The following is a 72089-nucleotide window of genomic DNA, read 5'->3' as shown; positions in this document are numbered from 1 at the left end:
TTCATTATCAGAAAATGAAGCTCATCTGTGATAGAAGTTGATGTTACTGGGTTGATTACTCAAAACTTGCACTGGTTTCTGAGCTACCATGTAATGAAAAGTTGAAATAATTATTAATCAGTCTTATATCATGACATTTACAGGTATATTTTATATACAGTATATTGTAAGTCAGGCTCTAAGCTCTGTAACTGACAGCAGCACAGAGCATAAGCAGTGAATCAGCAGAAAAGAAGGAGCTACTGAGGGCATATTCAGAGATTATTCACAGATATTCCCTGCTAAAGGGCTGTAGTTGCCTTGGGCAACTACTTCTTTATTTAGGCTTTAGTTCTCCTTAAATAACTTTTTACATATCATTTTTTGTATTGTATTAGAAATATGATTTGTTTATATATATATAGACTTCCTTTGTATCAGCTCACCCAGAATGTATATTTTTGAGACTGAAAACTTAATGGAGTCACTGAAACAGCAGCTCAGAACAGCACATTGACTGATAATTATGGTTAATACAGATAATTATGTCAGATTTATATTGCGCGATAAAACATAAAATGATTGTCACCCAATGTAATCAGATACTGCTTTGGTTAGAAATTCTGCAGGGATGGGTGTTATAATGTTAGCAACTGAACTGTAACAAGCAGATGATTGCAGGCAAGTCTACTATCCATCATTGCCAATGTCCAATTATGTATTCTGACGTATGGGTGCGTGGGAGCTTCATCATGAGATGGTGATAACTTACCTGTTTCTTTGTTAGCACTGAAGGCAAAGAGGCAGTCTGAATTAAGGATGCTAACATCACAAAGCCGGTTCTCGGATCTACCATAGTTATTGTAAGGATCTGGCCACATGGGGCGTATTCACTGCAGTTTCACACAAAAATCGGCTCCATGTACTTGAACCCCGGCAGATGCAATGGCTCAGGATGCAGACACATCAATAAGCTTTTTGAAGCATAGGGGTGGATTCTTGCCCTGTGTTTGTGTGCAGGCTAATAATTTGCCCCGTGTGGCAGGATTCTAACAATTTCAACATGGTTTAACTTTGAAGAAAGCTCCCTAAATGACCCTGGACTATATTTATTCTTGGTATAAATGAAGAAGGTATAAATGTATTTTCTTAGAAACAATCAAGTGTATAATACTTGAAACTTTTTTTAATATAATATAAATTTACTTATACACAATAATTTCTTCTTGTTTTAAACATCTGCAGTTCTTTTTTAATCTGCAGTTGAAATAAGATTACTTTTTGATTTTTGGGATTCAACTATTTCATCTATAACTTTTTTTATAATGTACACATACACAGTACACATTGTTATTTTCATTAACTCTAACTCTGGTTAGCCATTTACAGTTAAAAAATGGTAGAGAACTTGCTCACAAATAGAGAAGAGAATACTTCCATAGTCAGCCAGTGCATGGAGGATGGGTGAGAGAAACATCAATCACTACATACAGGATGTTTGTGTTCTCAGGGTGTCCATGGTTATAACTTCTCTTGGTTTTTCCAGCAATGTAGGTTAGTTACATCACTTTGTAATACTGTACCTTAAAGTGCCCTGCAAAAACCAAAGGAGATACATTTGAAAAAGCATCATGTTTTAAGACCATTTCTGCAGGCAATTTTTTTTAACAAGGATACATTTTAAAAAGGATTTACATCCTTGGACAAGTCTGTAACAAGCCCATCTGCATCCCTCAGGGAAGTAGATAGAAATATTCGATAATCAAGCCTAGCTTTTGACAGATACTAGAAATGTAAAATATGGAGGGGTTGCTTATGTTCAGTTTGTAAGCTATATATTATGTCTAAAGCATGCTGGAGGTAAACTATATATCTTTAAAATTGTTTCTTTCAGAAGAAATCCTTTTTTACAGCTGTTGGTAGAAGAACTGAACAGCTGCAACCCCCTTTTGCATTATAACTATAAGGAACTGCAGTTATAAAACACTGATGGGAGGGCCTGCATTTTCAATGTGCTACTTCAGCCCATAATAAAATTGTATTTGGCGCTGTGAAGCTAAAGCTTCAGAATGATATTGATTTCAATATAAATACAAACCAATATACTGAATTTAATAGGCATGCGTGTTAGAATAACATGACATAAATCATCGTACAGGAAACTGTGTGCACACGCATATGCAAAGTCTATCAGTTTTCTACGTATCCCCCCCCTAAAACAGTGATAATGAGATATGTTGTACTTAACATTAAAATAAATCAAGAGAGGTGCAATTTTTGTTATTTGAACATGTTAAATCACATAGTACCCATGGGATAAAAAGCTATTTGCCACTATACTCAGAATTATTCTGGGTCATTTTGCCACCTGAAATGGCAGTTCCAGGCCCCTTTATGTTGTCTCATTTCCAGTTTTCATGCAGAAGATTATTTGCCAGACCCAGCAGACAGTGGTGCCCCTAGGAAAGTGCATGTTTCTGCCATCTTGTAAGACTGGCATCCCACCTCAAGTCTCACTATTGCAAGGAGTAAATATAAATATCTTTATTTTTCTAACTATGACATACAGTAGGTGCATGGACTATGAAATAGGTGAAAAATTGAGACAGTTTAGGGTACGACGCATTGAGCAAAGAAGCCCTGTACTTATACCTGTACTTATGCATGGTGTAAAGGACAGGGCTCCCTTGTCAGCGCTGTTTCACTTGGATGACATACAGCCGAAAAGCATGCAAATACCTATGTCCTGCCTGTTACATATTTGGATAAGCTGTGTTAAGTTTTATAAGGTTAATGGCCTTTAGAAGATGTCACAATGTTTCAGCCTGTTAACAGTCTGTATGCATTGCTGTGATCACGGCCTATGTGCCGTACCTGTACCCAGATGCACCTAATTCTATAAATGGTACCAGATATCTCCAGTATCCGGTACAAACTTGGAGCTTGATTGTGCTACACTGTAAATCTAGCAAAGAAAGCTGGATTGTTGTTTTCAAGGGTAAAGTAAGGGCATTGTGTGTCGGCACAATTATTTTATAGTCTAAAGTTTCCATGATGTGGAAAGTACACAAGTGCATCATGCTGTTTTGTTCACTAACTACACAGTGGAGTATTCCTAGGAAATTGCTGTTTATGGTTAGTAATATGGTGAATTATTAGCTAAAATGCCCTCCAAGGCACTGTAGTGGATATGGTCATAAGATTAAAACCCCTTTTCTAGTATTATCATATCCACTGATTCTTACCTTTTATTACTATGCACTTGTTTTATTGTTTTGAATTCATTTGCATGAAAAAGCAGAAGTTGTCTACATGTGCTGTGTTTATTACCTTGTAAATATTTGTTATATGATGTTTCGATGTCATTGGGCAAAATAATGGTTGTAGTGGAATTTATCTGGGTGTAGTATTAGTAAGTATATAGATCTTGTAAAAATCAAAGCAAGTCTTTAGCAAGAGAAGTGTGAGATCCCAGTGTGAGAGGTTTTGTAGCAGAACAAAAGAAGGACAAGGCTACTGTCCATTCAGGAGGGATCAGGTGGTATGTACCCCAGTGATTATCATTGGCCCAAGTATAGGGGCAAAAAATATTCTCTTTGAAGAGTTTTGATACTCCACCAAAAACAAACTTGTTTAAATTCATTGCTGGCTCATTTTCCTGGTTGCAAAATAAAAAGGCAATGCTTAAAGACTACTGGAAACATAAGTGCGGGAAGAATGTATTCTTGCTAGGGTCTGCAATGGTTAAGACCTCTGATGTTAGCCATGTTCTAATATAAAGCAGCTATTATAAGCCAACTAAAACCATGAGGGAAACATTGAAAAATTATTTAGTATAGGGCTTTTTGAGTGCAAATAAATGCAAGAAAACTGTATGCAGCAACTTTTAAGAAATGGGAAAAAGAATTTGCTTTGGGGAAACATTTTTACTAGAATTAGCACAGGAAACTAAATCTCAGTCATTCATAAATGTTCCCAGTTGTATTCCAGTATGTTCTAATTCTAAGACTCAAAAGCAGATGGAAATGGGTGTGCTTCCTACTATTTTCTTATAGGAAAAACATGAGCATTCCATTTTTATCATGGCCTGCATGCATACTTTCCAATTTATAAGGTGTGAATTTTGTGAAAAATATTTTTAATAACGACCTTTTTGTGTTTTACAGACATAAATGGAAATATTCTTTGTCCTGAAGTTGTGAAAGAAGAATTTGACCCACACTTCCCTCATGGACCCCGTCTCCGTTACCTGCGCCTGGATGGGAATGAAGTTCAGCCACCTATCCCACTAGATCTAATGATATGTTTTCGGCTTCTTCAAACAGTTGTTATTTAGAAATCTCTGGTACTGCAAGTTTTGCTGGAATGAAACTTGCAAAAACACTTACTAGATTATCATTATGATTTTTTTTTTTAAACAAGGGAATTTAGGCTGTGGTTTTTATTGTTCCATTTGCTATTAATGTGGAAGGCAAAGGGCAAAGTGCAAAAAATGGGTGCTACCTGACTTTTTTTGCCCTTTGCATCCTTCTTTAACTCTAGTTATATTGCCTGCATTGGCCAGTGCTGTATTTATGAGGGTTAGACAGGGGGTGACAGATCATAAGGACAGGGCAGACCTGAGCCAGCAGACACTTGCACCTTGTGCTGAATTTATTTATCTGTTGTGGAGTACAGAGGGCAGCCAGGCCTCAAACAGAAGTGTCCTCTACCAGAGTGTGCCCCTTACTGCTCTTGCACTTCTGGCCAGGGTCTTGGTAAATGACTAGTCTCAAATCCATGATGATGCAACATGTCACTTTTTCTCATTTATTGCTGCATCTATTGTATGTGTGTCCTTATTAAGACCAGTGCAATTCCTTTTTGTATCCACAGATTTGCATTGCATCATTTTTAAATCTAGAAGTAAAATGGTAAAACATACATATTGTATTGATATTTGTTATTTGTTAGATTTTGTAAGGTGTACAAGGATACAACCTCAAGGGACTACATGTTATGAGCCAGAGAAACGAGGTTATAACATGTTACATTAATTAAATTAACCACTGACTAATGCTCATGTATCCATTTGATATTTGTTTTTATATAGTATAATATACACAGATGTCAACTTTGGAACTGGAAACAATAAAATCTGATTTTAAAAAAATTGAAAAAATAAAAAAAGGATTGACAGTGTCATTTATAGATATACTGGCTGTGCATACAGTTCATGCATAAGCATTTGTTATGTCATATTTGGTGGAATGAACAATTGAGAGCAATGGCTATATTTACCTTATACATATAGTTAAAACTAACTACCGTATATATACTCGAATATAAGCCGAGTTTTTGAGCACTAAAAATGTGCTCAAAAAGTAACCCTCAGCTTATACTCGAGTATGATATTTTGTGCTGACTGTGCCGATCCCCCAGACGGACTTGTGTCCGTGCACCTGCGCTCTCCCTATGTCAGCTTCCCAGAACCGCCATCCTGCTACTTGTGCGCTCTTCTCCAGTGCTCATCTCCGGTGCGCTCTTCTGCTCTGCTTGGCGCCGCAGTCGCGCCAGTGACGTCACACACCCCCTTCAGTTACTCATGGCCTGATCTTACAAGGTCTAAGATCAGGCCATGAGTAACTGAAGGGGGCGCGTGATGTCACTGGCGCGACTGCGGCGCCAAGCAGAGCAGAAGAGCGCACCGGAGATGAGCACACTGTAGAAGAGCACTGGAGAAGAGCGCACAAGTAGCAGGATGGCGGTTCTGGGAAGCTGACATAGGGAGAGCGCAGGTGCACTGACACAAGTCCGTCTCATTCCCTTCCTATCCTTTCCTTTCTGGTCCTGGTCTGTGTTGCAAATGAGCAGTATTGATCTGCAGATTGGTACATTGCCCCCTTAGTTCCCACAATCATTGCATCTTATTAGTTTCTCTATTTATATATCTTATGTGCATATTTCTGGGAAGCTGGCATAGGCAGAGAGCGGGACTGAGGGAACTTTAAGTCGCTTGGCAGTAGCTGAAGGGCAACCAATTGGGGAAAAAGATCTAAAAGCGTTATGTGCAAAATTGGTAAGTTGCCATTTTAATCCCACAATGCAACCTTTTTTACTGACAACTGCTCCTTTTCTGCACCTGCCACAAGTCACAACAAAAGCTGATATGAACAAGTCATACTGGAGTACAGGCCCAATGTTTGCCCTGCCATACAAGTCATTATGGATGTTACAAGCTGAGGCATGGGCATTTATATAAAGTTATATTTATAAAGTAGTAATAAGAATTCAATATATTCCTGGTATTAGCAATGTAAATGCTATAATGTTGAGTAGGGGATTATCTAAATGTTCCGTCCTGCTTTTGTCTGTCCTGTTTTATGCCTGTTCCAACTTGCTCCTACCTGTCCCGCACTTGTCAGGCCAGTTGGTCCTGTTCTTTTCCAGTCTCTCCTGATCTTTGCCCACTCCACCTTGTCTAGTCCCTTTCTAGTACCTTTCTTAGGCCACCACTGTCTAAAACACTCTATACCCTATATATATTTCTTAGGATAGACAGGGGGCAATTTATGGGATAATCAACTAAACCAAAGTTTGAGCACACTTTGTGTGCTGGCTCACTCGCACCAGCCATACTGGTGACACCCTAGGCTTATACTCGAGTCAATAGGTTTTTCCAGTTTTCTTAGGTAAAATTAGGTACCTCGGCTTATATTCGGATCGGCTTATACTCGAGTATATACGGTACCTCTTGGTAAGTATGCACCCAAATTTTTATTTATTGTCTGAGTCTTATTAGCAAAGAATTTTACATATTACATCATAGTCTTAGAATTGAGGCATGAGGCATAAAAAGATGAAAAAATACAGGACACCATTATATTACCAGACCAGATGGGGCCACCAGTTAAAGAATTGGCAGACTATACCAGACGTGAGTTACAGTATTATTCAATAGAGGCATAAACACAGTGCAAGACAGGATACCTATTTCAGGAAAGTAAGAAAATGAACAGCTACCTAAAAGTATCTGTAACCTTAAAAGGATAGAATACACCACTTTTGAATAAATAGGGCTTTTGCTGAGCGTACTTTTTTCCTAATGTTTTAATTAAGAAATATCTATATTTTTCTTATTTCTGGCACCAAACAGTATGAAGCCAGTTTCACTTTAGTACTTCCTGGCACTTCCTCATGCCAAACAACTTTAAAGGAGGTGGTAAAATTAATTACCAGTCCACTAAGAAGCCCCAGATAATGAGCTGCTCCAAGGTTGCTACTTGAAAAATGGAGAGGTTTGTTTGATTAAAGGTAGATAGGGAGCTCTGAAAAAAATTGCCCTGTTTATAAAGGAAGGGGGGGTAAGAACATAGCCCAACTTTTAAATGAGTGCTTTATAATGGCAAAAATAATAGGAAAACATGGTTTTAAATTAAAACAATAGGCAGAATGTGGCACAGATGCAAGTTTGCACCATGAGGAAAATACAGTTTATTTTCATTTTAAGGTTAAAGGACTCATTTAAGAAGCAAATTCAAGTTGCAAAATTTACAAACCATATGCTAATGCATTTTTTTTACCCAGAATTCCAGTATAATTTTGGGTGCCTGCAAAGTTGTGTTCACTGCAATATATCTAACTGGTCCCTAAAAATAAATATTACAATTTTGAGGGAATCAGAGTAAAGTGAGAATAGGACTGGGCTGATGCAGTTTTTCCCATATGTAATAAAAGGGACAATGTTTGTCCAGGAACAGTAATCCATTTTGAACAATCAGAAGTTTGTTTATTTTAACATTTGACCAGTACATGCTTGCTGCTGATTGTTTGCTTTAGGGGACTAGAACTGTAGCAAATTGCACCTTTTATTCCATAACCCCAGTCATGTCATTGAGTGCTCAGTCTTGCTTCCATTTTTAGCTCTTTAAAGGACAATGAAAGGTTAATATAAATTAAAAGTAAGTCTAAAGGCATTCTTTTTAAGTACTTACTGCATATCTAAATTCCCAGATCCCTGCTTGCTTCTCTGAGATATGGTGCTGGTAGCCTACAGCAGTGTGAAGACTACAGTGACATCACTGAAATCTCTCTCCCCTTCCTGTAGGTGCCAGCGGCAGCCTTCCTATTCTCTGAGCATGTGTGTTACTTGATCCTGTCTGCTGTTCTGAGCTACACATGCCTACCAGCCAATCAGAAGCAGATCTGACAGAGGGGAGGGGGGAGGGAATGAAACACATGTGCAGTATGAAGCAAGGAGGGAGATGGCTGCCTGTTCTAGAAAATGTGAAGTAAGTGTGACTGAGTAAATATTTGATTAGGTGAGCCAAAAGTGTGGTGTTTTTACTAAACAATAGGAGGACTATTGGGCAGTATGCTTTTTAAATTTTGACTTGCATTCTCCTTTAAGCTTGTCTATGTAAATGAGCCCTCTCATCCCTGTTTATCCCCAACTGAAAGATATGGAGGGCCCTACAGCTACACTGCAACTTACATGGCATCCTGCACTTATTTATATAACTTTAATTGTATAAAGAGATGACAACCCGAATCCGAAGTGATCAAGGTGCATCTCCTCCATGCCTGTCACACCCTATTTGGCCCCTGTTCTGCTCCCGCCATGCTCCCTGCTCCACTGTTTTGAATAATATTGGAGTGCATTGGGTGCGGATTTAATGCATTTCTATGAGGTTGGTAAGTTACTGACAGAGGCAGATATGTTGCTGCGGGTTACCCGGGATACCACACTATATGGCCAAATATATCTACCGTATATACTCGAGTATAAGCCGATCCGAATATAAGCCGAGGTACCTAATTTTACCTAAGAAAACTGGAAAAACTTATTGACTCGAGTATAAGCCTAAAATGTATTGGAGTCAGTAGACATTTTTCTTGCACCAAAAATGCACTGGAGTCAATTGGCTCTTTTTGATGCACAATAGGCACTTTTACACATTTCAGCAGTCCAGACGTGACATGGAACACATGGGCTATTTATATATTAAACAACTGCAGTAAGTAACACATTCCTTATGCTTTTTAGTCAGTAGAAAAGCCCATTGGGACAGAAGTGTACTTGAGTTATTTATTGTTATTGTGCCTAAAGTACTAAGTTGGGAGGCCTTTGTCATGGTGAAAAACGCTAGCTATGTTAATAACAGCATTGAGGTACATTATTTATATGTAAGCCTTAGTTACTTCTTATAAAGTGAAAACATTGATTTAGATTTTTTTTTCTTTTTTTACAAAGGGTAAAAATTAAACATAGCTGTGTTTAATATGAAACAGATTTTAACCCTACTGCCTGACCATTGCTGCATGTATATATAGATACCTAGACCCCAATTACTCTAATCCCATGCACACTGCCCTGCCCTGTGGTCACTGGTTCAAACAATGATTTGCAATCTGCAAATCTGAACAAGCAAATCTGTATTAATGTGAGTGACCTGTGTTTGCAGATCTGTAAACATGATTTTTATGGTGTTGTGTATGAAAATGCCTCGAAAAGTGCTTATCATATAGGCAACGGTACCATGGCTAAGAAAGTAGTTTCAGGCAAATCCGTTGCATGCAGCATGCACTTACTTCACATTGCGCCGCCCCTGTGCCTCACCCGAACATGTTTTGCAGTTTCAGGCAAATCCATTGGACCAGCAGGCACATAGTTAACGTCGCGCCGCCACCCTGTGTCACCCGAGTATACACTGAAGACGCGTCGCACATTTCCCCCCTCACAAGTAACCCTAACATGCACTTGCGCCGTGCATCCCCTGACGTGCCGCTCGTGACTGGCGTGGGGGGGCGGGGCCGGGCCGACGCACGGGGGGGGGGTGCGATGTGAGTGCATGCTGGGGCAATGGATTCACCGGTAGCACAGGTAATCGAGGACTCGAGTATAAGCCGAGGATTCATTTTTAAGCACATTTTGAGTGCTGGAAAACTCGGCTTATACTCGAGTATATACGGTAATCCCCTGCCTGTCTAACGTCTCATTAAAAACCACAGGTGTTAATATGAAGTTGATCCTGTCTTTGCTGTTTAAACAGCCTTTACCTTTTACCCTTATCATATGTTGGAACATTGTTGGTTGGGTTAACTTCATTTGTTTAAAGCAGTGGCGTCTTTAAAAAGTGTTTTACTTAACTACTGCAGAAGTTATTGCCACTGTATATGGTTGCATGGAGCAATCTATTTCCTGGTACTGAAGTGATCATTTCTGCTTTCATTCTGGAAAATACCAGAAACACACTCTTGCTTCATTGCTGGTATTCTGGCTGATTAGAGCCAATGTCACACATGACATGGCAAGAGGGACTCCTCAATTGACCCTTTACCTTGAGTCATCCCACTGAACCCCATTGTTACATACATTAATGAACACAGAATAAAGTCCATACACTCACGGTTCCTCTTTGCAAACTCAGTCCGTTATCCGTTGGTGCAAATGCTCCAGATACACCTGGCTAGGTGCCTATAGTATATCAATGAGCACAAAAGGAGAAAACGAAATGCACACAAAACAATTTGCTGGTGTAAAAAAATACCTCCAACCTGTTTATTGTGGAGGGCAGATACAGACCAAACGTTTCAAGAGCTTCACGTCCTCTTTATCAGTGGAAAAAGTACAAAAAGTGTGAAGTCCTTGAAACGTTTGGTCTGTATGTGCACTCCACAATAAACAGGTTGGAGGTATTTTTTAACACCAGCAAATTGTTTTGTGTACATACCTTAATGAAACACAAGGAGACAAAAATGGGATAAAATGGCATTTATTCACATATTTATCAAATAAATAGGACCGTGTCAGCCTAACTCCATTGAAAACTGGACTTTCACATCCATAGTTGCCATTTAAGATCAGCACCATGTCATTATATCTGCCACTGAGTATTAGACTGCCTCTACCCATTGAGAGGATGGCCCCAAGTTCAGAAGCTCTGCTGCTGGTCCTGAATCTGCAGTGTCTCGACGATAGGAAATCCAAGCAGGCTGTCAACTAGCATAAGCAGTAATAGCATCTGTATCAATCAACCCACCGTGCAGTCACAGGAGAGAACCTCCTTTCTCCCTCTTCTAAAATTTTCTATGCAGTAGTCTGGCAAGGTCCTGCTGTGACAAATACAATTAAAAATACATTATCATATATCCATTGTTTTTGTTCCAAAGGAAGGCAAAAAATCCGGCCTGGAGTCCGAGCCAAAGAATTCCTTGACCCCAATGGTGATTAGACATTCCGTGGATCAAGCATTCAATATGTGATTAAAGATGAGTCTATGGGAGATGGGCTTACCATAATTCAGAGCTTTTTGGATAATTGGTTTCTGGATAATGGATCCAATAATGGTACTTGTAATGCCTCCAGCAATGACAGCTTGAACAAGGAACTGAAGTATAGAGATGTAGCGAACTGTTCGCCGGAGAACTAATTCGCACGAAAATCAGGTGTTCGCAAGTTCGCAAGTCCTTGTAAGGACTGCTTTTATTTTCTGATTACTGTTACTCTTCTTTTCATTGTGTACTGCAGCTCCGTCTGTGTGTGTTGGAGACAGGTGTGCTGCTCATAGTAGTGCACTAAGCACTAACCACACATTCACATCATTTTTTTTTATTTGTGTTTTTTTACTTTGCTACTGTAATTTATAGAGCCCAGTGCTATTAGTCTAGCTGTGGGGGACTGGTGTGCTGCTCCTAGTAGTTCACCCCCAGCACCAACCAGAGATCATTTTTTTTTTTATTAATTTTTTTTTTTTATTTAACTTACTGTTCTTTAATGTGTCCAGTGCTGTTTGCTGTTATTCATAGTAGTGCACCAAACACGTTACACATAATAGTGACATTGCATTGCAATAAAATCACCTGAGCGATGTTTTTCCACCAGCAATAATATATTCCGTATCCACTACTGCGGCGTTTTGTCTTTGCGTGTGAACCGGCTGTAACCTTTACATGACTTGATTGGCATGTAGACGCCGGACGTTTTAAAGCAGTTTATTACACAAGTTTAGAAATGTACCGTATATACTCGAGTATAAGCCGAGTTTTCCAGCACTCAAAATGTGCTTAAAAATGAATCCTCGGCTTATACTCGAGTCCTCGATTACCTGTGCTACCGGTGAATCCATTGCCCCAGCATGCACTCACATCGCACCCCCCCCCCCGTGCGTCGGCCCGGCCCCGCCCCCCCACGCCAGTCACGAGCGGCACGTCAGGGGATGCACGGCGCAAGTGCATGTTAGGGTTACTTGTGAGGGGGGAAATGTGCGACGCGTCTTCAGTGTATACTCGGGTGACACAGGGTGGCGGCGCGACGTTAACTATGTGCCTGCTGGTCCAATGGATTTGCCTGAAACTGCAAAACATGTTCGGGTGAGGCACAGGGGCGGCGCAATGTGAAGTAAGTGCATGCTGCATGCAACGGATTTGCCTGAAACTACTTTCTTAGCCATGGTACCGTTGCCTATATGATAAGCACTTTTCGAGGCATTTTCATACACAACACCATAAAAATCATGTTTACAGATCTGCAAACACAGGTCACTCACATTAATACAGATTTGCTTGTTCAGATTTGCAGATTGCAAATCATTGTTTGAACCAGTGACCACAGGGCAGGGCAGTGTGCATGGGATTAGAGTAATTGGGGTCTAGGTATCTATATATACATGCAGCAATGGTCAGGCAGTAGGGTTAAAATCTGTTTCATATTAAACACAGCTATGTTTAATTTTTACCCTTTGTAAAAAAAGAAAAAAAAATCTAAATCAATGTTTTCACTTTATAAGAAGTAACTAAGGCTTACATATAAATAATGTACCTCAATGCTGTTATTAACATAGCTAGCGTTTTTCACCATGACAAAGGCCTCCCAACTTAGTACTTTAGGCACAATAACAATAAATAACTCAAGTACACTTCTGTCCCAATGGGCTTTTCTACTGACTAAAAAGCATAAGGAATGTGTTACTTACTGCAGTTGTTTAATATATAAATAGCCCATGTGTTCCATGTCACGTCTGGACTGCTGAAATGTGTAAAAGTGCCTATTGTGCATCAAAAAGAGCCAATTGACTCCAGTGCATTTTTGGTGCAAGAAAAATGTCTACTGACTCCAATACATTTTAGGCTTATACTCGAGTCAATAAGTTTTTCCAGTTTTCTTAGGTAAAATTAGGTACCTCGGCTTATATTCGGATCGGCTTATACTCGAGTATATACGGTAGTGTGATTTCTGCCCTTTACAGCACAAAACGCAACATTGTGTGAACAACGTAATTTTCAGAGAAATTTTTGCCCTTGATCCCCCTCCTGCATGCCACTGTCCAGGTCGTGGCACCCTTTAAACAACTTTAAAATCAGTTTTCTGGGCAGAAATGGCTTTTCTAGTTTTTAACGTTCGCCTTCCCATTGAAGTCTATGGGGTTCGCAAAGTTCGCAAAAGTTCGCACTTTTTGGCGGAAGTTCGCGAACTTTTTTTGTGAGGTTCGCTACATCTCTACTGAAGTACTGGAGCTAAGTGTAGAACATGCATGGCCTCTGCAGAGATAGAAAAAAAGTCAAACATCTTGCCTTGGTGTTAGATTGCAGCTTTCAGTATGTTACACCTTTATCATACATGTATGTTGCAGTTTAACAGTAGCTGAAGATCAGCAAAAAAAAATCAGTCTGTAACACTGATGGTAAATGTATATGCACAGACGTTTATGAAATGTCACCTCTGCTGGCAACTGTAGACCTGAGTTTCTGTTATTTGGGGAAAACATAATGCTAAGTAAATATAGTCCCAGAGCCTCAATGCAATTCTGGATTGTGCATCTTGTGTATCAACCCTCCAGCATCCTCATGCTTTTCCATGCTGTCTCCATGAATGTACCAGGAATACCTCATGTGTGCTCCAATTTACATCTCTACGCTTCTCCACCCTAACGCTTATACTAATACTAACCATGTTACAGTTTTATGGTTTTAGGGTTCGGGTTCTATTATTGTGTTAAGGTAAGAAGGAGGGAGGACTGGTAACACATTCAGGAGGGTTGGTAGCGTATGGAGGAGGGAAAATGGAAGAGTCTGAGTATGGAGGTGGGACTCCTGAGACCCTACAGCTGATGCAGATTACAGGGAGGGAGCAGATTACAATTTGTGGAAAATGTTTATATATATTTGTTCTGAAAACTGACATAGTAAAAGCCACATGTAGGAAATGCAAATTGCCAGATGATAAAAAGGCCACCATAATAATCATAAACCTCCCCTTAAAGGGATTCTGTCATGATTTTATAGTGTACTTTTTATTTCTTAATTCCCTTTACCATTTAAATTTTTAATCTTGAACTAGCGCTACACATTAGAACTGTTTTCAGGTAACCTATTGTTTCTCCTACTCACGTGTAACTGGAGGAGTCCCAAACCGGACTTGGATTTCTTACTATTGAGTGCTATTCTGATATATACTGGGAGCTATCCTGCACTGGCAAAAGTTGTGTGTTTGCTTTAGAAAGACACTTATGTTATCTGCTATGTAACCTGTGTCTTTTCTCCTTTTTCAATTTGAATGTCTGCCACCATGGCTACACAGCAGCTTTGTTTATATAAACTATAGTAGGGATTTGACGCAAACACACAACTTTTACCAGTGCAGGGAAATAGTATATAATACATTAATTGATTTGATAGGTGTTGGGAATAATTAGGTTTACCTGCCCTATACCCCTTGGGTTTTGGAATCACTCACATATCACTACAGACACACATTTTTCTCTGTAAGTAAACTAAGACAGACTGATTTACATAACATGCTTTCACACCTAGCTTGGTAACAACGTATAGTCTGAATCTTTAATCCCAGTTCCCAGTAGGGATCAAAGGGGCAGTATATACCTAAAACACCTGTGCTTAAATTAAATACAATAAGTAAGACTTGTGTTGGATTACATTATATTGTTTTAATTTAAAAAAAAACAATATTTTTCTATTTTTTTGCCTTTATAAGGCACTAATTTGAAAGCTGTCCTATTTTCTCTGAACGTATCCCTCTTATAAACAGGCTAATTTGTTCAGAGCTCCCTATCTACCTTTGGCAGGAAGTAACAGGAAGTACTAAAGTGAAACTGGCTTCATATTTTTGTTTAGTGCCAAAAAGATCAGAAACCAAAGATATATTTTAATTACAAAATAGGCAAAAGGTAGGTTCAGCCCAACAACCCAAACCCTCATTTTGACAAGCGGTGTTTACTATCCCTTTAAAAGTAAATTCTATTTGTTAAACTAAATTTTGCCATAATGTATACCAACATGTTATCAGTAGTTTAATCATTCTGGGAGTTATTGTCTAGCAATATCAAAGTTGTATACTTATAGCAATAGTGTATGATAACACTTTCTAGTCCACTGGGCAAAATAAAATGCACTCATCCTCCCCTCTCCTGATATTTGAATACTGCGAAATATCAAGAAGTCAAAAATAAAATAGTAATTTCAGATAACTGATCTAGTTTTGGTAATAACATTTTTATAGATGAATGCTCTGACACTTATAATGAAATTTTTAGCTAGCACCATTCTTATTGGTGAATTTCCTTGCAAATGTAAAATTCTTAAGATCATCCACATTAGAGAAATAGAGAGCATAGTAGGATCAGTTTTATTGCAGGTTCACAACCCTTTTAATGGTTCAGATGGGTGTTTGAGCTCAGTGCTGCTGGCTTTGCGCTAACACAACAAAAAACAGAATAGTGAGAGCCACAATATGCTTTAGGGTGAAGACAAACTGAGGTATTCACTAGGAAGTCATAGTGAATACATTTGCTAACCTTATACTCCCATTCAGCGCTACTCCTTAGTCAAAAGTGCCCTGGCCTGTGGCACTATCTTTCCCAAAGTCCAAGTGATCCACTGCAGAAGTAATCAAGTAATCATTTTGAAGGTATCATTTTTCTTTAATCCCTTACTCCATATAACATATGTGTGGTCATATTTTCTCATATCTTTGGGTTATAAACAGAAGTGCTGCATTGTTTCTCAATATAATCTATTTTCCATTTAAAATATAATTTCTTCTTTTTTACACTTATATCCCCCATAGGGGACTTTTTAGATCTTATCTTGTCTAAGGGGCACATTTACTAACCCACGAACGGGCCGAATGCGTCCGATTGCGTTTTTTTCGTAATGATCGGAAATTCTGCGATTTTTTTTCGGCGTCTTTCCGAAAGTTGCGCAAAGTCGCGATTTTTTCGTAGCGTTAAAACTTGCGCGAAACGTTGCGCCTTTTAAGTTTTAACGCTACGAAAAAGGCGCGACTTTGCGCGCAAGTGTTAACGCTAGGAAAAAATCACGACTTTGCGCAACTTTCGTAAAGACGCCGAAAAACTCGCGTTTTTACGCAAAAAACGTAAAGACGCCGAAAAAATCGCAAAAAATACGAAAAAGTCGCAAACTGTTCGTTTCCAATCGGAATTTTTCCAATTCGGATTCGAAATCGTGTCTTAGTAAATCAGCCCCTAAGAGTTTGTCATTGTTTCCAATTTCTTTCTGAATATATATTTTATTTATTTTGGCCACTTTCTCCAGGGCTCATTTACTATGACTAGGTGCCCCGAACTGAGACAATTTAGTAATTAGGCATTGTTTGCCTTATCCTACATTTGTGCATGCAGTATGATCAGACACCTGAATTAAATAGGAGGTAAGTTCACATGCATGTATCACCTCTAGTCACTTAATGGAGCAGCATTTAAATTACACATAGTTGAAGGGAATGTAAACACACTAAGTTCTCACCCTTACATATAAGTGTAAATTGTGGCCAATGGTACGCCATTAACTGGCATATATTTTTGTTCTGTTTGCAAATGATGCAGATATGATGGAATTCTGGGAAAGAATGTTGCACTGTAGGTAAAATAAACATGTCAAGCTGCTCTGATTTTGCACTCTGCTCTTCTTTAAAGCAACAGTAACACCAAGAGATTAAAATGTTTTATAAGTAAATAAAATATATTGTATTGTTGCCCTACACTGGTAAAAGATGTGTGTATGCTTCATTATAGTTCATATAAACAAGACACTGTGTAGTCATGGCGGCAGCCATTCAAAATGAAATAGGGCTAAATGGCTCAGGTTACATAGCAGATAACAAATAGGCTCTGTAGGCCACCATTTTGTTCTACAGATCTTATCTGTCTCTTTGCTCATGGCTACTCCCACCACTGACGAATTTCATTAATTTACATGCAGCACTGTTAAAAGGGCATATTTCTGCTCCTGTGACAACACTTGGCTTGAATAGGCAAAGCACAGAAATAAACATGTGAGCACTTTTCAACCCGAATGTCTATGGGAGATTAGGGAGGCACAGCTTTCTTGATCCAGAATCAATACAATGATGGAGTTGTCAAAAGGGTGGCCTATAAAATAAAGGGAACTTTGTAAGGCTAATGGCTCATTCTGCATTTTCTGTGCTTAGAAGCACAGGCGGAAAAAAGGCCAATTCACTGTCTTTATTCTGTGTTTTGTGTCCACTGACAGGCACCTGTTAGGGCACATACAGAGTGAATTGTGTTGTGAAAATGCAGGCGGAGAAAATGCAGAGTGTGCCACTAGCTGAAGGAGTGTGGCTAAAGTGGTTATCACAGGTTGGTTAGCTTAAAGAAAAGGGCTCTGTTCTCAAATAAAGCAACAGTTAAAAAGAGTTAAGGTTTAGTGGCAAAATTTACAGAGGAATGTAAAGTATAGGAATATATAAGAAAAAGAAAATTAAGAGAAGAACATCAACATGTTACATTTGTGTATAATGAATCAGCTTCACAGAAGCCATCTGTTTACACACACACACATATATATACTTAGTTTGTTTGTGCAATCCATCAGCAAATCTAATATTAAAAACTCTTTGCTTCATGGCAATCACCTTCATGATTTTATGTGTGTTTTTCCCATCATATTTAAAGATAACCCAGCCCTAGCTTTAACATGAAATGTTCTGACAAAATGTATAACCTTCACTCTTGTTTTGCACAGAAAAATAAACGTTTTAATGTTCTAAAAACAAAAGGTCATACTGTGACCAAACAAAATAATCCATCAATCACATATCAGACTATTTACACAGATGTTGGTTGCCAAAAATTAAGGATTACTGATTTTGGTAATCTACAAATGGAGCTTTATAAAGTTACATTAATCTCCTAGATAGATACAGAGGGTGAAAGATGTGCTGTGTAAATGGGTGTAAATAACAGATAATAAAATAATAAAACTCATCTGGAATGAAAGTCCTTAGTGCACAGTTTCCCTTTTTTATGAATAGTTTTAAAAGTAACTGTTTCTCTTTATGGCTCACTGGGTTTCTGTTTATATTGTATTCACTGCTGGCAGCTTAGAAATAAAACAATACAAAAACAAACTGTAGCTAAATATCTAATTACAGTTGGCTGTTCAAAGGTATAACTACCGCCATTTCCTTCTGTGCTTGATGTGCTTGATAGATGTTTGCAGACCCCTAATACATATGATACATTGGCATTCAAATTCAGATGAGCATTTCCATACTTGAAACCAAAAGGCATCCAGTAGAGAGCTGGTGTTTAGAAAGAAAAGTACCACCCTCCCCCAGAATGAGATTCGCCATGCTATTGGTCCAGGTTCCATAACACATGCACTGCAGCTAATCTAACCTGAAACCATTTGAGGAGATAGAAGCCAAGGTAAGATTCATTCTTGTAATTCCCTTAATATGTTTTTAGATATTACTGGCTATGATTTTGTTTTTCGGACATTTTGTAAAAATATCACAAGATCTTCCAAAAGTATCATAATATTATATTCAATTTTAACTAAACATTTTCATTAAATATTTAATTGAAATCATGCCAGAAATTGTCTTTTAAATTCAAAAATGAGTTTAATCAGAAATACAATAATATTCCCATCGCTACATAAGGATGTGGTGGTATTTTAATCATAATATGGCATTTTATACAATTTTCAGTAATCTTTAATTTTTAGGGAATAAACAACAAATTGATGGGATTTTAAATATTTAGAGTAAGTATTGATTAGTAAATACCGTTGCCCAAGGAGAAAACAGTAATAAACAATGTTTTTCAAGAAAAGTGTTTCTTTGCTATCTTAGAATTCTGTTGTAAGATGCTTTTCTCACACTATGCATATCTGAAAGTTTAATAGAGAAACCTTTTTGTGCTAAATGTGAATTAATAGATGAAATTCAATTCAGGAACAGCTTGTTTTGCTGCTTGAATACCTAGCTGAGAATGAAAGGTCTTGGTTGTGTGGATTTCACAAAATATCTGTAGGAAAGCCAAAATAAATGAAGGCTTTGTGCTGTTCTCTATTCCCAGAGGAATTTCATATCCTCATGCCTAAAACCCTTCTCCATAAAGACTCTCTTTCAACCAACTGACATTTAGTTTGTGTGTCAGTACATTTGGGAACATGAATTCATAATATTGCTGCACTGAAGTTAGTATGAGCCACATATGAATAGGACAAGTGTGTAATATCATCCAAACACCAGATTCTACTAGGGAACTGCTATTCTAACAGGTTTCACCTTTCACTTCCCTATTTCCTTAAAAGGTTAAGAAGTGAAGCTCATAAGGCAACAATGTCCACTGTGTATTTCTACCATCAGTAACATATATGTGATAGAACTGCAAGATTTTTGGAAAGGTAACTTTCCACATTTGAACAGAACGGAGGTAAAAGGTCCTATGATGTTCTTTATATAATGAAGACCTATAAATGAATGTATTGAAGTAGAACTGGCTCTTAGCAAGAATAATAACAAATTGCACCATTTAAGGTTTTAATCATGTTGTTGACATTTTCCCAAGAGCATTTAATGGTTTGTGTCTCAAGTTTGTTTTTGTACACAGCAATTATGGTCAAAGGCTTGTTAACATTGGTATGCAGGAAGTCTAAAGGAGTATTATGCCCACTCGGATATCATTGCCTCAGTCAATGAGAAGCATAATATACACTCTGGCACTGTTCCAGAGTCAGTGAGCAATTTGACGTTAATGCTGGATGCTGCTGATGTATGTTGTGGCATTCCAGGTTTCTTACAAAGTAATCAAGTGGAATCTAATAGCCACCCAGGAGTGAAAGGGGTCCCTTTTTTGTAACATTAGTAACAAGATTACTCCTTTATCTGGCTTATTGTTTTGTTTCCTTCCCAAGATTTGAAGAATGAAGACTTTTGTAAATCTATGTCTGGGAATTTTTATACTTCACACAGCCTTAGCTGCTCCCCCAACAGACGCCATAAACTATGACACGGATACATATGAGGATGTATTGGACAGCCTTTATGACTATGACGAAAATCCTATTGTTGATCAAGGAAAGGTAATCACTTTTTTTTTATCTAATTTGGTTGCTCTTCTGACCCTGCATAAACATCTTTTATGACATTTCGCTCCAGACTACTTTGTTCATCTTGTATGTTTTACTAAGATTTACTTAATCTTGTTAACAGGATAATATATGATGAGGGTCAGGTATTCATACTTCTAGCCATGAGGCACTATGGCCTCTGTTTATGGACACTTATTTTCTAATATATCATTACTGCCTATACAATTTTTTCTCTTTTGTTCCCCCTTCCTTTCCCTTTTGTTATCTGTATTTTATCCTGTAATAGCCTTGTGGCCCATTGGGTGTGGTATATTGTAAACTTTAATAAAATGTTCCTGATTGCTAAAAGAGGCAGTAGCTTCAAAATACATACACTATATTTTTTTAATAAAGTTTGCTAAAATGTAAGATGTACATGAATACTTGATGCTCTTAGTCAATGCATGGCACTGGGCAAATGCCTGCTATTTAACATATTTGAAAGCTGTACTATTATAATATAATGATTTCATACAAAAATGTCTATGGAGATCTTGGACATGCTGGGATCCATAAAAATCTTTTGAAGGGCAATATCTGGTCCACAGACCTCCAGTTAGACAGTCCAACTATGTGTTTTTTTATTTAGAATATTAGTAAATAATTTGTAAAAGATACAATGATCAATGATAATCACAACACACGTTATTTAATAGAAAACATAATGTGTTGCATTGTATGTGTATTTATAGAATATTCGGCATTGTTACATATTTTTATTTTGCACATGATAGAATATAAATGTAGTCATTAATATCCCACTGTAATGTAGTTATTTTTTGCCTGCATGGGCTTTCACAGCTATGGAATTTTAGCTTATATCCACAGTAGATATATGATCCCCAGACATTTGGATTGCACATCTGGTTAAGTTAGTCTCCCAGTCTGTGCTTCACTACATTTGCAAATCAGCACTATTGTGTTCTTGGTATATTACTAAAGCGCTGCATAAGCAGAAAATGAAGTCAACTCTCAACAACAACAGTTCTGAGTCAGCCAGCCAGGACTGCATGTCTTCAAAAAACTATCTAGCTCAGAGAATAAAACTGTATATATAGTATATAGATAAACATTTAAAGAAAATTTAAATAATGTATTAACTGGTGAAGATTTGTCATGCACACAAATCTTTTTTTTTGTTGTTGCTGAAAAGCATGTTGATTTGAACCAATTTGGAGCGGTGGTTTAACCAGTGTTATTCACTACATTGTTCCTAGAATAATAGTTCATTCTTTATACTAAAGCTTCTGTTATAAAATGGAATTGTAGCATGCAGCAACTTTCTTATCCATGACTGTATTTCCCAGTTTCTCTCTTAAGGGTTTTGAACTGAAATAGATGTCATTCCATTTTACAATCAGAACTATGCTTTTTATGTCTTAACAAAATGCTACTACAGGGTTGCACAATTTGTACAATAAACTATACATCCTCTAGTGACACTGTTAAATGTCTATATGGTCTTTTCATAAATCAGAATTATTATATTCAGTATTAATTCTAATTAACAAAGTAAAAATGTGTCTGTAAGCATTGAATATTCTTGTTGATTATACATGAATGTACACATTTGTTTGCCCTATTTATGGTATTCTCTGATAGTGAACAGGAATAGCCTAGTCTTCCTGACCACCAGGGGCACAGTATGTAGTTCAATCTAACAAGGGACCAGGGCAACTATTATTAGGAAAAATACAGATGAAATGTGTTATTTTTAGATGCAGCTGGGATTCACAGGAAAGACTAAATGTCTCTTTAGTAATAGATCCACAGCACATGAATATTTGAAATAACTTCAGTTTTTATGGTTTTTGACCTGATGTACACCCCCTCCCAGCCAAACACATGCACATCTTGACTTACTGTTAAGCTTCACTCATCTCAGGGTTGTTGTCATGCTTATTAGCCCCTTATTAGCCCCTGGCACACACAGACTTATGTTCGCCAGCACTCTAGATGTATCCCTTATAAATGCCTTGTTTTGGAAAAGATATAAACGAAAAATCTAAACTGAGAAAACTTATCTAGAGACCTCCAAAGTTTGCCAGTGCTTTTCCCCAACAATTTGTAATTTTCTATCTAAACAAACAATTCTTTTGACTGTTCTGTGTTAAAATAAGAGAGAACTTTGTACCTGATATTAACCAAGTTCAATTCTTTCCAAATTTGGCTGGCACAAAGTAGGCCACAGTCGAACACCGCTGATTAACAAAGTATTAACTACAACTAGTTGTTCATCACAAGCTTTGTGGTTGAATGTAGTTCATTTAATAACTATGTGTAATTTTTTTTAAGATTAGCCTATGACTAAGGGGCCAATGCACTAAAGGTTGATAACGCTTATTGCATGCTTTTTTGCGTTAAAAAGCATGCCATAAATAAGTACCGATTCATCAAAGTCATTTTTCATGCGTTAAGACGCATATCGCATGTGCAAAAAAATGCACTATCGCAAAGCATTGCGTTAATTAGAGAATCAAAATTTTAAGCGTTAACCGCTCAAAATATCGCTTTAATCTGTGTGAATATCAACACCTACTTGGGGTAGGCAGTACTTAAAGAACATTGTGAGTTTGCTGTTGGATTTTTCCAAGTATGTGATCGCCCTAGAGTGATGCATCCTCCAGTTTTCAGGGAAATGGTCTTTTTAAGAAGAGTAGTTTTCAGAAAGTAATGGTTACGTGCGTAATATCATGCACTAATATGGCACGTGGCGAAATATATTGCGCGAGGTGGGAAATAACGCACACAGCGGAAAATAACGCAAGAAAATCGCTCATTGCAAGATAAATAACGCAAAGAACATTGCTTTTTAATTATGACACGTGTCCTTTTAGTGAATCGAGCGTTAAGTCGCAATAAATAAGAAGTAATAAAATTTTTAACGCATGCTATATATAGCGCTCGTTATATCGACCTTTAGTGAATCGGCCCCTAAGTGTCCCATGGAGCCATGAAACATTGCACGTGAAAGGGTGTTGGAATTTTTTAATAAATAGTTAAGTAGCAGTGTTCAAATGTGGTCCAGGTTGTGGCAGCCTAATTTTGCAAGAATGTATTGTCAAATTCTCCTCAACGTTCAAGGTCTAGAGCATAAGCACCTGGACCAATTGTGTTATTTGGTAAGTCTATTAAAACACTCAGTAAGTGAACTGTGTCTTTTTCATGTTTATTATGAATTCTCTAATAATGCAGTATCCAGCAAGTTCAACCTCTTTGTCAGAGTGAAATCTGCCTGATAGTTCAGTGGAATATTACTTCCTAGTTCCAAGAAGGCAAACAGGCCAGTCTCTGGGCCAAGAGAATTTTAGTAACTTTGTATTTTTCCTTTTTCAAAAAGACATTCAACCCTCTTTGAAATTGCCAAATGTACACTTATTTTGGGAGAGAACTTCACAACTTTTCAGCTCTCACTATAATAAAGCCTTTTCACACTTTAAGGCAAACCCTCCTATCTTCTAAAGAATGGATGCCCTCATGTTCGCTGGAAGGCTCTACCAATGAATAAAGAGATTTTATTGTATGTTCAACTTCTATATTTACATACAATTAGATCCCATGTTATGCATCTCCTGCAACTTTCCCGCAACCTTTTCTCATAACTGATCTTCAGGTTGCCAAAGCCAAAGGTCACCTTTCTTTACTAATCCTCCTCGATCTATCAGCTGTATTTGATACAGTCGACCACTCCCTACTGATGCAAATTCTGCATTCGATTGGTATCCGTAATCAGACTGCATCCTGGATCTCTTCTTACCTCTCTAACCAATTCATTACCCCCCCCCCTTTACTATCTCTATTGATGTCACGCTCATAAACACTGCTGCCAGAATTCTCCTCCTCTCATCCAGGAGAGTTCAGGCCCTTCCACTGCAAAAGGCCTTATCGTGGCTTCCTATCAAACAAAGAATATCTTACAAACTCCTTCTCTAAACCTTCAAAGCCCTCCATTCCTCTGCTCCTCACTACATCTCTTCTCTTGTGTCTCCATAAATTCCTAGCTGACTTCTCCTTTCCTCACAAAGCTGCTTGGTTGCGCCCCCAACTACAACTGCTATTTCCCGCCTTAAACCTATCTGCTCCTTACATTTGCAATGCCCTCCCTGATTTCCTCCGGAAAGAATCCTCCCTCAGTCTTTTCAAAACTAAACTTAAAGACTACTCTTGAAGCACTCACCCAGCACTTGATCTGAGAACTAGCACTTATTGTAGTGTCACCCACTGTGACCTACAGCACTTATATTCTCCTATTTGTGTGTGCAAGTTACCCTCCGATCTAGATTGTAAGCTCTACAGGGCAGGGACCTCCATCCTCTTGTGTCTTTGATTCTTAACTTATTGCAACTGTACCATGTATTTATTTGTATACTTTGTATGTATCTATTATTATATTAATAACCCCCTGTTTGTATTAATTTACTGTACTGTACAGCGCTGTGTACATAAGTAGCACTTTATAAAAAAAGATATACATATATACATACCTACATAATTGAGACCTTCCATACCCTTTATAAGCTTAGTTGCTTTACTTTGGGCAAGAGAGACTAAAACTGCACTGCATATTCCAGACGAGGCTAACCAGCACTTATAAAAGTGAAGAATGAATCTGTAATACAGGACAATAGTGTACCTTGCCAGCCTTTTCTACTGCTTTCCACAAGTACCCCTCAGGTCCTACTCCATCAGAGATTTGTCTAACTTAGTCTCATTAAGGGTATAAACGGTTTGCAGATGTTTAAGTCCCCAAACAAAATAACATTTATCATCACTGAATCCTAACTTGTTTGCAAGGTTGCCACAACTTGGACAGAATTAATCGGCCTGCATAATTTTGTGTCATCAGCAATATATATTGCTATATATGTGCAGAGAGCACAACCCTAAAAATGTAGCTGGATTTTTTGTAATAAAACATGTGTATATATATATATATATATTATACAGTCTGGTCATTTCCCTATGGCAGCGTTTTTCAACCACTGTTCCGCGGCACACTAGTGTGCCGCGAGATGTTGCCTGGTGTGCCGTAGGCAGGGCACCAATGTACTGGGGGGGCACTGCTCTTGGCACCAATGTACTAGGGGGGCACTGATGCTGGGCACCAATGTACTAGGGGGGCACTGCTCTTGGCACCAATGTACTAGGGGGCACTGCTGCTGGGCACCAATGTACTAGGGGGGCACTGCTGCTGGGCACAGAGTTAAATTTTTTAACATTTTCTAATGGTGGTGTGCCTCGTGATTTTTTTCATGAAACAAGTGTGCCTTTGCCCAAAAAAGGTTGAAAAACACTGCCCTATGGGACCAAACTGTAAATTATATCCTTATAAACAGTGCTTAGTGATGTCATCAGTTTTAATCAGAGTTTAGTGATGTAATTTATGTCACATGACTTACTAAAACTTGTATACTATAATAAATAAAGTACCTCCTGTTGTAAAATATGAGGATATTAAAAGTCATCTTAAAGTTACATGACCTGTATGGTCATGGAACACCTCGGTGACTTAAAAGAAGACCCTATACAGAACCTTGCTTCACCCTGCTAAGAATCCTGCTCTAAGCAGAAAATGTACTGTTGACAACTATTCTCTATAAACAATCCTTCAGCCAGTTTTCTATCAATGTACAAACAAATGTCATGACTAACAGACCTTAGTTTAAAAAGCAAACATTTTTATGGCAACTACTGCAACTCCATTGTCCAAACTCAGTGCTTTCCTCATAAAAAAATCAAATTAGTTTGACAACATGAACTATACTTCTATACTTCTATAATCTACTACTTAAATCTTATTCTCCAGAACATACTCTTAAACATGATAACAAATCTTCAAATAACTTGCCCACAACAGATGTAAAATTATTCCCAGACCCTCTTTATTCATTTTAACTTTGCTTCAACATTTATGTAACATATATGCTGTGTCAGCCACTGTCAACTTGTTTGAACTGAGCCATATGTTCATTTACAGAGTCAGCCCTGTAACTCTGACTGCCCTATTGTGTACTTCAAGGAACTAAATTCAAAAGGACTGCTTTAGCAAATGCTTTTTTCAAAATCCCCTCTAACTAAAATATCTATTTTTTTAATGGAGCCACAATCTCAAACTGCATATTTTTATTACTGATATACTTTTTAAAAATAAGGATTAGTCTTTGCAAATGAAGCAATTGTTTTTTTTTACCCAATGTACATTTGTCTTTTGCAACAAGCATTAAATTATATAATAATATAGTTAATATAGTTAATATTATCAAGGTGGTTGAGTGCTTGTACATTTGTTATTCACATTAGGTTGTTATACAACATAGATCACTAGGTCTGTTATAGTATCATTGCTACAGATCATTGAACCTGTAAGGGTTTATTTACTTCCCAATCACAGTGGGCAACTTGCGCTTTTCCCCGCAGTGGGTTGAGCCTAAAACCACTTTAAGTTACTTGCAACAAAATTTGTTCTTCACACTTATGCATAGTTGCATTCAGTGCTGCTTCCATTCTGAATCAGATGCTGCTGCACCTTGATGCAGGGAAACCCTGGAGTTACTGCCACCTCTTGACCAGACAGTAGCTCCTGGGTTCCCTCAGCACCCTGCATCAACAGGCAGGGCACAATTGCGCTAAAAGTATAGGGTGCACACATCACTCACACATAATACCGTAAATAGTGCCAGGCAGACTTATATTTGGCATAAATGTGCCCGATTTCCAACAAAGCTATTTTGGTGAATCGATGCAACAGCAGTGGATGCATCGCAATTGCATTAAGAGATTTGCTGTTTGCACCCACAATGTAAAATGTGTTGATTGCATTCAAAATTACATTTTGCACACTGTGTCTAAGTAACTGATTGTGCCCTGTGGTGTTTTGGTATGAAACAACAGAAAAATGAATGGTGTTTTTGAAACCACTGAAAAATGAATAAAATCGAATTGTCATGCAGCACATTTATATAAAAGCAATATTACTGATCCTTTATTTATTCTCTTCAACACAAGCACATACATGTGTTTAGGAGTTTTTGCTTACACCGGAAATGAGAAGGAGTCAATTTTAGATAATTAAATATCTAAATTGGTATGGTGATATACTGTGAAAGGTAGGAGTAAGATACAAGTTAAAGTAATTAAGTAGTTAGCTGCTTTGTTCTTTTGAGTGTTAGTTAGTTGATAGAGAACAACTACTTTCACTTTTGTGTTGCGGTGGATTCATGAAATCTAAGGGTTGGTGAATTGAAAATAAGTTGTAATTCTATTAATCAGGTTTTGTGTTCTCTGGTTTGAAATTTCACCATAACCCTAAACTAAAGGCTGCACAGTCTGTGTTTCAATATACACCAAAAGGTATTTTTTTAAAAAAAGGTATTATACAAAGTAGGATTCAAACTTTTAATTTGTGATAAAGCCATAAGCCTGTATCAGAGTGGGTTGATGACACTTGTCACATATGTGATCCTGTGAGCAATCGTTCCTAAGAGCATTCTTTTGTGTGAGATATAGGTGGGTTTTTCCTTTTTGACAATATGAGTTACAAAATGTGGTAAATAGAGACTGGGCAACAATGGGCTGTAGGGTACAGAAGAGAAGGGTTGCTGGTCTAAGAGAACATTTTGGGGACAACAGCTAAAATAAATGACAAGAATTACAAGAAGTACAACAAAAGATTAACAAAAAGGTTAGAGAGGACCCTAGGCTTACTAGCAAAACATGGGGGCAAAGAGCTTGATTGGGTTGTCCCACATAAGGAGAGCCAGAAAAGAATCAGAAAGTCTAAGATTGAAGGTTGGTATATGTAACAAACTGAGCAGTGTTAAATTTATATTCACTACAGCAAGAAGATTGAATGATAAAATGGGCAAGCTTGAAGTAATATCACCGTATGAGAAAGATTATGTTCGCTAGAACACGGTTTCCTGTGACGGTCAGGAAATACTGAAAACTATAGCATGTTTTAAATGGACAGGTTAAACAGAAAATGAGTGGGGCGTCTGTATGTGAAGAATGATTTTAAATATTAGGGGGGCATGGCAGCTAAGCTGTTAGCTCTTCTGCCTTTCACTACTGGGAACATTTGTTTAATCCTGAACTGGCCGCTATGCACAGGGAGTGGCAATTTCACTGACAACAAAAGACTGTCCCTGTTAGCTTTAAGAGCCAAAATGTCTATTTTTAATGCTGTTGCACTCTTTGCACTGCAGATGCATGATAGGACTCAAATATGTTGTTGCATACTGGTTACTGTATAATATGCTTGATAAAAGGAACCTTTTAAGAACAATGTTTCTGAATGTTTGCAATCAAACATACTGAGTTTCCCAATCAAGCGTAACACTTTCTGCAGGCTAGCAAAGGTTATCCTCCATCTTGACCACATTTGGATGGTTAGCAATGGAGTAAAGGCAGTTATGGGATATATGATCAATGACAATAAACATATTAAGGGGCATACAATAACGTTTGTGGTACTTTATTAATAAATCCAGAGAACACAAGGACATCCTTTGATTTTAAAAAAAAGAAGGCTTCATCTTAAAGGAACAGTAACACCAAAAAATGAAAGTGTTTTAAAGTAATTAAAATATAATGTACAGTTGCCCTGTGCTCGTAAAGCTGGTAAGTTTGCAACAGAAATGCTACTATAGTTTATATAAATGAGCTGCTATGTCAACACGGGAGCAGCCATTGAATCTGGGAAAAAGGAGAAAAGGCACATAGCAGATAACAGATAAGCTTTGTAGAATATAATGGGGTTTTATCTGTTTTCTGCTAAGTAACCTGTGCCTTTTCTCCTGTAAATGGCTGCCCCCGTGGCTACACGGAGGCTTTATTTATATAGTAGTCTTTCTAAGGAAAACACACCAATTGTACCAGTACAGGGCAGCAATACATTATATAGTAATTACTTTTATACGCTTTCATTTTTTTGTGTTACTGTCCCTTTAAAGAGCTAAATTTTTGGTTTTATTTCAGTGAAAGCTGTAAAATTGTGGAGTTAGAAGAAAGATATGGATGCCTTTAAAATGAGAATATACAAGGTATTAATAAGGTTAGCATGCTTTATTTTATAAAGTTGCCCATAACTACAAAGTGCTCCAATAAACAACTGCTGGGACTGTGAGAAGACCTTTATTGCCCCAGTGTCAGCTTAAGTGCTAACATATGACACATGTGTGTGTGTTGTGTGTGTTAATAGCTCGTATTGTTTATCGTCTGTGTTAAGTAAAATGCATGCTTGAATAATGTAATACACATAAACAGATTCACACCTGTTTTATTAGTAATGTTACAAGCACATATTAGCAGTAAAATAAAAATGTGCTGGATATCCCATTCATCATCTACACACTCTTTTTTCCACTTTTTTTTTTCATATTACAGTCATTGGTAATGGCTTGTGCATAGGAGAAATAGCTCTTACAAAACACCACATGGCATTAGTCATTACAATTTTGTTATGTAATCAAGGTATTTGAGAAATTGTATTATTTTTATTATTATTGTTCATATTTGCAATTCATGGGTTTACAGGCCACATGCATTAAATAATTTGCCCTTGAGCTTCACCCTCCCTGTTCCAAAGGTGATGTAGGGTATCACATAATACAGTTGCTTGTGAAGGATCCCTTTCCTTACCCAGCGATATCTTTTCAATCAACTGAGATCAACTAGGGAGGTCCTTAGGATCTATTCAGTGGGTGTGGTGGCCAGTTAAAAATATTTGTGGTCTCAGTCTATAGGGATCCCTTTCTTAACATAGAGTGAATCTTGGATGGAAGGCCTAAAATAAATAAAATTGTGCCTAGGTTTGGGGGTCCATCATATTAATTTAACATAAGGTTAGGGACCAGATATGGGAAGTCTATGTTTAAAGGAGAATGCAAGTCAAAATGTAAAAAGCATACTGCCCAATAGTCCTCCTATTGTTTAGTAAAAACACCACACTTTTGGCTCACCTAATGAAATATTTACTCAGTCACACTTACTTCACATTTTCTAGAACAGACAGCCATCTCTAAAAAGGTATTCTCCCTTCCTTTCCCTCCTTGCTTCATACTGCACATGTGTTTCATTCCCTCCTCCACTCCCCTCTGGCAGATCCGCTTCTGATTGGCTGGTGGGTATGTGTAGCTCAGAACAGCAGACAGGATCAAGTTACACACATGCTCAGAGAATAGGAAGGCTGCCGCTGGCACCTACAGGAAGGACAGAGAGACTTCAGTGATGTCACTGTAGTCTTCACACTGCTGTAGGCTGCCAGCACCATATCTCAGAGAAGCAAGCAGGGATCTGGGAATTTAGATATGCAGTAAGTACTTAAAAAGAATGCCTTTAGACTTACTTGTAATTTATATTAACCTTTCATTGTCCTTTAAAGTAATAGTAAATAGTAAATAGTAATTAGTATATACAGTGGTGTGAAAAACTATTTGCCCCCTTCCTGATTTCTTATTCTTTTGCATGTTTGTCACACAAAATGTTTCTGATCATCAAACACATTTAACTATTAGTCAAAGATAACACAAGTAAACACAAAATGCAGTTTTTAAATGAGGGTTTTTATTATTTAGGGAGAAAAAAAATCCAAACCTACATGGCCCTGTGTGAAAAAGTAATTGCCCCCTGAACCTAATAACTGGTTGGGCCACCCTTAGCAGCAATAACTGCAATCAAGTGTTTGCGATAACTTGCAACGAGTCTTTTACAGCGCTCTGGAGGAATTTTGGCCCACTCATCTTTGCAGAATTGTTGTAATTCAGCTTTATTTGAGGGTTTTCTAGCGTGAACCGCCTTTTTAAGGTCATGCCACACCATCTCAATAGGATTCAGGTCAGGACTTTGACTAGGCCACTCCAAAGTCTTCATTTTGTTTTTCTTCAGCCATTCAGAGGTGGATTTGCTGGTTTGTTTTGGGTCATTGTCCTGCTGCAGCACCCAAGATCGCTTCAGCTTGAGTTGACGAACAGATGGCCGGACATTCTCCTACAGGATTTTTTGGTAGACAGTAGAATTCATGGTTCCATCTATCACAGCAAGCCTTCCAGGTCCTGAAGCAGCAAAACAACCCCAGACCATCACACTACCGCCACCATATTTTACTGTTGGTATGATGTTCTTTTTCTGAAATGCTGTGTTACTTTTACGCCAGATGTAACGGGACACGCACCTTCCAAAAAGTTCAACTTTTGTCTCGTCGGTCCACAAGATATTGATCTTGGCAATCATTGAGATGTTTTTTAGCAAAATTGAGACGAGCCATAATGTTCTTTTTGCTTAAAAGTGGTTTGCGCCTTGGAAATCTGCCATGCAAGCCGTTTTTGCCCAGTCTCTTTCTTATGGTGGAGTCGTGAACACTGACCTTAATTGAGGAAAGTGAGGCCTGCAGTTCTTTAGATGTTGTCCTGGGGTCTTTTGGGGCCTCTCGGATGAGTTGTCTCTGTGCTCTTGGGGTAATTTTGGTCGGCCGGCCACTCCTGGGAAGGTTCACCACTGTTCCATGTTTTTGCCATTTGTGGATAATGGCTCTCACTGTGGTTCGCTGGAGTCCCAAAGCTTTAGAAATGGCTTTATAACTTTTACCAGACTGATAGATCTCAATTACTTTTGTTCTCATTTGTTCCTGAATTTCTTTGGATCTTGGCATGATGTCTAGCTTTTGAGGTGCTTTTGGGCTACTTCTCTGTGTCAGGTAGCTCCTATTTAAGTGATTTCTTGATTGAAACAGGTGTGGCAGTAATCAGGCCTGGGGGTGACTACAGAAATTGATATTGAAATTGAAAATTGAAATTGATAAACCACAGTTAAGTTATTTTTTAACAAGGGGGGCAAACACTTTTTCACACAGGGCCATGTAGATTTGGAGTTTTTTTTCTCCCTTAATAACGTAAACCTTCATTTAAAAACTGCATTTTGTGTTCAATTATGTTATCTTTGACTAATAGTTAACGGTTTTTGATGAGCAGAAACATTTAAGTGTGACAAACATGCAAAAGAATAAGAAATCAGGAAGGGGGCAAATAGTTTTTCACACCACTGTAGTTATAAGAGCAGCTTGAGAAGATTGCTCCCTGTCTTTGTAAGCCACTTTCCATGCTGTGAATGACATTATGCCTCGACAAAAAAGTTTTTTCCAGTCAATTGTATTCTGGAAAACTGACAGGAGATCCCCACGAGAATAAAACAGAGCTATATGTTGTAAGACTATGAAGATTTTCATTCATCCAGGTCATGGTATATCTAGTATAAGTAAATCTAAAGCAACTGGACTTGCTAAGTAATCATTGAAGACATTTCACTACTCATCCGAGCAGCTTCTTCAGGTCAACGTACTGGTATGGGAAGTCCTCAGCATATATACTCTTCCACTAATCCAATCATAATGGCATGTTGTAACTCTTCTATAAAATAAAAGTGTGGGCAATGAATGTTTATTCATATATTATAGTGGCTTTTTTTGCAAGTTTAAAATTATAATATAACATAGAACAATCATCAGTGTGGGATGTATTATTAAATTATTATTAAAATGACTAAATTTGTTAGGTGTCTGAATACTTTTGTAAGGCATTGATTATATACTGGTATGGGATCTGTTATACTAAATATTAACATAGTAAGCAGGCCCGGATTTGCGTCGAGGCCACAAAGGCTGGCGCCTAGGGCGACACAAATTTAGGGGTGGCATGTCACCCAGCCGCACCTAAACTTTACTCACATACAGAGCACTGGGAACAGGATGTGTAGAAAACATCATGTCCTGTCCCCAGTGCTCCGTATGGTTGCTAAATGGATGCACATGTGTGATCCTGAGGGAGGTGGAGGGAGGTGGGGAATGAAAGCTTGGGCTAATAGGAGTGCAGAGCAAGAAAAGATGTACCCCTTCACTGATCCTATTAGTTCTCTAGGTTGCTGTGACTATTAAACATCACATTCTCATTTTTTTCTAGCCTAAAATGATATTAGACAAAACAAATAAGCCATCATACAGAAGATATTCTTTATAATAAGTGGGATTCAATATTTGTAACCTTGAGGGTAACATGCACTTTACCATACAAACTTAATCACATACATATTAAGAGCAAATTCAGTTGCAAATTTACAGTTATAGTAAAATGTGCTTTTTTTCCTTAATTAAGAAAACAAGATTAAAAAGGTATTTAAATACATTGAAGAAGAAATTTACTATAGTGTGTGCCTGTGTGTATGAGTGTGTGCCTGTGTATTTGTCAGTGTGTGTGTGGGTGGGGGGTGATTTGAAATGATTAACAATCTCTGTGAAGTTCTGAATAACATGTTGGAACTACATAAAAAAGGATAATGATGCCTGACTGATCTTAGAAGCACAATTACTTCTCTCTCTTCCTCTCTCTCTCTATATTTATGTATATTTAAGTAGTGTTACCTTGGATATTTCTCTGTTGAATCTTGGCAACTTAAGTATTTTGTTTTTTGTTCTGTGGTGATGGCCTTCATTTGAGTTTGAGTATGTATGTAGCAATATTCAGCTTCTGGTCCCAAAGTTTGGAAGACGCAGGATATTGTTTAAGGAATAGGAAAAACAAATTTTAACTTTTTTTTTCCTAACATCATTCTATTTATTCTGACAGACCTTTTTTAAATAAAAATGTTTTGATTTTTTTCAGGACTTTTATATAATATTATATAATATAAAAGTAATTGGATTGTGGTAATAGTGTGCTCCAGTCTGCCAAAGTTTCATTTCATTGTAATATTAAAAAGAAAATGTTGCACAGTTGTCTTTCTAATTAGATGACAACAAGGTGACTGACTTGAGATGATTTTCGCAGTGAGCATTTCTCTTACATGCTTAACTAAGGTTGGCATAATGATATAGTGTTTGCCTTTGTGTATGTTTTTATCTAAATTATAAAAATTACCAGACGATAATTATGTCACTATTTGCCTTAAATGTTACACTTATCAAAAGCAACATCCACTTAATTCTTATCTGCTTTTCTAATTCTTTACTGCACAGTAAGAGCCGTGACACAAGGGGAGATTAGTCGCGCCGCAACAAATCTCCGTTGTCACGGGCGACTAATCTCCCCGCAATGTCATCCCACCGGCTAGAATGTAAATCGTTGGTGGGATGGCATACGCGGTTTACATTCTAGCCAGTGGGATGGCATTGCAACGCAATTAATTTCCCTGAGTAGCCCTGCTTTAAGGGTGAAGACACACGGAGCTACTAGTAGCAGCTGCTTGTCACGGCTACTAAAATAGACAATGCTGATTATTTACTGATAATTTGTGTGTTTTAGCAAAGGCAATTCTCACTATTGTCTATGGCAGGGTATTTTAATAGCTGTAACGAGTAGCTGCTATTAAGTAGTTTGTGTGTCTTCGCCCTAAGAAGCACAGATTTAGATATGACCACTTAAAAAGAACTGAATAGTCTGAAAAAATTATAGTCTGGTGGCCTATGAAAAATCTGCCAAATAGAGAGTATATAGAAAGACACCTGGGTAATTTAGCATGGCTAGGGCAGTAGTAAGCCCTCCAGCAATGATAACCACCAACTTACACCCCTTCGCTTACCTTACATGTGTATCCACCTTTCTGGAACCCTTTTTGTTTCCCAATACACAAATAATGACATCCAGGTTTGGGATAGAGAAGGTCACAGCTTTAATTAAAGATTAAGATACATATTCATTAACATTATCAATGTATTAACTTATCAACCAATATGTTTTACAACTTTGAGAAAAGAACCATATCCAAGGAATGCTTGCCCAAAACTGCTGCTAGACACCATCCTGGGCTACCTGGCATGCCAGCCACCCAACCCCGTAGGGGGCAGATGGGTATTATTTTATTACCTGCAATGCTTTTAAAATTCATGAAAATCCTCCAACATACTACTTGTGAGGGGGCATTTACTAAACCATGGCTGTTTCAGGCTTTTTGTCACCAAAAACCCAAAAAAGTTGTGGAATAAAGAAGCACGACTTTTCCAAGATTTACTATGCAGCAAAACTGCAACCCCCTTAGTGTATAACTTACATTTATATTATTTCTACTGAAGTGCATAACCTTGCATTTATTAACATTGAGCATAATCTGACAATTTCTTGCCAAGTTCAGTAAAATTAAGAACCTATAGTTTGCACAAATTAGTATTAGAAGTCTAAATAGAAAAAGTATTTACAATACCGATCTCAAGGTTATAATTCAAAACATTAAAAAGCAAAGAACTCCACTAACAACACTGGCCCAATTAGAAAAGGTTCCTTTTACCACCCAGTTCTCTATTAAAGTACAAATATCGTTCCATTATGTACCAGGCCAATATTCTTTAATTTAATCACTAACTTTCTGCGTCAATTTGTATCAAATGCAATAGCAAAATCCAAGTAGATCATATCCACTGACACCCCAATGTCTAGGTTTCTGCTTATATCCTCATAGAAGACAACTAAACCATCTATTGTGCAAAAAACTGTGTTGGCACATACTCTAAGGGGCACATTTACTTATCCACGAACGCTCCAAGCGTTCATTCAATTGGTCCAATTGTATTTTCCGTGACTTTTTCGTACCTTGTGCGACTTTTTCGCCACTTGCGTATTTTTAGCGTGAAGAAATCAGATCAGTTTTGCCGCTGTTTACCATCGTTCGGTACAAAAATGTCGTGCCTTTCGGATCGCCAATACAATATTATCTTGACTAATATGATTTTTTTGTAAGCATTTTCGTGATATTTGCGATCTTCAGAAATTTTCATTTCCAATCCGAATTTTTACCATTCGGAATTCGAACTCGTGTTTTGACAAATCTGCCCCATAGTATTATAATTTGCAATATATACCAGTACCTTATCCCCTATTTCCCCCATCAAAAGGAAACTTTCATTAGGTTCCTCAGTTCAACAGTCTCTGCTTTATTCCTGTTCTCATTAACCAATTTACAACCATCTGATATATGGGGGTATTTATGGTCATCTGTGTGAAAACAATGTGTGCTGAAAAACTTAGTTGATTGCTCTGGCCTACTGCCAAATGGGATTTAAAAAAAAAAATCCCACAATTGGATTTTTTACACGATTTAAACCTTGCTAGCTTTTAGAAGTCAGGCTTATTTTTATTAGTTAAAAACCCACTTGTGGAGAAAAAAACATGTTTTTTTTACTATTTACATCTTTAATATTAACAGTTTCAGTTAACTTAAATGCACATTTTTTTCTTACCAACCTGAACTTTACTATTAAACTATAATGGTCTTTATTTGTTAAATATTTCCATGCTTACTAGAGGAATATACAGACAGATATATTTTGTAAAGTAGCATTTTAAAGACATTCTATTTTCTGTCTGTGTTTTAACCCTGTAAAAATTATTTCCAAGTTAAAATATTTTAATATATAGCAGTGAAGCCCCAATAGTGCCACCGTTTTCACTTATAAAATTTAAGGGCTCGAGCAATCATATGGGGAACCCCACATGAGTTAAGGAAGGTAAGTGGAGTTTCAGGGAAATAACCTTGTTAGGTGAGGCTTTCTTACATAAGAAAAAGTTTACCACCTAAAAGCTGCCTTTCAGCTCGACTAATCACAAAGGAAACCCATGTAAATTAAATAACTGCCCTTTAGTATTTTAATGTCTTAGTTACATAATCTCAAAGGAGACCATGTTATGATCACTCTTCCCAAATTGCTCACCCTAGTGCTAAAGATACATTTAGTATTATTAGTTGTTACCAAATCCAAAATAGCATCTTTCCTAATGGGTTCCTGAACTGCCTGAACTACTTGAAATAAAGAGATGACATTTAGCATTTTTACAATCCTGTTAGCTTTTTCTGACCAATTACTTGATTCATTAGGGCACATTCACTCACCTTGTTGCAGTGTGCAAAGTCCAATTTCACGCGCAATCTCATGTGTTTTTCCCCACTAAAAAAAGGCGCAACTTTTCGTGCAAGTTTTAACACTACGAAAAAAATCGCCAGATTTTGCGCAACTTTCGGAATGGCTACGAAAAACTTGCGGTTTTTCGCGCAAGTCGTAATGGCTACGAAAAACGCGCGTTTTTTCGCAGAAATCGTATTGGTAACGAAAAAGTCGCGATAATTTCCGAAAAGTCGTAAAGGCGCCGAAAAAATCGCAAAAAATACGAAAAAGTCGCAAAATGTTCGTTTTCCAATCGGAATTTTTCCAATTCGGATTCGAATTCATGTCTTAGTAAATCAGCCCCTAAATAACTACCAATGCAAACAATCAAATTCATAAATAATTAATAATATATCCATATATATTAAAAGATCTCATTTTCTCAACTGCCACTTTGAAAATCCTCTCAGTATATATATAGGATCAGAGGAGATTTCAAGCAACAGGCTTGGGGCTTAAACAACTGAGCCACATTTGGTGTGCATTGTTGGAACCTTCACCTGTGTTAGCATCTTTAGCTAAAAGTAAAAAGTGTCTGTTGATGGTTGGGGACATTTTCTGCCATCTTAGGCATATGCCCTTGGGTCCTTAAATAATATGGTCGGTCAACCACACAAAGGTTTTTCAGGTGCTGCTGCTAGCTGTGTTGATCTGCTGTGTGCTGCCATATGGTGGATAGTCATGCATATATCCAGACTATCCGTAGTACTAGAAGAATTGGAATACCATTTGAATATCCACATGCAGGCACCTTGATATGGCTTAACACAGCAGGGCACAAACAGCCACTACTTTTTTGGGTTTTTCGGGGACCGAAAAAGTTGCACCTTAGTGAAGGCTACAAGCCCAAGGCAACCAAAGCCCTTTTAGCAGTCAAGATATGTGCCTCCAAACAGGTCCAGAACTAGGGGTAGGCAGAAGGGGCACCTGATTAGGGCACAATGGTGAGGGGGGGCACTTGTCATTGCATGGCTCCTCACCCCCCCACGCTATGGTATTTCACATGCAAAAAGCTTGGGGGTGGGGAGAGTGCAAGGGTGAGGTGGCCATCTGGGTCGCCTAGGAAGCCCAGTCTGCTTGACCCGCCTATTCCATCAAATATGCCCCTAGTAGATCCTCAACTTTTTCCCTAAACTATAGTACATGCTCTGTGCTGCTCAAAATCTAATTTTTGGCTTGATGACAACCCCTAAGCTTAGCTTTTCACACAGCTGCCCAGAGCATACAGAGCATGTGCGTGTCACTGACACTTCTTACAAAATTCAAGACGGGGAGCTCCTGTGATAACTTTAAAGGCATCATTACCAAATCATTTCTGTTATAGAGATGCTGAACTTTTAATGTGATGCAGTAAATTTAGCATATAAAATAAGGCCTTTCTAGCCATATTCATTTTATGCATTGGATCTCTTTTAAAATGTAACTTGTATCTTGTTAAATTTTGTAAACAGTTTTTTAGAGCCCACATTACTATTCTTCCTAATCTAATACATGCAGACTTCTTTAGCCTGGTTTTATTGGTTTGACAAATTATCACTTTTAATCATAAAATCATGCTAATAATGCTAATACAAACATGCTAATACAAACATCCTACTTACTACATATAAAAGGTAATAAAATGATTGGCACAGCATGGTCTTCTGGAACTGTACATCCCACTCTAGATACAAAGGAGACAGTTAATTAACAGTAATAGCATTTTTGTTTGGTTGGGGCAAACTGTGTTATTTTAGATGTGTGGCATTATGAGATATTTATTCCCACAAATCTGCGTTGGTTTATAACACTCAGTACCACTGCATCCAGTAGAAACTGCAATACAAAGGCTGCTGGCATAAAAACAGTGAGCACCTATTGGATCTTAAAGCAAATGTATGACATCTGTTGCATTTCTTTTCAATCATTAAAACTGCCACAGTCCAAACATTTACTCTTCACTTTTACATTTCATCTCAGACATCTATAAACAAAAAAGTATGTTTAAATAAATTCATACTGCTGATTCCACTTCTCCCAAAGCTGCACTCTCAATAATTGCACATTCAATCCTATTGGATTTGTGCTTCCTCATCATGCACCACAGTTACACAGAGCAGGTTCTGTCTTTACCATATGTTGTCATTTATCTGATGCACTTATCCTCAATACTTATACATTATTTTTTCTCAAATGTAATTTTGCAAAGAGCAGCATAAGCTGTCAAAGCGTATTATAATGATCCACACACACAGATGTTCTATGTAGCCTGAGCAGTATGGATGGGTCACACAGCGACACCTAGTGGCCAACCTCACAAAGTAAAACTCTCATATGTTAATCACTGAACGTATTCTTAGTTTTTAATTTTTCTGCCTAATGAATGAACTTTTGTTTTTAATTTAGATAGAGATTGGGACTGTTTTACCAGTTGTGAACAGGCCGATCCTTTCACCAGAACGGGTTCCAGAGGAAACAGAAGAAGCAGAAGAATCAACTCCAAAATTAATTGATGGTTCTTCACCACAGGGACCCTTGACTCCTGGAGTCCTAGGTCCAGACACAAATGGAGGTTAGTGCCGTTTACATTTAGTTGCTTTGTACTGTGGATTTCTCAGTATATAAAAACAATGCAACTAGACAAATGACAATGCAAAATGAGGCTCATATATATCATTTAACATATGATGGCATAGCAGTTTGTATTTGATCCCAAATAAGATATAATTAATCCTTATTGGATGCAAAACAATTCTATTGGTTTTAATTAATATTTTATTGATTTTTCTTGGTAGACTTAAGGCATGGAAATAGAAATTATGGAAAAACTCCTTAACCAGAATACCAGAGTTATGATCAGAGCATTCTGGATAACGGGTCCTATACCTGTGTGTATATCATATACAACCTTATACCATATACAAATGGTTTAGAAATTGATGCCTCCTGCCAATAGCAACCATGTTCCTCCAACGTCCCACAGTGAGAATGCTTGTATACAAGGCAGTGTATGTATGTATATATGTATGTATGTATATCTTTATTTATAAAGTGCTACTTATGTACGCAGCGCTGTACAGTAGAATTAGTAGTAGTAGTACAGTACATTAATACAAACAGGGGGTTAAAGATAATGGATAAATTAAGTACAACAATAAATACAAATAAATACAAGGTACAGTTGCAATAAGAGTCAGAAACACAAGATGAAGGAGGTCCCTGCCCCGTAGAGCTTACAATCTATATGGGAGGGGTAACTAACAGACACAAATGGGCAAATGTAAGTGCTGTAGGTCACAGTGGGTGACATTACAGTATAAGTGCCAGTTTCCAGATCAGGTGTTGGGTGAGTGCTCCAAAAGGTAGTCTTTAAGTTTAGTTTTAAAAAGACTGAGGGAGGATTCTCTCCGGAGAAAATAGCAGCAGGTTACAGTAGTCAAGTCGGGATAGGATGAGCGCGTGCATGAGCAGCCTAGCTGTTACAGGAGAAAGAAAGGGACGGATTTTGGCAATATTGCATAAGAAAAAGTGACAGGTTTTGACAGCGGTGTTAGTATGGTCAGAGAAGTAGAGACTGGAGTCAAAGTTCACCCCAAACAACGCATGGAATTGACAGGGTTGATGAGGGTGCCTTCAATAGAGATAGAAAAGGAGGGAGTAGGACCAGGCTTAGGCGGAAAGATCATTAGTTCAGTTTTTGTTAGGTTGAGTTTGAGGTGGCAATGGTTCATCCAGTTAGAGATAGCCAGGAGGCAGTTAGAGATTTGAGTCTCAGTTTCAACTGTTAACGAAGGGGTCGAAAAGTAAATTTGGGTATCATCAGCATACAGATGGTATTTAAAGCCAAATGAACGGATAAGATCTCCCAAGGACAGCGTGTAAAGGGAGAACAACAACGGCCCAAGTACAGAGCCTTGGGGTACCCCCACATTAAGAGGAACTGGAGATGAGATTTTGTTAGCATAGGAGACAGTGAATGAACGGTTAGAGAGATAAGAAGAGATCCAGGATGCAGCCTGACTACGGAGACCAATTGAATGCATTATTTGCATCAGGAGGGAGTGGTCAACCGTATCAAATGCAGCCGATAGATCTAGGAGGATTAGTATAGAGAAGTGACCTTTGGCTTTGGCAACCTGAAGATCATTCGTAACTCTGCACAACGCTGTCTCAGTAGAGTGCGCAGGCCGAAAGCCAGATTGCAGCGGGTCCAGTAAATTATGTGCATTAAGAAAGTTAGTTATACGGGAGAAGACAATGCGCTCTAAGATTTTGGAGGCAAGCGGTAAAAGCGAGACAGGACGGTAGTTAGAGAGACAGGACGGGTCCAGCGTGGCCTTTTTAAGGATGGGCTTGACACAGGCCTGTTTGAAAGAAGAGGGGAAACTTCTAGAAGACAGGTGTATTAATATATCTGTTACTTTAACTACAATAATATGTTTCTGAGTAAGTTAAAATCAATAAACTAGTTATTTTGCATGTGCTGAAAAAAAGTCCTCTCCCACCAGGGTTTAACATTCTAACCTTCTTATGTAATAAAAGGCACAACCAATAGTAACCATTAATTTACTTTTAAATAGGTGACCAAGAAAATGCTACCTTTAATTAATTTCTTTAGATGGCTAATCCTATATTAAACGTTGCACCCTTTGTTACATAACCCCCCTAATGTTGGCAAGCAAAAACAAAAATCTCAATAGGATAACCAGATTGATAATTAATATAGGGCTATCTGGGATTATTCTTACTGGATAATAGAGGATTATTCTCATTGGAGAATTAAGTTTTGGATAGCTACTAGGTTTAACAAAACAATTAATCTTAGGGTAGGTTTACATCCCCTTTAAAATTCATTAACTGTGTTTTCCTTAGCTGTTGCCTATGTGTACGCTATTTATATATGTGTGTGTGTGTATTATTATATTTATATATGGTATATGAGTAATATATAAAAATAATAATACTATAGTTTTATGTCTAAAGTAGAAATTTTTTAAGGGGGTACTGCCAAAATGAATCAATAACAATTTTAACATTTTAATGGCGTCTAGTGGGTGAGGAGGGGGACGTGAGGGAGGCCAGGTATTTGGGACATGAGGGGTAGGCGGGGAGGGGGGAAGCGAGGGGTGGGTGAGTGTGGAACCGGAAGGGTGGGTAGTGCTTGCTTTGTACACTAGGCTGCTCAAAAATTTTTTGCAGGCAGGAGGCCTAGATCTAGGAATGCCACTGTATGTAGCAAAAAAAAAAAAAGTTCTGGCAGCTAGTGATGAGCACGGATTATTGGCAAAATTCCACATTTTGCCATTGGCAATTTTTTTTTCCAGTGGCAATAATTTGCTGTAATATTTTTGCGGCACAACACATGAATGAGAAAAGCACAAAAATTAAAAAGCCTGTTGACTTTAATACGTTTTGTGTGGGAAAAAAAGTGAAGAAATGACCATTGTCAAAGCATTTTGTGAGAGAAAAAAAAGACCCAAAACAGTCCTTTGACTTCAATGCATTTTGTGAATTTTTGCTGTTTCACAAAGTTTTCAGTGGTTTTGCAAATTGTTTGCCAAAGTGAAACAGGACGGATTTGTTCATCCATGCCCAGATTTGTGGTGAGACCACAAAGGCCCGGGCCTAGGGCGGCATAAATTTAGGGGCAGCATGAGAATGCCCAGCCGCACCAGAATAATTTGCCTGTGCAGAGTTATGACGAGAGGATGTGCACAAACTGTGGGGGGGGGGTTGGTTTGGTGCGTATGCGTGCACGCTTGAGTGCGAGGTGGGCGGCAAAAGGGGGTGGCGTCAGGGTGCCCTATTGGCAAATCCGGCCCTGTGTTCATCACTACTGGTAGCCACAGAGATAATGCAACTTATTTACTGAGTAGCCCAACTACAGGTGGGCCATGTGCAATAACAGGATATCAAAAAAAGTAAATACAGCTATTTTTATTTATAAACACAAGTTCAATTAGCTAAAATAGATGGAAAATTTAGTGCACACTGATGACCTTCACAAATGTCCTTGAGCCCATAAATTCTCCTGACAACTTGCAGCAAAGGCAATGCACCCATTCAGCCTGTTCAAATGAATTATGTACAAGTGCACGTACTGATACAAGGGAACCCTGCAATTGCTGCCAGCTTGGGCATGGAAGTAGCAGGGTTCTACTACTGAGTTGTGTCAGTAGGCACTACTGACTTGTGCCAGGTGAATGGGATTCTATTAATACCTCACATAGGCGGATATTCAATAAGGCTCGGGGAGGCTAAGCCTCCCCAAACCTGCTTGGCACATTAAAAAAAAAAAAAAAAATTATAATAAAACCTCATTCCATTTCTGCACTGTCCTGGAAATCTTCTGTTCCTGCAAGCTCCGGTTCTGCTGTGCTCTGATTGGATCTTTCTTCTTGTGGATTCTCCAATCAGAGCACAGCTTTCTTGTCAGACCGTAAACTTGACCAATCAAAGCACAGATGCAGACAGGGCTCGGGAGATTTTACAAACTGAAGGCAGTGCAGAAAGGAAGACTGAAAAGAAGAATCTGCAGGCTGTAAACTTTACCTGAGAACCAACTCTCAACTTTTGCTGCAGATTTCATCCCACTCCCACAGGTACTTTACACAGGCACTATACAGTTCTAAAGGCTGAATCACTAGCTGAAATTAAATTGTTTTTTGCCTGACCTGACATCTATAATATGCCTACCTCCTATCCTAACAGATGGATGGCGTTTCCCCCTGAAAAAGCTCATTGTGCTTTTATATATTTGTTGTTGTTTTTTTCACTTAATGTTTTTTTTTTTTTTGTCATTGTTTTGTTCATTTCTAGTTACAGTGGGGCCAATGCTGTGTATTCGTGCCCGTGTTATAGTACCAGGGCCTGAATATCTGCTATCTGTACCCACTGCTTCTCATGGCATATATTGTGCTGGTTTTGTAAATACAGACTGCTATAGAATGGCCTATTCCTAGCAACTTTGCAATTGGTCTTCCTAACTAATTTTTTTATAGTTCTTTTTATAGTTTTTTACACCAGCAGCGAATCCACTCACATTAGCTTTAGGTCAGTCTATGTATGGCCCATCTTTAGCCTCCCCAAACAAAAAAGTCACCCTCCGCCTATGATACCTCACATCAGAACCGATTATTAACCCAAATACAGTGGAAACTGCATCCACTGCAACTTGTGAACAATCAGATTAAAGTTGTTGGTGAAATATAGCAGCATTCTCATATACAAATATCTCAGTTGAGTGGGATATCTCAGTCAGTGGGATTTTACAGTATATTATCAGTATATTAAATACTTTTGTTTGACCTAGCCCTGGGACAACTGTTTAATTTGTAAAAGGGTACATGGGTCAAGACCAATTATTTGCCATTGTATTATATACCTCTAAAAGTGCCTTAAAAGTTGTGTTTGTACTACTTTAATAATAATTTTACCAAATATCCTTACTAGCACCAGCCTTCCATCCCAGCCTTGCAGGAAAACCATGGCTCTATGCCTACTGCTCTGTAGGATACCAGCCAGTCAGATAGTAGGATGCCCTGACAGTACACTGCAGTTTATCCCCTGTGTAAATGCAGAGCTGTAATTAGCTACCCATATCCTATCATGCTTCCACGGAAGGGTCCATTATGACACAATTAATTTACAAACACATTCCCATCTATGGGAAGTTCCAATATAGGTGTAAAGATAAAGGTAACATTCCTTTTCTATCCCACATTGAGGTCAAGTATCGTATATTTTATTCAAAAGTGCCTACATAATAAGGGTCATTTAAAAAATGCTTTGTCTATTATAAGCATATTTTTTGAAGTAGTATATATAGTGAAAAATGTACCCCGCATAGTAAGATATAAGTCACCGTGGAGTTCCATGATCATATACATATATTTTTATACAGTTCATAGAGGTGACTTCTAATATCCTCATTTTTTCAACAGGGGGTACATTATTTTTTACAAGACACAAGTTTCAGTAAGTCATGTGATTAAAATTATATTACATAGCACTGATTATAAATGATGACATCAAAACAAGTTGCTTATATAGTGAATAATGTACCCCCTATTGTAAAATATAAGCATATTAGACACCAGAGTCACAAGAGTTTCGTAACCATTTAAAAGCCAAGTGCTTTTATAACAGTCATGGAACTCTGAGGTGACTTCTAATACTCTTATATTTGTCAAAAGGGGGGACATTTTTTATTATAATACTCAAGTTTCAGGGAGTCTTGTGACAGAAATTACATCATAAAACACTGGTTATAACTAATAACATCATTATGCACTGTTTATAAGAATATTATATACAGGGTGTTCATGGCTTTTTTTGTTTTGTTATATAGATATATATTTAGTAGAACGTTAAAAGACAAGTCAACCCAGAATATAATTTTTCCCTAATAAAAGAAAACAAAATTCTAATCAACTTTGCAATATACTGTACATTCATAACAAATTTCTAATGGTTTTTGACTTATTTGTATATATAACCGCTATTAGAAGTAGTGTTTGTCTGTCCTTTTCTATTCTTTGCCCTGGTGACTCTGGCATTTGAAACAATGTAACACAAGCAGCAGATTTTACAGACCTGTCTTGCTGGAGGAGCCTGGCACTTGCAACATTGTTTAAAAAGTAACAACCAGGAGTTAATCAAGTGCTGTTTTCAATAGCAATTACATTTACAAATAACTTTTAAAGCACAAATATTTTTTAATAAATTCATATTGGAAAGAATTATGTTTTCTTTTATCAGGCAAAAACTTATTTTTGGGTTGTCATGTCCAGGGCCGCCATCAGAAATCACGGGGCCCCTCACAATAAAATTTTCTGGGCCCTTTCTCCACCCACGCCCCCAATGGACCCTCCCCCAGTGACCCCTCCCATCAATACAAAGGACACATAGACATTGGTAGCAAGGGCCCCCTAAAACATTGGTGACCAGGGGTTACATTCTGCATTGGTGCCAGGGAAGGTACCCCCTAAAACATTGCTAGCCAGCCCAGGGCCCCCTAAAAGATTGGCGGTCCTTCCCCAAATTACTCATACTATGGCCCGCTCCCCACTGCTTACTTACTGCCCCCTACCGCTCCCGCCCCAGCATCCTCCAGTTGTCCTCCAGCTCACCCCAGCATCCTTCTGCTTCCTCCAGGGCCCCCAAAGCATCCTCCAGCTCCCCCAAGCATCCTCCTGCTCCCCCCCAGCATCCTCCTGCTTCCCCCCGGGCACCCCCAAGCAACCTCCTGCTCCCCCCCAGCATGCTGCTGGTTCCTGAAGGGCTCCCCAAGCATCCTCCAGCTCCCCCCAGCATCCTCCTGCTTCCCCCAGGGCACCCCCAAGCAACCTCCTGCTCCCCCCAGCATCCTGCTGCTTCCTGCAGGGCTCCCCAAGCATCCTCCAGCTCCCCCCAGGGCACCCCCCAAGCATCCTCCAGGTCCCCCCCCCCACTATCCTCCTGCTTCCTCCAGCCGGCTTCCCCTCCCCTGCTTCCTCCGGCTTGGGTGCCGTCCTCTGCTATGTCCCGCGGCTCCCCGCTTCATCTGAGCTTTTATAAGGTTGCGCCTCGTACGTGTGACATCAGTACGCATGGGCACAACCTTATAAAAGCGCAGATGTAGCGGGGAGCCGCGGGAGATAGCGGAGGACGCCAGCAATGACATGGCCCGGGCCTGATTGAAGGGGGCCCAAGCTAAGAAAACTCTAGTACGGCCGGGCCCTCTTTAAAGTAAAAAACGCCCGGGCCCGGGATGAGTGTCCCCCCTGTGCCCCCCTGATGGCGGCCCAGGTCATGTCCTTTAAACTAGTTTAAAAACTTGGAAGTAATGATGTTTTCCTAGAGCTGGATTAATAATGTACAGAAGGATGTTCCTGGATTATCTTAAATGAATCAAAAGTTCTGCAGTAGGTAGTTAATTTAGCGTTCATCACAAGAGTTTCAGGAAAAGGGACCAACATAGCACATCAGTCTATAATCTGGTTTGGTACAAAGAATATTCTTATTCCAATGTTTTGCCATGGGGTACAAAATCCTCAAATGTTTTAGTTGTTTGGCATGACAATTTTTGGATTTTGGGAGTTAAGGCTACTGACACATGGGCTGCCTATGCACTGGCTGAAAAACCGCCCCTCTGCTCCAATCTGCTTCGTAATGTGTCTGCACCCAGGCCAGTACAGTGACTCTAGCTGCAGACACAAGGAGCAGTTCAGTGCCGAAATTCACTTTGTGTATATGCACCCAAGTCGAAGCAGTGTCTCTGGGTGCAGGCAGACATAAAGCCTATGCTTCCACAGGCTGAGAAAACACACCGCGTGACAGTAGCCTTAGTTTTAAAAATATTAGAAACTGCCTTATTGAATCTGTCAGCCAATGGATGCTAATAGATTACATACTTCCTCTATGATACCTGTATAGTACACTGCTGTGTGAGATCATATAAGTACTGAAAGAGTTCCAGGAAAATCTATAGGGCCATACATGCTGCTTAACATGCCATTTAAGCATTCTGTATTTACTATTCTGTCTGGGAAATCCCAGTCCCTTAATACTATCCAATGAGTTTCTTTTTGAAATACTACACTATATAGTGTGGGACCTGGGGTTTTATAGATAAGGGATCTTTCTGTCATTTGGATTTTCATACCTTAATATTACTAAAAAATAATTTAAATATTAAACCCAATAGGCTTGCTTTGCCTCCAATAAGGATTAATTATATCTTGGTTGGGATCAAGTACAAGGTCCTGTTTTATTATTAAAGAGAAAAAGGAAATCATTTTTAAAAATGTGAATTATTTGATTAAAATGAAGTCTATGGGAGATGACCTTCCCGTAATTTGGAGTTTTCTGGATAACAGGTTTCCGGATAACGGATTCCATACCTGTACTTTATTCTTAGGCTGACACAACCTGTGATCCAGCTGCAGGCAATAGCCAGCAATAGTTATTTATGTCTGCTTCTCCCATTCCCGGGTTCTGGATCATTAGCAGCCTTCCTAGTCCCTGCCCTTGTTTCCTTGTTTCCTATTCTGTTGTTGTCTGCCCTGACCCTGTGCCTATTCCCAGTCTGTGCTTGCTTGCTGCCTGCCTAGACAGCGGGCCTAAACCTGGGCTTTTCTTTTTCTGAAGTTCTTTATGTACAATTCTGCAGAGCTCTGTGTTTTTTTAGTTTTTATTTATTAAAACTTTTGTTAAATGCAGTTGTCAAGCTTCCGTAATATTTGCAACTGGTTACATAGCACTTCAGCCCCTGGTAATTCAGTGGCTAATTCTGACAATTTACTATAGAAAACATATATAGCCCTGTATATAAACTGTAAGATAATATTAAAGGTAAGGCCAGAGAAACACAGGCAGATAGATAAAAGGAATATATAAGAATGTAGAAACATTCCACAGAGCTGTTGTTAGCAGAAACTTGCTCTTACATTACTTTATTTATGAAGACATGACAGTAGATTTTAGCACTTCAGGCTGTCTGCTTTTATTAAATATATACTTTATGGGGTTATTTTGCTGCCAGAGGGCATTTGGGCCTTTTAGCATATTTGGGATGCTTCGCATGTCTTAGATGTAGGCACGGAAGAGACATCCCTCCAGCTTTTTTTATGGTTCTGTGAAACGTAAAATCTTGCAAGCAAAATCAAATTCAAAAATTCACAGAATCTAACAATAAAACATAAACCTAGTAATTAGAAGTAAAACAGCAAACACAGACAGTTATAGATTTAATGCTGCCCAAGACAGAAATCAGTAAAAAGCAACAAAAACATTACGGAATCTTTTACTATTCTAATAACATTTCATTACTGTTTAAATATTATTTCAGTTTATGAACAGCTGGGTTTGGGACAGATAACTTAATGTTTACCCAAAATATTTTTCTAACACTAATTTGCACTCATTATCGTGGGAGCTGGTATTATTGCTACAGGGACTTTGTAGATAAATTAGAAAATCACTTATTTTATATAACCACTAAGTCTAAAATGAAACAGGAGTTTTGCCCACTGCTGCCATGAGGCAGCAAACAGTGGCGGCCAGTAAGCCTTCCTCTGCCTGTCGCCACTTCTATTAGTAATCTATAGGAAATACTGTGTACTAGCCCATCAATTACGCTGGGAGGCGGTAACAATCAGAGGGGTTTGACTGCTGCTAATTATTGGTGGTGTTTTATCTGCTGCTGCTGCTGCTACTAGATGTAAATCAGTAGCACCATTTAAAATAATGGGTTCATTCAAAGAAGAGTAAAAGTCACCCCATCCTGAAGCCTCCTTCTTGAATACATTTGTCATCTCTCTGAAAATCATTCCTCCTGCTGCCTATAGTAACAATTCTAATAACATTACTATGGCAAGTGCCTAAGAAAATAACTTTTCCCTCAGCAATTCTATGTGACATTCCTAACAGATTTGTCACTGTCATTAAGTTTTATTCAATTTTTTACAATGTTAACATAGAGCAGCGGCTTCAAAACTGTGAGACTGTGCCCAGTGAGGGTGGGATTTGTGGAGAATTCCTATTTGTTGACACAGATACTTCTGGAAGGGTCAGTTTAGGTGGGAGAATAATTATTTATTACCTGATACGTTTGAAACTATGGCTGAAATCCTGCAAAGTATTATTTGTATATGCATGTATTTTAAGACCTAAGGGGCGAAATGAGCAAATGTTGAAAAAGAAAATCTGTTACAAATAGTACTGAATGAATAAAAATAAGGTACTGGAAATCCTTTCTGCTCCTAGTTAGAATCACTTTAACCAATTATACATTATTCAAAATAATTTGCTAATACTATTCATACAGTGCTTCAACGTACATCGACTGAATATTATTGAAGCAAAATGTCCTAAAACACTTTAATGCATCAAATTTAGGGGCTCATTTACAAAACCATTGATTTTGAATTTTAAACATGATTTTAATTTTTTTTTAAAAAAGTTGCAGAGAAAAAACGCTGCAACTTTTCCAATATTTACTATGCGTCTAAACGGCTCAAAATCGAATTCGGCAATTTGCCAGATTAAACTTGCCAAGTTCACATAGAAGTCAATGGCAAAGGTCCTTTCCTTGAAGTTTTTTCTTTTGTCTTTATAGATTTCGCTGGGTTTTGTTCAAAAATCACAACTGCGATAATTAGATAAAATCAGGATTTTTACTGCCTGAAACCCCCGGCTGGTGCTCCTGTTAGGAGAAAATTGCACCAGCCCGTAAATTCAGGCAAGCAATCCTCTTCATTCCTTCTCCTTTAGCAGTGATCCCGGGGCCGCGCATACGTATTTGAGCAAAAAGGGTTGCTTTTCGCAAAGACCAAATTCATTTATTAAAACTACCTGTATTTATCACTTTAAATGATTATTTGTTTTACCAGTTTCACAAATGTGTGTTTTTTTGCTCATTTTGCAGGCATTTCACCGACATGTATTCTGTGTGCTTGTCTCATTACAACTGTTTACTGCGATGACCACAACCTCGATACAATCCCTCCTCTTCCCAAAGAAACCACCCATGTCTACTTGCGTTTCAACAGAATAAGCAAAATAAGCAAACATGACTTTAACCATCTAAGTATGTCTTTAATTACATATCAAATATTTATGTTGATATAAAAGTTGCCTGATAAGATCATTAAGATACATTAAATCCTTTACCTACTGCACAGTACTTGTCAGGAATAGTAATGGAGGAAGGGCGGTGTATTGTTTAGAATATTACACTGATTATTTGCACATAGTTAATGATTCATAATGAGTACTTAAAGGGGAAGAGAATTGAACTTAGGTCTTTGATGTCTGGGTTCAAGCCCCATCTCAGCTTTAAGTGGTCCAGTGCACTTACATGTATCTCACTCTTAGGCCTTAGGCCTTAGGCATCTATAATATTACTGCAAGTCATGCAGCCTGAACATTGGATTGTAAGTTCTGAAGGTAGATGAATCTATTCAGTGTACTTCAGTGAGCAAGTTTAGTAGTACACAAATATATTTTTGATGAATGTTTTCATTTTCCTTTCTGTGCCCAAAATCAAATGCATGCAACATATTTCCATTACATTTCTAATGATAATACCTTCAGCTTTTTTTCTATTATCTTAAATAGCTAAATTAAAGAAGATAGATTTGTCATCAAACATCATAGCTGAGATCGATGAAGATGCCTTTAGGAATCTGCCACAACTGTCTGAGCTCATACTCCGAGATAACAACATAAGGCAACTTCCAGAGCTTCCCAACACCATGAATTTCATTGATGTCAGCAACAACAGACTTGGCCCCAAAGGAATAAAGCAAGAGGCATTCAAAGTATGTTTCTGCCATGCAAACGCATAGTCCATCACACATATCATTTGCCTTCTGTTAGTGCTGTTTATGTTGTTTAAACATGACTTCACTTTAAAACAAACTTCTAGTATGAACTGGGCAGCAGTCAAACATTGTGCTTTTTTTTCTAGTATAAACCCATGTAAATGGGATTTTTTGGAGCCTTTTGGAATTTGTTCCCAGAATCCCTTTGGTTTATTTGCATACATATGAGGTGGCCTCCTCAACCTTTTGTGAATCCACACTCCTGGCTCTACCTAAGCTGATCAGAAAACCCTGCAATACACTGATGAGCCCCAAGAAGCGCGAAACCCGTCTGTATTGGGAATCTGATCAGCTATTATGTTAGCTTTTGCTTTAAAAACCCAGTGAGTGAGCTTTAGCCTAAAGGATTACCCAATGTAAATGGGATTTTTTTATGAGCCTTATGGAATTTGTTCCCAGAATCTCTTTTGGTTTTTTTTCTGTAACTTAGTTTGCAATCCAAACAGCTGTTTAATTGTAACAGTAACCGAACTTAGCAACCATGCTATAGTTGAATGTTACTGTACGGAACTACAGCATTAAATTAGTCATCCCTATGACATTTAATCAATATACACTTGTTCCCTCAGGGACTTGAAGATTGCAGCTTTTATTGGTGACAAGCTAATGTTGAAAAAGGTTGAGTCAGACCCTGTAGGTGGGTCAGACTCTGATTTTTGTTATTAGAGAAAAAATAATTTAAAAAAATGATGCACAGAAACAAAAGAAACAATTGGTAGTTGCAGTGCTGATTAGATTCCCTTTATCATGTTAAGTGAAAGCTGCTACTGTGTCAAGCACCTAACTATCTGAATGTAAGCTCAAGTTATTAAGAGGGTTTCTATTAGGCTTCCCTGAACAGTCCATTGCTCAGTTATTGAGACATAGATTGAGATCTGATAACTGATAACTGAAGACTGATATGCCAATTAAAGAATAAGTAAACCTTTTTTTTCTATCAGTAAAATGACTCTAAACAGCCTCCAGAATTACCTACCTTTGTCCCAGCATTGAGAGTGACCTGGCTCCTTAGTTAGAATGATCATTTCCTTTGCATCCTTGTGCAGAGTGAAGCCCCGCCCCCACTTCCTGTTCAGGTCTTTCATTACAAAAAAATAAAAAAAACCTGCTAATGCACAGACTGGCTCCTGCTGCCTCCAAGAATGCGCAGAAGGCTCTCCACTTCGACTACAGTAGTCGAAGTAATGAGAGACCTGAAAAGGAAGTGGGGGCGGGGCTTCACTCTGCACAAGGAAGCAAAGGAAACGATCAACTTCTAACTGAGGAGCCAGGTCACTCTCAATGCCAGGACAAAGGGAGGTAATTCTGGAGGCTGTTTAGAGTCATTTTACTGATAGAAAAAAAGGTTCACTTATTCTTTAAACAAAAGTAAAGGCTTTAAAAACAGTAATGCGGTAATTAGAACCATGGTCAAACATTTCTATCTTTCTTTTTATTGCTGTTATATACTATAAATGTCATGTCAAAGAGACATCTATCTAAGCATCCTAAGGGTGTTTTGAGCTGCAGCAGGTGCAGAAGGCAAATTTCTCGGCCTATTTATCTAAATTTGAATTTGTGAGGCTTTCTTTTTGCTTTGAATACACTCACAATTTGAAAAAACACTCAAATGTTTGATTATTTTAGTTTATAAGCTCAAAAATACCTCTCAAAAATACTGAATTGAAAAAATGCCTTGAAAACTCCCATTTTAGATGCCAAAGTTCTACATTTGCAGTTTTCAAGTTTTTGTGCTTAATAAATAGCAAACATTACAGTTTTTGAAAATATAATTCAAATTTTTAAGTTTTTGTGCAAAAAAACTTGAATCATGAAAAAAAAAATTGAATTAGAATATTAATAAATTACCCCCATGGTTGCTATAGGCAATATTACCAGTGATGTTGGCTTACACACTCTAATAAATATGCCCCGTAGTGTTATCTTTTAATGCACACAGTGTACTTAATAAGAATCATTTGCTAATGTTACATACAGGTTCTCTTGGCCGTATTACTTGATGCTGCCAATTAGTAAGCACAAAGTAATACAGTTTGCAGTAAACAAATGACAGAGGTTTGGTCTCAGACATGTTTACTTCTATGTTAACTTATTTAGATGTGACATATTATAGGAAAAATTATATGAATAAATATTTATACATAATAAAAGCATGTTAACTACAAAGTATTTACCAAAACATGTTAAATAGTATGTAATGTAACAATGTAACTGACCTTTTATTACAGGACATGGAAGATCTTCACATTTTGTATTTAACCAATAACCACCTGAACCACATCCCTATACCTCTTCCTGACAACCTGCAGTCTCTTCACCTACAAGTAAGTTCTGGCATCAGTACATATGCAGTTATTTAAAGACTTCAGAACATACAGTGGACTATGCCTACCTATGGCTATTGGAAGAATAAGTTTCATGGTGTCTATAAATAGAAAAGTGAACTATTGGGAAGTTTCCTGGATACATGGATATCAAGCATGTAGCTATTTGGTAAAAAAAAAGCAGTTAACACCACAAATAGTGACCAGAGAAGTAATACCACGTTTGTTAACGTGAAATAATGAATTCAAACATCCATGCCTTTATTGTTTGTGTGTGCTGCTCCAAATTTTACCCAGGAATGTTTATCTGCATGCAAGTACACAGGAAACTTCATGGGCACAGAGTTGCTGCATTTCTATTATCTCAGCTAACAATGTCTATTTTGGGACTGTGCAGTTATGGTAAGATATAATTATAATGCCCTGCAAACATTAACAAGACAGACACCTAGAAAGCTTGAATACTTGGATAAATTGCCTTTCCAAATTAAAGCAAACCTATGAACTTTACACAGATTATCAATAGCAATACATACCAATGAGGTGTCAAAAATTTTGAAAATCATTACTCATGCTAAACAGTAGATATGTTGGTGTGTTGGTGACACACAGAGATCAGGAAGAAGGCCTCTAAAGGTGTAATCATGGAAGGGAAAAATATAAAAGTAAAAGTAATGGCAAAGAGAAAAATAATGCATAAAGAAATAGCAGTGTGTGCAGTTGTATGTAATGTGTATGGCTGTTAAGTAGCCCTTGCTCACTCCTGCTATACTGCATTAATTTCATTACATTCTCACTACCACTCTACTTTTCAAAGTGCTTCAAAGTGATAAAGAGGCCAGCAGGGCCCAAAACTTTGCCTTTCTGGTGTCTACTTCATTTTGGAAACACTTTGGGGTGTTCTGCAGTGTACTGCAGTTTTCCAGACTCTGTATATGATAGACCCTTTCCAGGTTGGGTATACTGTCCAGCACCTGATCCCAAAAAGGGTTTTTACAAAGGTTGAGCACTTCATCATTGTATGCCACTCTATTGGTGTTTTATGGGAACAAGTTTAGTTGATCACGTCAGAAGTCAGCATAACTTCAACCATAATGGGAGCTTTTCTAAACTCTGTTTTAAGATCTTGAATTAAATCATATCTGAACACATTTGTGCATTGTGAATGTATGTGTTACATGTCTGTTTTATGGTGATGCTATAGGAAATATTGAGATCTGTGCTTGCTGTGGAATTATGATAAGGAGCTCACGAGTATCCCCAGCAACAAGTTATTAGCCACAAGGACACAGGAACAGAGACAGGGACTGCCTCTGACTCGCATATTGATATGAATTTCAAGTAGCATGCATGTGTATTTTATAGCAATCTGACAGACTTTTTCTGCAAAAATACTTATATATTTATATAATTTTCAGGATAACAACATCCAGGAAATGCATGAGGATACTTTCTGCAAAATGAAGGACTGGACATATGCTCGCAGGGCTCTTGAAGACATTAGACTGGATGGCAACCCCATCAACCTGAGCAGAACACCCCAAGCCTTCATGTGTCTGCCTCGTATTCCAATAGGCAGACTTGTCTAAACTGGAGGAATACCAAAAACACAGCTATAAAAACTCACTACTAAGTCACTGACATGGCAGTCTAGAGCATATAAGATATTGCAGTGTCAAATACAACATGATAAAGAAGCTGTGTATAATTGGATGCTATTCAAATTAACCATTTTTTGCAAACCAAAGCAAAATGGATTGAGGAAAGAAAATCAAAAATAAATGTCAAATGTTCAATACTATAAAAAAATTGAAAGGGCAAAAAAAGGGAAAATAGTATGCGCAGTACTGTACATAATGTATTAAGCATTAATGTGATTTGTACCTGATTGTACCTGCTGCAAAGACCTCTCATTTGTTAACATTGTGTGCTACCTAATTATTTCACTAACCTGATTGGTGCTAGCTAATATAAATGTGCAACTCATTAAACATGGATAATGAAGCCTGGATTTACAAAGAAAAAAGGGACTTAGTAAATATCAGGCTGACTGTATAGAATTTACTATTTTTTTTGTAAATGCAAAAGGAATGAAAGTTTCCTATAAATCTAAATTTTGATATTATTTTAACTACAGAGTTAGTTTTCTAATTGTCACAAAATTCAACATCAGACTTTTATGTGTACCTTATGTGACATATACTGTAATTTTCCAAAAACACAAATCTCATCAACTTCATTAAAGTTCTTCACCGGAGTGGTTGTAATTTTTTTTTTATTCCTTGCTTAATGAATTTGCTGCCATCATGTGGTGCAATGTTTAATATACACAGCTAAGATTGTACAGCAGCTTTCCCTTATTTAAACCAGCAATAAAATAACAGAGAATAAAATGTTAGGAGAAATTAGGTCTCTCTTACTGAACAAACAGTATGTCCAACCATAGCCAGACCTCTCATCCTCTAGCCCAGTGCTGTCCAACTTCTGTAGTACAGAGGGCCGGAATATTTATGGCCTACGTGGTGGAGGGCTGATAATGGAAGCCAGTTTTGACCACTCCCCCTTTGTAACCCACACCCACTTCAAACCACACCCATGTTACCAAAAGAGCTTTTAAGACCATACCCACATTAATGGTGGTAGTGCAGAAAAAAACAAATGGTTGGTGCTCGCTGCAGGGATATCACCCTTCATTCACATGTGAAAAAGTTTATTATATCATACTAAGCCACACCCTTAAATCCATATGCCTCTCCTGTGGGTAGCACAGCAACCCCCAGCATATAATTATACACAGGCAGGGTAGGGCAGGCAGAGTATTGCACATACAGGCAGTATTGGGCAGGCAGAGAATGGCACATACAGGCAGAGTAGGGCAGGCAGAGAATGGCAAACACAGGCAGATTAGGGCACATACAGGCAGCATAGGGCAGGCAGAGTATGGCACACACAGGCAATATAGGGCAGGCAGAGTATGGCACATACAGGCAGGGTATTGCAGGCAGAGTATGTCACACACAGGTAGGATATTGCAGGGAGAGTATGGCACAAACAAGCAGGGTAGGACAGGCAGAGTATGGCACACACAGGCAGTATAGGGAAGGCAGAGTATAGCACACACAGGCAGCATAGGGCAGATAGAGTATGGTACACACAGGCAGCATAGGGCAGGCAGTACATACAGTGACACAATGCTGCCACTGCTGCTACAGTCTGAGTTGTGAACAGGTGAAAAATGTGAGCACTTAATGTCTGAGCCTGAGTTGTGAACAATGCAGGGGGTGAACAATGCAGAGAATAAAAGGTGTGAACAATATAGGGAATAAATGAGCTAAAACTGTGAATGACTTTACATGGGTTGTCACATTAGCAATTGCATTACTCCATCTATATTTGTGTCTTAGTTGTTTCTCAAGTAGTTGTGTGACGTTAAGATCCAGTAAACTCTCAATTATTGTTCCTATCATATTACATTTGTGCATCCCAGGCAACTCTTGCCCCTCTACCACCCTGAGGTGGCTTTTGTGATGCTCCCCCCCTCACCCGTGCTTACCTTTCCAGTGGGGGGTTCGGGTGCATCACTAGTGCAAAGTCCATTTAATAAATGGAAATTTGGTTCTTACAGTTACCATAAGGAAAGAGCAAGGGCCCCTGGTAACTTGTGGGGTGTTATTGCCTAAGGAAAGTTTCTTACCTTGCCTCATGGCAGGTACTCCCCTACAGGGGTGTAACTACAGAGGAATCAGAGGGCCCAGAAGTGTAGGGGGCCCAATAAGGCCCTAACTCATGAGCAATTTCAATATATCTTGGGAAAATTGGTTAACTTAGCAATATTTTGGGCCCTAAATTGAATTTGCTGTGGGGCCCGGTAACATCTAGTTAGGCCAATGATCCCTTGTATCAACCTTGATTTTCATATTGCACGAATGTGATCAGTTAGTTTGCTAGGCAAAATTTCAGGGCCTTGTAACATACTAATTATCCCTTGTGTATCTCACTGTATCTGGTAAATTTTCCTTTTCACCAATCACGCTAGAGTTCAGTGTCCCAGATCTCTTTGAAACATTTGCATCCATGTGTATTTTTTCTTACATGTCGATGCCTGCCAATTAAATAGTGATGTGTTGTGTATTTTAGACAGCATGATAAACAGACCCGTAGCACAAAAAGTAGTAAAGGTAAGTGACCTGTTATTCAGAATTCTCAGGACCTTACCATAATTTGGATCCTATACCTTAGGTGCTATTAAAAATGATTTAAACATTAAATAAACCCAATAGGATTGTTTTGTATCCAATAAGGATTAATTATATCTTAGTTGGGATCAAGTACAGGGCACTGTTTTATTATTACAGAGAAACAGAAAATAATTTCTAAAAATCTAAATTATTTGATTAATATGGAGTCTATATCAGATGGCCTACCCATAAATCGGAGCTTTCTGGATAATGGGTTTGTGAATAACAGATCCCTTACCTATACAACAGATAGGGGCCAATTTATTTAAAGTAAGAAGTCAAATGTTTCCTGAGAATAATAGAAAAAGAAATAAGCATTGTATTTGCATATAGTAAACAATAGTGATTCAGCATAACCTATAGTTTCCCTTAGTTTAGGTACATCAGCGCTAGTGAACTCTTCACTCTGAGGGGGAGAAAAAAATATGTGATCATTTTTTGCATCTTCTAAAGAACAGTATTAGAGTCAGCATAAAAAAAATTGTGCGCAGAGGATTTTAAACTTCTACCCGAGGTGGCAACCGAGGGGCTTTTTACTAAGCAGAAAGCAATTGCAATCTGCACAAAAAGAGACAAATTTCCGGTGGCTTCTTGCCACCTTGGTATCCTGGTAACGTGTAGTCTGTTGCCCACAGCAGTGCTTTCACCTTGCCTCACTGCACAGATGACACTGAACTTAATAAATGCATTACAAGTACAGTCAGGTTGTATTGATAATTGTTTTTATATCATCTCAGTAATTTGGATGTTTAGTTTAATATTCTAGCACAGTTTTTTTAGGGTGTAAAACACTTTCACCTACAGTACAATAGGGGAACACCTACATCTGAATCTGAGACTGTTGTACAGCATACGACAAAGGCTTTGTAGGGGCCAAAACACTGGGGAACCATATTAGTAAATGAGTTCACTTTTAGCATACCTTACTTTAAACCTTTTAGAAATAAATAGTGATGAGCACATTTTTTCGCCACGCATGAATTCGCAAGAATTTCAGCATTTTGTCATTGGAGAATTGTTTCACGAAACTTCCGTGAAAAATTCGTTGCATGGAACTTTTTGACGCGCATCAAATTGGGTGCAGTCGTGTCAAAAAAGGGCGCGGCCGCGTAAAAAAATGCACAGTCAAAAAAGCACAGGCGACAGTCCCAGATTTCTCAGAGATATTACCTGTGCCACAAGCAACATTAAGAAGGCAGCGGGAGCTTAGGGAGATTAATGCGTGGCTGAGAGATTGGTGCAGGGAGGAGGGCTTTGGGTTTCTCCAGAACTGGGCTGATTTCTCAATCGGCTACAAGCTCTTTGCCAGGGAGGGGCTGCACCTCAATGATGATGGGGCAGCTGCTTTGGGGGAAAAGATGGCTAGCGGGTTGGAGGAGATTTTAAACTAGGAGTGGGGGGGGGAGGGTGCAGCGGGAAATTCTGTGGTAGACAGGATAGATGAGGTAGTGGGCATAGTAAGGGAAAATGGGGGAGGAGACTTGCTTCGGGATACTGATAATGGCAGGGAGGCCCATAAGTTGTTTACACGTCATTCTCACGCCGAAACCAGTATTAAATGTATGTTTACCAATGCAAGGAGTCTGACTGGTAAAATGGGAGAGCTGGAGGTACTGGCGTTGGAGCGGAAATATGATGTGATTGGTGTTGCTGAAACTTGGTTGAATGAGTCTCATGACTGGGCAGTTAATATTGGGGGGTATACATTGTTTCGGAGGGACAGGGGCAATAGAAAAGGAGGAGGAGTGTGTCTGTTCGTTAAGCAGGAATTAAAAGCAAATATTAAGGAGGAAGTGATGGGGGTAACAGAGGGAGCTGAATCCTTATGGGTTGAGCTTCTCACAGATAGTAAAGAATCTACCAAGCTAATTGTAGGGGTATGCTATAATGTAAGCGAAGAGGAGGAGGCCCAGCTCCTGTTGCAAATAGAAAAGGCTGCTAGTTTGGGGCAAGTGATAATAATGGGGGATTTTAATTACCCTGATATTGACTGGGGCAATAGTACTGCCAGGACAGTAAATGGGAACAAGTTTATAAACTTGCTGCATGACAACTTTATGTCACAGGTTGTTGAGGAGCCAACCAGGAACCATGCTATACTAGATCTAGTGATCTCTAATGACCCAGAACGTATAGCAAATGTGCAAGTGGTTGAACCCCTGGGTAATAGTGACCATAATGTTATTTCATTTGATGTTTGGGGCAGGAAACAAATTTACACGGGGGCAACAAAGACACTGAATTTTAGGAAGACAAATTTTAGCTCCTTAAGGGCAGCGCTTCAGGGCATAGATTGGGGCATTAGGTTTTATGATAAAAACACAGAGCAGAAATGGTTGTCATTTAAAATGATATTAAATCATTACTGTTCTCAATTCATTCCATTAATAAGAAAAAGTAGAAGTGTTAAGAATCACCCTATGTGGCTTAACTCTGAGGTAAAGAAGTTAATAGGGAGAAAAAGGAAAGCTTTTAAGAAATATAAGTCAGAGGGGACAGTAGATGCGTTTAATGATTATAAACACTATAACAAGTGTTGTAAAACAGCAATCCGGAACGCAAAGATAGAAAATGAGGAGCGCATCGCGGCCGAGGCCAAGACTAACCCCAAAAAGTTTTTTAAGTATATTAATAGTAAAAAGATGCAGGTTGAGGGTGTGGCCCCATCGAGTTATAGTAACAATATGGTTACAGCGGATACAGAAAAGGCAGATGTGCTTAACCAGTTCTTTTCTTCTGTGTATACAGTAGAGGAGCCAGTGGGCCAAGTCCCACCCAATAGCTGCACTGTTGCCTCAGCTCCAACTACACAGTGGTTGGCACAGGATATGGTGCTTAAAGGGTTACACACGATAAATGTAAACAAGGCACCTGGGCCAGATGGAATACACCCTCGGGTACTGAGAGAGCTAGGGGCAGAATTGCAGTGGCCCTTGTTTCTGATATTCTCAGACTCGCTTTCATCAGGTATGGTACCTAGGGATTGGAAGAAGGCGAATGTCACTCCCATATTTAAAAAGGGAGTAAGATCTCAGCCTGGCAATTATAGGCCTGTAAGTTTGGCAAGTTATTTGAAGGCTTGTTAAAGGGATCACATACAAAATTATGTAGTGGAGAATGCCATTATGAGCTGTAATTGGCATGGCTTTATGAAGGACAGGTCATGTCAGACCAATTTAATTGCTTTTTATGATGTGGTAAGTAAGAAGCTGGACAGTGGGGATGCAGTAGATAAAATCTATTTGGATTTTGCCAAAGCATTTGATACTGTTCCCCACAAACTACTGCTTTCTAAGCTAAGGTCTATTGGTCTTAGTGAAGTCATTTGCACATGGATAGAAAACTGGCTACAGGATCGGGTACAGAGGGTGGTTGTTAATGGCACATTCTCTACTTGGAATAAGGTTCTCAGTGGGGTCCCTCAGGGTTCTGTACTGGGTCCACTTTTGTTTAATTTGTTCATAAATGACTTAGGGGAGGGTATTATGAGTAATGTATCAGTGTTTGCAGATGACACAAAACTCTGCAGACCAGTCAATTCTATCCAGGATGTGACATCCCTGCAGCAGGATCTTGACCAACTGGCAATCTGGGTAGCTAAGTGGCAGATGAGATTTAATGTGGATAAATGTAAGGTCATGCACCTGGGATGTAAAAATATGCAAGCCCCGTATACCCTTAATGGGACTGCACTAGGCAAATCCATAATGGAGAAGGACCTTGGAGTCCTTGTAGATAATAAACTTGGCTGTAGCAAGCAATGCCAGGCAGCAGCTGCAAGGGCAAACAAGGTTTTGAGCTGTATTAAAAGGGGTATAGATTCACGGGAGGAGGGGGTTATTCTTCCCCTTTACAGAGTGCTGGTAAGGCCCCATCTAGAATATGCTGTTCAGTTTTGGTCTCCAGTGCTCAAACGGGACATTATTGAGTTAGAGAGGGTCCAGAGAAGGGCAACTAAGCTGGTAAAGGGTATGGAAAGTCTCAGTTATGAAGAAAGACTGGCCAAGTTGGGATTGTTTACACTGGAGAAGAGGCGCTTAAGAGGTGACATGATAACTATGTATAAATATATAAGGGGATCATATAATAACCTTTCTAATGTTTTATTTACCAGTAGGTCCTTCCAACGGACACGAGGGCACCCACTCCGTTTAGAAGAAGGGAGGTTCCATTTAAATATTCGGAAAGGATTTTTTACAGTGAGAGCTGTGAGGTTCTGGAATTCCCTCCCCGAATCAGTCGTGCTGGCTGATACATTATATAACTTTAAGAAGGGGCTGGATGGATTCTTAGCAAGTGAGGGAATACAGGGTTATGGGAGATAGCTCTTAGTACAAGTTGATCCAGGGACTGGTCCGATTGCCATCTTGGAGTCAGGAAGGATTTTTTTCCCCTCTGCGGCAAATTAGAGAGGCTTCAGATGGGGTTTTTTGCCTTCCTAGTCAACTAGTAGTTAGGCAGGTTATATATAGGCATTATGGTTGAACTTGATAGACGTATGTCTTTTTTCAAACCAACTTACTATGTTACTATGTATTCTTACTAAAAAGTCCCTCATTTCCCTTTGATCTCCTGCACTGAATGTTAAAAAAAGAGATACAAACTTAATTAAAAAGTAGTTTTTGATAGAGAGCCCAGAAATCTTAAACTTCACCTGCACTTAGATACATTGTTTCTCACACTAAATTAAGTTTTTGTCAAAGAGCCCAGAAAGTTAACAAGCCGCACCTGCACTTAGATACAATTGTAACTAATAAGCTAAACAGGTCTCTTGGGAGTGGTATTTAGGGGGTGTGGTCACAAAAATGGACATGGTTAAACAGATTTTGCCACGCTCCAGGATAACCTACTGCTATATATTACTATCCTGACAACTATGCAATGCTCCATGAAGGGAGTGAAGTCTTATACCAGATAAAAACCTATGCTTGACTCTGTTTCTGTTGTACCAAACTATTTTGGAACTATACATTAAATGTATGCACACACACAAAAACACATTTTAAACCACCTACTTCAAATTCTGGGGCAATCCTTCTACAGTTTCCACACCATGATGCAAAAAACTTGATTACTATAAGGTTCGGACCAGCTTATTGCACTGCATGTTGCAATTCTTCCTGTTGGTGGAGAAATATTTTTACTTTCAAGTCTTATTTAACTCATACAGAAATGCACTAATATTTGAAATAAACTGTTTTTAATACACAATTACAGAAAGTAAGGCATCAGAACGGTAGTGATACGGTCCAGATTTTAGCTGGAGCTTCTCAGTATGCCTTCAAAAAGCTACAGCACCTGCCATTAACTTAATCTTCTAAAGCTAACACCCTGCATCCTCCCAGCCCCCTCCTTACTTTCCTAACTATACTAACAACACCTCTTCTACTGCTGTGCTAAGTCTATGGGCATACAGAGCAGGTATCCAGAGTTGGCCCAAAAGTGCCTGCTTTGCATTTTTTGGCCCGACCACTGCTCCCATGTATCTACACTCAAGCAGAAGCTGGACTTTTAATGCAGGTACATAGGGATGCAGAAGAGAGTGGACCTGTTTCTTTCAGCCTGCAAAAAAAATGCAAGTGAAGAGAATCAGAGCAAACACTCTGTATGCCAATGGCTTAAGAAGGCCATCAGCTTGGGGGGGCAGGGCAAAAAACCTGATAGGCATGCTTTCACAATCCTTTTAAAATCAGTGATGTGCGAGTATTCCTCAAAAAACATTAATGCAAATTCAAAGAATTTGGAAACCTTGATGTAATGTTTTGTATTAAAATATTAACAGGATTTGCCATTGCCTGTCTCGTGTCCTTCTGTTACAGACAACCACAGTATGCCTTTGTTTACTGTATCTGTTTAAACACAAAAGGTATAATTTCCTTTGACCTACGTGCCTTACCCTCACCTCTCATTAAAGGTGTAGTTCACCTATAGGTTAACATTCAGTATGCTGTAGACTGGCCAATTCTAAACAACTTTTCACTTTCCTTTATTTTTCTTATTTGCCTTCTACTTCTGACTCTTTCCATCTTTCAAATGGGGGTGACTGACCCCCACATCTAAAAAACTATTGCTCGGTAAGGCTGCAATGTTATTGTTATTGCTCATCTTTCTGTCCAGACCCTCTCCTGTTCATATTCCAGTCTCTCATTCACATAAATGCCTAATTGTCAGTGTAATTTGGGTCCTAGCAACCAGGTAAGCTGCTAAAATTCCAAACTGGAAACCTGCTAAAAAAAAAAAGTTAATAATTCTAAGAACAACACATATAAAATGAAAACCAATTTCAAATTGCCTCAGAATATCTCTCTCAATGCCAGACCAAAAGATAATTTAAAGGTGAACAACCCCTTTAATACAGCACCAGTGAACACAGACAGTGATTTATTCCTAGGGGGAACACAGGTGTCTGGGCTCCATTTAGTATCTACTAAACTGGCTGATTGATTTTGACATTTTGTGTCCAAAAGTTTTGTTTGGTCTTTAATATTTTATTTTTTGGTAAGTATTCTTAAAGGACAAGTAAAGCCAAAACTGCCAGTGTTGTGCCACTCTGTAAGGAACAGCTATCTGGTATCCCTAGCCCCTAAACTCTACACTTGTCTCTTGTAAAATAGATAAATAAATCTGGCAGCTTGGTTGCTTTTCTCTTACAGATTACGCCCATCTTGGCAGATCTCAACTGGCTACCCTTTGTCCTGTGCATTTATATTAAAATCAATGGTGACGTAACACACATGCTTATTACAGAGGGCAACTGAAAGCTTGTGTGGTGCCATTTGGTAGGAGAAGGCTACCTGGCACGTGAGTCTTTAGAGGAGCAGTAAGATATTGGAGCTGCTGAAAGGTGGCACCCATTGGCAGGTATTAGATGATTGCTTCAGATCTCTGTTTCTATACAGTTGGTCACCTTTATATTTTTGTAAAGGTAGGGGATCTATTATCTGCAATGCTTGGGGCCTCAGATTTTAGCACATAAGGGCAATGACACACAAGGAGACCAGCAATAATGTAAATTGCCAGTGGGAATAAATACGCTGCACAGCAGCTTTGCAAAGTACCGGTAGTCCGAATTTGCCTCTCAAGGAAACTTCTAGCAACCTTGGAAAATACCCAAGTTGCGTATTTTTCCCCACCAACGATTTGCATTTTAGCCAGTGGGAAAGAAACAAGGGACGTTTTGTTGTCTGAAGTAGCCAAGATTTATTGCAGGCAACAAAATGTCCTGTGTGCCATGTGTCATTGCCCTAATGTGAAATATCATTTAAAATAACTCAGTATGATTGCTCTAATAATAACAAGGACTGAAATAAATCTTGAGTCTCTAGCAACCAGAAGTAAGACTGGCTGAGATATTTAGTAGTTATCATTATTTTTCCTTTAGTGTTTTGCTCAGTCACCTTCCAGTCTGTTATTCAAACTTATTTAAATTTGTTCTGGTCGGTCTACATTTTTTGTAGTTCTTTCCAGAGCTATATTTTATAGCTCTTTCCAGCTTTCAGTTATATGGATCACTATGCCTGTCATCCAAAAATGTATTGCTCTGTAAGGCAGCAAAGTTATTATTATTGCTTATCTTTCTATTCAGGATCTATCCTATTCATTGTTTATTGTCTCTCAAAACTTCCAAACTGGAGAGCTGCTAAACAGAAAGCTAAACAATTTAAAAACAAGTAACAATTTTAAAAAAAAGTTCAATTACAAATTGTATTTGGAATACCAATGTCTACATTATATTAAAATTGAAAGATGAACTGCCCTTCCACCTGCATATTGTCTTAGAATAAAATAGTGCTGTCTACCTGCTTTTGTCAGACAGCAAGTTTGTAGGCTGTAAAATGATTTTATTCATAATAAATAAAGGAAAGGAGGCTTGTTTTGTACCCTAATACAATAATGAAAGTCCTCCTTGAGAATCTCATACTGAGCATGAAGTGCAACTATAATTTTAAACATCAAAAGCAGACTTGGACAACCTTTCATTTGACCAGATGCTCTGTAAATTAACCCACGCAATTGTACAGGCCAGTATATGAAACTCTAATTCATCAGTTTAAAGTTTATTGAGTACAGGTATCGGATCTCTTATCCGGAAACCCATTATCCAGAGAGTTTCGAATTATGGAAAAGCCATCTCCCATATACTTCATTATAATCAAATAATTCACATTTTTACAAATTATTTCCTTTTTCTCTGTAATAATAAAACAGTACCTTGTACTTGATCCCAACTAAGATATAATTAATCCTTATTGGAGGCAAAACAAGCCTATTGGGGTTATTCAATATTTAAATGATTTTTAACAGACTTAAGTTATGGAGATCCAAATTACGGAAAGATCCCTTATCTGGAAAACCCCAGGTCCCGAGCATTCTGGATAACAGGTCCCATACCTGTATTACAAAGTTGTTAAGAATTCATAGTTGTATTACGCACTAAAACCTAGTGGAACTTCCCCTTTAACTTGTTTTTTCTTAATTTTTTTGTAGCAGGAGTTGTAGATAGAGTAGCCCAGTGCACTGCAAATCTCTATGTCCAACACTCCAGTCTTGCATAGAGATTGCAGTGCGCCGGGTCCTGCCTTGAAAGGCGAAGAAAGAAGAGGAACTATACTGGCCTATGGACTTCAGGTAAATTAATTGTATATTACAAAGTTGTTAAGAATTAATAGTTGTATTACATCCTGAAACCTAGTGCAACTTCCCCTTTAACTTGTTTTTCTTGATTTTTTTTTTTGAAGCAGGATGTTTTAGATAGAGTAGCCCGGTGTACTGCAAATCTCTATGTCCAACACTCCAGTCTTGTATAGAGATTGCAGTGCGCTGGGTCCTGCCTTGAAAGGCGAAGAAAGAAGAGGAACTAGACTGGCCTATGGACTTTCAGGTAAATATACAAACATCTTTAATTGAATTGTCATTGTGGATTTATATTTGTATTCCCACCTAAAAAAGGTTACCTTCCCCTTTAACTTATTTTTCCTTATTTATTCTAGTTTGCAAAGAAAGCTGCCAGTGCACTGCAAATCTCTGTGTCTGATACACCAGTCTTGCATGTTGTAAAGTCTTGCAAGTTGTAAAGAATTAATAGTTCTATTACTTATTAAAAGATGGTTAAACTTCCCCATGTATTCTGTTTTTCTTGATTTTTTTATAACCAGGAGTTGTTGATGGAGTAGCTCAGCTCCAAATGTCAAACACCCCAGTCTTGCACAGAGATTGCAGTGTGCCGGGCCCTGACTGGCCCATAACTTGTTGCCTCAAATGATTACTGATTACACTAAACTTGTTTTCTTTTTTTTTTACAGAAGACACATTAAAGGGAAGATACCCCCTTTTTGACATATGTCCAGAGTGCTGAAGGATAACTCTCCATGAGTCCAGAGGTTCCACCCTGATATAATATATATTAAACAGTGATTTTAATAATAAAAATACATAACTTTGTTCTTGATTGTTCTCTTTATATTTTTCATAGGTATTCATAGGTATTTTCAAAGCCTGATACCCACAAATAAGTTGGGAATAACCTGCTTTCCCAGTTCAAACACATGATTATTGGTAATGTCCCCATGTTGGGGAAGGGAGAGAAAATGAATCACAGTTATTTCCTACATGATATAGGAATCTCATTGACTTCGACATATTGTTAGAAAAAGTTAGTATTTTGCAATGTGCAGATGAGTGTGGATTCTATTCTTTTCCCATGTGTAGTTCTTAAAGGAATACTGTCATGTTTTTATTTTCTCAAAATGTATCAGTTAATAGAGTTTCTCCAGCAGGATCCTGCATTAAATCCATTTTTCAGAAAGACAAACAGATTTTTATATTTAATTTTAAGATTTCACATGGGGGGGCTATTCTTCATTTCACGGGGTGCTATAGCCATGTGACCTGTGCTCTGCTAAACTTCAGTCACACTTTACTGCTGAGCTGCAAGTTGGAGTGATATCACCCCCCCAGCAGCTGATTAGCAGTACAATAGGAAGGTATCAAGATATCAGAATAGCACTCAATAGTAAGAAATCTGAAGTTTTCAAATTTTTGCACTGAAACTTCTACTTTTTCTAATTGTCACACAAAAAAACAGCGTCCAAAATCTTTAAAGTTTCAATGCAAGGGACATCTGCCAATGACTTCTACATGGTCTTGGCAAGTTTAACTTGGTGAATTGTCTGATTCATTTTTTTTTTTTAAAAATAGTCAAAAAAGTTGACTATTTTCTGCAACTTTTAGCACTAAAAAATGTGAATTGGAAAAAAAAATGACCTTTGTAAATGGCCCCCTAAGTTTGTCTAGGAGCAGTAACCCATAGCAACCAATGAGCATGAAGCATTTACTGGTCAGCTATTCAAAAGCAAATATCTTATTGGCCACAAGCCACATACAGTTAATTTATAGCATCATCTCTACAGCCTAACAAGTTTTGTGTCGAACAGGGCACTTAACCATAGGCTGATGTACTTGGAGAGACAAGGGTTAGGCTGATGTACTTGGAGAGACAAGGGTTAGGCTGATGTACTTGGAGAGACAAGGGTTAGGCTGATGTACTTGGAGAGACAAGGGTTAGGCTGATGTACTTGGAGAGACAAGGGTTAGGCTGATTTACTTGGAGAGACAAGGGTTAGGCTGATGTACTTGGAGAGACAAGGGTTAGGCTGATGTACTTGGAGAGACAAGGGTTAGGCTGATGTACTTGGAGAGACAAGGGTTAGGCTGATGTACTTGGAGAGACAAGGGTTAGGCTGATGTACTTGGAGAGACAAGGGTTAGGCTGATGTACTTGGAGAGACAAGGGTTAGGCTGATGTACTTGGAGAGACAAGGGTTAGGCTGATTTACTTGGAGAGACAAGGGTAAAGGTGGCCATACACCAGGCGATTTCGCTCGTTGTGCGATGAACGATTATATCGACAAACGATCGTATGGCGATCGAGTTCCCATATGATATGCCATCCACGGGCAACGATAATTCGGGAAAGATTTTGTCGCATCATTATCGTAAAATACGTACGATCGTACATCTACGTACGATCCAATGTCGTTGACTTCCGCTGCTGGCAATCGTGACATGCGCAGAGAACAATCGTTGAAAGACAAATCTCTGACACTCACACCAACTGGCAGATTTTATCGTTAAACGACCAAAATTTTTAAACCTGGCCGATCGATTTTGGGGACGATAATGTCGGCTCGTTTAGTGGGCCGACGATCGTTCGTACACCACCAACTATACGATAACTTAACGATAGCATCGGATCGTTCGGGAATCGGTCGTTTGTAAGTAAAAAATCGGTCCGTGTATGGCCACCTTTAGGCTGATGTACTTGGAGAGACAAGGGTTAGGCTGATTTACTTGGAGAGACAAGGGTTAGGCTGATTTACTTGGAGAGACAAGGGTTAGGCTGATGTACTTGGAGAGACAAGGGTTAGGCTGATGTACTTGGAGAGACAAGCGTTATAACTGACAGAGGTTTATGACCCCTTTAAGAATGGGCAGGAAAAGTGCATGCTGGTTCAGAGACTGAAAGCACACTGGTGTTTGGATCAAATGGTAAAATCTAAAAATACCCCCCCTGACGAAGGGGTACGCCCCAGAAACATTGCTGCTTTATCTTTAATAAACATGCAGGGGCTAAACCCCGCTTGCCCATTGTCAGTCTGCTGTTTTTGAATTTGCAATTGATTGTGTTGTAGACAACCTTAGGATGTACAAATCGAAAGCAGTCTTTAGCAGCTAGAATAACTATAGCTCTGATTTTTCCAATGTTGAATGGGACAAATGCATAAACAATGTTCCACTACCCAGCTGATGGACTACATTACCCAACATTTTACTATGGGTTGCAACATGCTAGGAGTTATATTTTTAGCACAGGGGCAGATTCATTTTAACTTTGGCTCTGGACAATGCCCTGCCCCAACGTGCCTCCGCTTGCCCCTGCTCCACAGCACTTGGTCCTCTATAAACAATTGGACCCACATGACCACCCAGGTTGCCCTTAGGTTAATCTGTCACTGGTTTAGCAACATCAAGTACAGATTCTTGAAGCAATTTTGCCTTTTAATATTTTTTCCCCAGCTCTCCAGGGCAAGCGGCCTAGTGAATGATAGGGTATGTTTTATTTTTTGTTAATGTGATTATTAGTGGAGCCATTATGCATATTCATGCCAGCATTGACCATTTAAACACTTAAATACAGTGTAGCCCTGTTCTGCTGCTGAAGGAAATCCTGCACTTGTTCCTATTGTTGGTGCTACGGGAGTCCTGTGTCTCTACTGTATGAGAGAGCAGGTACTCTATTAAATGGCGTGTCTCCACCCAGGGGCAGGACAGAATGACCCTGAAGAACAGGACAGACACAGAAGAAAGGTTTATCTCAGGACCAATGGTGCCTTTAAGATAACTTGCATACATACAGTGTGCCAGGCAGCAGCTACTTCACATAGAATAACAAACTATTTGATCGCTGACCTGCTGAAGGATCCCCAGTTACGTGGAAGTTTCCTGAGAAGGACTCCCTTTGGCTTTCTATTCCCCTAAAAAGAGTCCACTAATTTACAATGTACGATATGCACATCTTACTTTTAGTGCTCTTCATTTTAATGCTCTTTCACCGTGGCAGTGTTAAAACAGCCCTTATCCACTCTTATGTGCCACCCTTTCCAAACCGGTCCACATTCACACAGGGGAGCTGCTGCCATGAAGCAAGTTGAAAAACTCGCCTCAGGCAAAGTTATCAGGGGAAGCACTGTCTGCACTAGTGTTGTGCCCCCCTGAAACTCCTCTGGCGCAGGAAAGGTAAGCACTGGGCGGGTGGCATTACATAAGCCACCTCAGGGAGTAAATCACCCCTGGGTCCAGAGAAAGGCAAATATTAAGCCACACAGCCAGCTGCTAATTTAGCCTCACAGAGTGAAATTAATTACTTCCTGATCCCAACATGGCAATCAATTTACATCCATAAATGTCATGTTTGTCTTCCACATTAATAACATTATTCCTGCCAACAGGGCCGGATTTCCAGTCTTGGCGCCCCGAGGCCGCCCCCGCAAGTTGTGCCCCACCTCCCCCCCGTGAGTGCGCATGCGTGAACAGCGGGTCACTGCGCGCATGCGCGGAAGGCCACACTTGCATACGGAGCAGTGGGGAGAAGTCCCCATTGCTCCGTATGGGAGCAAAATTTTAAGATTTTGGTGCGGCGGCCAAATATGTGCTGCCCTAGGCCCGGGCCTTTGTGGCCTCTCCACAAATCCGGCCTGACTGCCAAGCCTGTAAAATACTGGCCAGGTGGCAAACCTAATGTACTGATCATTTCTGTATGTCCCAATATTCTGTATGTCCCTTATTTGTTAGTATTTGCTAGCCAGTGCCCTGCCTCAAATAGCTACAATTATTGTTTAATACTTGTACCCTGATATCCCCATTGTTCACAGGACAATTCTGTCCACAGACTTGAAAAAAGGCAGAAGTTAGAGGGGCAAGAGTTAGTGGGCAAATTTGTTCTGTATTTTATAGCTGAAATATTATGAAATATTTATTGCCCAGAACCTTTACATTATAAAGAGAATGTATGAGAGACCAGAACCTGTGCAACCTGCATACTGCTGGGAGAAGCACCGGGTCTGGCAAAATAGTGGGGAAAAAAGGAAGCTGAAGTTTTTGCTCATCTATCTATCTGTCCATCGATCCATCCCTCCTTCTGTCATCTGTCTTTATCTATCTACAGTATATGCTACTTATTCTCTTTGGGTAAATACGTGAGTGGCTAACATATATGGGACAGGCAGAGTGGTACAGAAATCAACTGAATTAAGGCACATTGCTGGCAGATGGGGTGAGAGAGAGTAAGCTGGCAAATGCAATTTATCTAAGAAACAAACCTTTATGTAGT

General features: G+C 38.7%; 2 protein-coding genes across 5 annotated transcripts in view; both read left to right on the top strand.

Annotated features, from left to right (window-relative positions):
* The window catches only part of kera (keratocan), an 8914-nt gene extending 3780 nt beyond the window's left edge, over positions 1-5134 (top strand). For both annotated transcript variants that reach the window (XM_002937068.5, XM_031898908.1), the window contains exon 3: positions 4146-5134. In XM_002937068.5, coding sequence (XP_002937114.3) covers positions 4146-4315 — 170 coding nt within the window. In that variant the 3' untranslated portion in view covers positions 4316-5134. The remainder of the gene's footprint in view (positions 1-4145) is intronic.
* Positions 5135-18562: 13428 nt separating this feature from the next.
* On the top strand, positions 18563-56220 carry epyc (epiphycan). 3 transcript variants are annotated; one of them, XM_018092016.2, is made up of 7 exons: positions 18563-18665; positions 20161-20328; positions 39680-39845; positions 50682-50843; positions 51374-51576; positions 53868-53963; positions 55382-56220. In XM_018092016.2, exons 2-7 carry the CDS (start codon positions 20170-20172, stop codon positions 55550-55552), a joined length of 957 nt encoding a protein of 318 aa, XP_017947505.1. In that variant the 5' UTR covers positions 18563-18665; positions 20161-20169; the 3' UTR covers positions 55553-56220.
* The last annotated feature ends 15869 nt before the right edge of the window (positions 56221-72089 follow it).

This window comes from Xenopus tropicalis, chromosome 3 (genome assembly GCF_000004195.4).
Source record: "Xenopus tropicalis strain Nigerian chromosome 3, UCB_Xtro_10.0, whole genome shotgun sequence".
Lineage (NCBI taxonomy): Eukaryota > Metazoa > Chordata > Amphibia > Anura > Pipidae > Xenopus > Xenopus tropicalis.
The sequence above is the reverse complement of the archived record's forward strand: the minus strand, read 5'-3'. Positions and strand labels throughout refer to the sequence as shown.

Excerpts from the sequence above, each read along its gene's own strand:
- epyc (XM_018092016.2), top strand. The coding sequence starts at position 20,170 with ATGAAGACTTTTGTAAATCTATGTCTGGGAATTTTTATACTTCACACA. Across the intron at positions 20,329-39,679 it reads CTATTGTTGATCAAGGAAAG|ATAGAGATTGGGACTGTTTT; the intron begins GTAATCACTTTT and ends TTTTTAATTTAG. Across the intron at positions 51,577-53,867 it reads TAAAGCAAGAGGCATTCAAA|GACATGGAAGATCTTCACAT; the intron begins GTATGTTTCTGC and ends CTTTTATTACAG.